The sequence below is a fragment of the Pseudophryne corroboree genome, chromosome 10 (assembly GCF_028390025.1).
Source record: "Pseudophryne corroboree isolate aPseCor3 chromosome 10, aPseCor3.hap2, whole genome shotgun sequence".
NCBI lineage: Eukaryota > Metazoa > Chordata > Amphibia > Anura > Myobatrachidae > Pseudophryne > Pseudophryne corroboree.
Genome location: NC_086453.1, coordinates 227,847,852 through 227,919,940, shown reverse-complemented (window position 1 = coordinate 227,919,940; position 72,089 = coordinate 227,847,852). Strand labels below are relative to the sequence as shown.

General features: G+C 45.8%; 3 pseudogenes; 1 reads left to right on the top strand and 2 right to left on the bottom strand.

Annotated features, from left to right (window-relative positions):
* Positions 1-64,091: 64,091 nt before the first annotated feature.
* LOC134967241 (5S ribosomal RNA) lies at positions 64,092-64,210 on the bottom strand (annotated as a pseudogene).
* A 1,277-nt stretch (positions 64,211-65,487) lies between these two features.
* LOC134967240 (5S ribosomal RNA) lies at positions 65,488-65,606 on the top strand (annotated as a pseudogene).
* Positions 65,607-66,298: 692 nt separating this feature from the next.
* Positions 66,299-66,418, bottom strand: LOC134968251 (5S ribosomal RNA; annotated as a pseudogene).
* Between the last annotated feature and the right edge of the window lie 5,671 nt (positions 66,419-72,089).

Here is a 72,089-nt window from a genome sequence, read left to right as displayed (position 1 = left end):
CGGAGCCCCAAACTGGTGCTGGGGGTCACTTGTGGCTCCTACGTCAAGTGCCAGTCTAACAAACAATAGGCCTGAGCCTGAAATTGGTGCCAGGGGGTCAACAGTTGACCAATTGCAGAATTTTTTTTAAAAGTGACTGGAGCATGCTGGAGATGCTGTCAGTGGACTGAACAATTGCGGCCCACTCTCGACATTCAGCCACTCTGTGACACTACCAGATGGGCCAGGTGGTTGTGTCGCTTAGCTTAGGCCTACAGCAACCTTGGTGCACCTTTTTTCTTCTTTGCATCATGTGCTGCTAGGGGCCTTTTTTTTATATCTGCCCTCCTGTCTGCCACTGCAGTGCCACGCCTAGATGGGCCAATTGTTTGTGTCGCTTGGCTTAGTCATACAACTACCTCATTGAAATTCTTTTTCTTCTTTGCATGATGTGCTGTTTGGGGTCTTTTTTTTTTATATCTGCCCTCCTGTCTGCCATTGCAGTGCCACGCCTAGATGGGCCAATTGTTTGTGTCGCTTGGCTTAGTCATACAACTACCTCATTGCAATTCTTTTTCTTCTTTGCATGATGTGCTGTTTGGGGCCTTCTATTATATCTGTCCTCCTGTCTGCCACTGCAGTGCAACTCCTAGATGGGCCAGGTGTTTGTGTTGTCCACTTGTGTCGCTTGGCTTAAGGTGGGTACACACTAGTAGATATATCTGCAGATCAATTGATCTGCAGATATATCTATGTACGGATCGGGCAGTGTGTTGAGCATACACACTGCCCGATCGGTCGGGGGACTGACGTCATGAACAGTTCACCTGTCAATCACCGCCGGCCGCCGCAGCATGTGTACGGGCGGTCGGACGACCGCCCCGTACACACACAGCGACGCGCCAATATATCGTTAGATATATTGGCTGTCGGCTGTGCTGCGCAGCCTACGCGATACGTCTGTGAACGACGGAGTTCACAGATGTTTCGCCCGTTAGTCATCCAGCAAACTCGGTGCAACCTTTTGGCCTAAAAACAATATTGTGAGGTGTGAGGTGTTCAGAATAGACTGGAAATGAGTGGAAATGATTGTTATTGAGGTTAATAATAGAGTAGGAGCAAAATTACCCCCAAATACTGTGATTTTAGCTGTTTTTATGTTTTTTTCAAAAATCATCCAGATCCAAAACCAAAACACGAAAGGGTGGTTTTGGCAAAACCAAGCCAAAACCAAAACACAAAAGTGGAATTAGAACCAAAACCAAAACACAAAACACGAAAAGTGCCTGCCGCACATCTCTAATTATTATACACCACAAACCCCAGATAACACTGTAACCCTTTAGATGTGATGGGGCTAGGAATGAGCAGAGTAAGGTTTATAAATAATTAATAATTAATATAAAGGAGTGTTTACCATAAGTAAATATTATTTATTTAACTATAATATATTGCAACTATTATAGCTATATTGCTGATAAATGTAAACAAAGAGCATGGGGGAGCGCTGAGACTCGTGCTAAATAAAAGAAGGTGCTGGAGGCAGAGACTCGCGCTGGAAAAAGGAAGGTACTGGAAACAGCACGCGGGGGAAGAGGAGCTGTTGACGGGGAGTGACGGAGGAAAGAGAGAGAGAAAAGAGGATCGGAGAGAGGCGGCGGCAGGAAAACGGACTGATGGCGGCTTGAACTCACTAATGTCTACCCTTCAGTGTGGTCCGTGAAGGCTAGCCGATGCCGGGAGAGACATTGATACATAATCCGGCATAACGTGGGTCAGCAGACGGAGAGGGGAGAGCCGCGCTGAGATAGAGGTAGCGGGAAGGACACCTCAGGAGGAGCCTGTGACTGACGGGCGGAGGTAGCACCGCTTACCGGAGCATAGAGCCGCTGGCCGCTGGAGACTGGGCTGGCACATCCGTCCCTGTGAGTACTTACCCTAAATAGTAAGGACGAGGCGGGTCGAGGTGGAGCTGAGTACTGGAAACCATCCCTTATACCAAACTGGCCCGCCCCTATGCATCTGTGCTGGAGGAGATAACTGGGACTTCACTGTGTGAGATGTAGTACCACATGTATTACTCTATGAATATATTTATATCTTCTGAAAAGCTGTGATCATCAACATAGCAGTTTATCTTACAGCTTAGGGATAACCTATACTTCCAATAGTATTATTTATACCACTATAGTGTGATGGGAGAACAATCTTATATGATGCAGCATATGTAGAGACTGACCTCCAATATATAATAAGATTTTACTTACCGGTAAATCTATTTCTCATAGTCTGTAGTGGATGCTGGGGACTTCGTAAGGACCATGGGGAATAGACAGGCTCCGCAGGAGACATGGGCACTTTAAGAAAGAATTTAGATTCTGGTGTGCTCTGGCTCCTCCCTCTATGTCCCTCCTCCAGACCTCAGTTAGAGAAACTGTGCCCGGAAGAGCTGACAGTACAAGGAAAGGATTTTGATAATCCAGGGCAAGATTCATACCAGCCACACCAATCACACCGTATAACTTGAGATAAACATACCCAGTCAACAGTATGAACAACAACAGAGCAACAGGTCCAACCCTGATGCAACCATAACATAACCCTTATTAAAGCAATAACTATATACAAGCATTGTAGAAGAAGTCCGCACTTGGGATGGGCGCCCAGCATCCACTACGGACTAAAAGAAATAGATTTACCGGTAAGTAAAATCTTATTTTCTCTAACGTCCTAGTGGATGCTGGGGACTCCGTAAGGACCATGGGGATTATACCAAAGCTCCCAAACGGGCGGGAGAGTGCGGATGACTCTGCAGCACCGATTGAGCAAACACAAGGTCCTCCTCAGCCAGGGTATCAAACTTGTAGAACTTTGCAAAAGTGTTTGAACCTGACCAAGTAGCCGCTCTGCAAAGCTGTAATGCCGAGACCCCTCGGGCAGCCGCCCAAGAAGAGCCCACCTTCCTAGTGGAATGGGCCTTAACTGATTTTGGCAGCGGCAATCCAGCTGCAGAATGAGCCTGCTGAATCGTGTTACAGATCCAGCGAGCAATAGTTTGCTTTGAAGCAGTAGCACCAAGCTTGTTGGAAGCATACAGGATAAACAAAGACTCTGTTTCCTGACCCTAGCCGTTCTGGCTACATAAACCTTCAAAGCCCTGACCAATTCAAGCAACTCAGAATCCTCCAAGTCAGTAGTAGCCACAGGCACCACAATAGGTTGGTTTATATGAAAGGATGAAACCACTTTTGGCAGAAATTGTGGACGGGTCCGCAATTCTGCTCTATCCGCATGGAAAACAAGATAGGGGCTTTTATGTGACAAAGCCGCCAACTCTGACATACGCCTAGCCGAAGCCAAGGCTAATAGCATGACCACCTTCCACGTGAGATATTTCAACTCCACCGTTTTGAGTGGTTCAAACCAGTGGGATTTCAGGAAACTCAACACCACGTTAAGATCCCAAGGTGCCACTGGAGGCACAAAAGGGGGCTGAATATGGAGCACTCCCTTTACAAACGTCTGAACGTCAGGTAGAGAAGTCAACTCCTTTTGAAAGAAAATGGATAGGGCCGAAATCTGGACCTTAATGGAAACCAATTTTAGGCCCAAATTCACTCCTGACTGTAGGAAGTGAAGGAAACGGCCCAGCTGGAATTCCTCCGTAGGGGCATTCCTGGCCTCACACCAAGCAACATATTTTAGCCATTTACGGTGATAATGTTGAGCTGTCACGTCCTTCCTAGCCTTTATCAGCATAGGAATGACCTCCTCCGGAATGCCTTTCTCCGCTAGGATCCGGCGTTCAACCGCCATGCCGTCAAACGCCGCCGCGGTAAGTCTTGGAACAGACAGGGCCCCTGTTGCAACCAGTCCTGTCTTAGAGGAAGAGGCCACGGTTGTCTGTGAGCATTTCTTGCAGATCTGGATACCAAGTCCTTCGTGGCCAATCTGGAACAATGAGTATCGTTCTCACTCCTCTTTTTCTTATTATTCTCAGCACCTTGGGTATGAGAGGAAGAGGAGGAAATACATAGACTGACTGGAACACCCACGGTGTCACCAGGGCGTCTATAGCTATCGCCTGAGGGTCTCTTGACCTGGCGCAATACCTCTGTAGTTTTTTGTTGAGGCGGGATGCCATCATGTCCACCTGTGGCAGTTCCCACCGACATGCAGTCTGTGCGAAGACTTCCTGATGAAGTCCCTACTCTCCCGGGTGGAGGTCGTGTCCCAGGATGAACACTGCTGACAGTGCGCTTACGTGATTTTCCGCCAAGTGAAGAATTCTGGCGGCTTCCGCCATCGCTTCCCTGCTCCTTGTGCCGCCTTGTCGGTTTACATGAGCCACTGCGGTGATGGTGTCTGACTGAATCAGAACCGGTTGGTCGCGAAGCAGGGTCTCCGCTTGACGTAGGGCGTTGTATACGGCCCTTAGTTCCAGGATGTTGATGTGAAGGCAAGTCTCCTGACTTGACCACAGACCTTGGAAATTTCTACCCTGTGTGACTGCTCCCCACCCTCGGAGGCTTGCATCCGTGGTCACCAGGACCCAGTCCTGAATGCCGAATCTGCGGCCCTCGAGAAGGTGAGCACTCTGCAGCCACCACAGGAGAGACACCCTGGCCCTGGGGGATAGGGTGATTAACCGATGCATCTGAAGATGTGATCCGGACCACTTGTCCAGTAAGTCCCATTGAAAGGTCCTCGCATGGAACCTGCCGAAGGGAATGGCCTCGTATGATGCCACCATCTTTCCCAGGACTCGAGTGCAGTGATGCACTGACACCTGTTTTGGTTTTAATAGGTCTTTGACCAGTGTCATGAGCTCCTGAACCTTCTCCATCGGGAGATAAACCCTCTTCTGGTCTGTGTCCAGAATCATGCCCAGGAAAGGCAGACGAGTCGTAGGAATCAACTGCGACTTTGGAATATTTAGAATCCAGCCGTGCTATTGTAACACTTCCCGAGAGCGTGCTACGCTGATCAGCAACTGTTCTCTTGATCCCGCTTTTATGAGGAGATCGCCCAAGTATGGGATAATTGCGACCCCTTGCTTCCGCAGGAGTACCATCATTTCCGCCATTACCTTGGTAAATATTCTCGGTGCCGTGGAGAGACCAAACGGCAACGTCTGAAATTGGTAATGACAATGCTGTACCACAAATCTGAGGTACGCCTGATGAGGTGGATAAATGGGGACATGAAGGTATGCATCCTTTATGTCCAGAGACACCATAAAATCCCCCCCTTCCAGGCTTGCGATGACCGCTCTCAGCGATTCCATCTTGAACTTGAACCTTTTCAGGTATATGTTCAGGGATTTTAAATTCAATATGGGTCTGACCGAACCGTCTGGTTTCGGTACCACAAACATGGTCGAATAATAACCCTTTCCTTGTTGAAGGAGGGGAACCTTGACCACCACCTGTTGAAGATACAATTTGTGAATTGCAGCTAACACTATTTCCCTCTCTAAGGGGGAAGCTGGCAGGGCCGATTTGAGGTATCGGTGAGGGGGCATTTCTTCGAAATTCCAGCTTGTATCCCTGAGACAGAATCTCTATCGCCCAGGGATCCACCTGGGAGTGAACCCACTTGTGGCTGAAATTTCGGAGACGCGCCCCCACCGGACCTAGCACCGCCTGTGGAGCCCCAGCGTCATGCGGTGGATTTAGTGGAAGCCGGGGAGGACTTCTGTTCCTGGGAACTAGCTGTGTTGTGCAGCTTCCTTCCTCTGCCCCTGCCTCTGGCAAGAAAGGACGCACCTCGGACTTTCTTGCCTTTTTGTGATCGAAAGGACTGCATTTGGTAATACGGTGCTTTCTTAGGTTGTGAGGAAACATATGGCAAAAAGTTTGACTTTCCAGCAGTAGCTGTGGAGACCAGGTCCGAGAGACCCTCCCCAAACAATTCCTCACCCTTGTAAGGTAAAACCTCCACATGATTGTGTAGGAGAAAGGAATAACCCAGAATTCTCGGGCACTTAGATATGGGGTGCTCTGTCGAGCAGCAGCCGTAAAAAACGGGAAGTCACTCCCACAATAGGTAGACAAAAAAGCAAATGAAGGCTGCGCTAAATTATTACATAGAACAACAATGATATCTGATAATTCAGTATTTAGTTAAAAGTGAATATATTTAATATAGGAATATAAACCATCAATGGTAGTTCCAAATAATAACATTAAAAAGTACACATGGTAGAATAACTAAAACCAGGGTTACCCATAGGCCAGGAATATATGCAATATTGAGTTAAGGAATTCCGTTCCAGATTTGTTCCCCAATGATCAACATGTTCAGCAACTACAGATTTAGGAGGTGTATATATCCAAAATTGTGGCTTTACCGCTAGAGGATATGTTGCTCCAAGGTGGTGAGTGGTGAGCTCCTCATGCAGTGCGGTGGACAAAGTTCGACAAATCAGCCAAATAGCAGACACCCTCCGGTATGGATCTTGTGCTGGAATGTAGTAGGGGATGGTCCGGACTTTTAGGTAAGAGTTCCTGGCGTGGGTCCCTGCAGCCTGACGCGTTTCGCTGCACTGGGGTGGCAGCTTTTTCAAAGGTATCCATAGATAAAACATGTGGGGTTTATATACCCATTTCAATATGGTGGCTAATTAGCACCTGGAACTAGTATGGCATAATTATCAGATAATAAACAAATAATAAGACATATTTATAAAGGAGACAGACCTACTTCTCTCATGATGGGGAAATACAGGCAGAAATGCATTTTTGTGATCAAGAGGTATAAGATTTAAAAAAATATATCTAATTGTAATAGCTGGAAGGACCAGGAAGTACACAAAAGTTAACAACCAATCAGAGACTTTGTTAGGACTTGGATCACTATGGGAACCTTTCTTCAGAAACTCTGATTGGATGGGGACAGTATTAGAAAAACACATGATTTTCCCTATCAAGGATATGTGTATCAAGGTCCGGTCATGTGACCAACATCATGTCGCATGGTCGGAGCTATAGCCAATACTGTGTCCCGTAATTGGGACCAGAGCCAATATCACCTACAGTGTATGAGTGGTGAATGATCCGGTCACGTGACCTAGATCATGTCACGTGATCGGCTGTATTTGTTGCTAGTATCGGGGCGGGCGCCGAGACGGGTCACTTCCGCCCTTCGACGCAGCATCACTTCCGCCCTTAATGAGTACATGAAGGACTGAGGGAATCAAAATGAACCGATAACGTGACCTGCGTCACGTCACGTGAGCGGCACTTTTCATCACCAGATTGTGGGTAGATATGGAAGAGGTCACTTCCACCCTCAACACTGCGTTGTTTTTGCCCTCAACTTATATCTAAGAGAGGGGGATGTTGGAATATTATTATAATAACACTTCCGCCCTCATTATCGAAAATGCTAAATATCAGCCATATATATATGTTAAATCAAATATTAGTAATAAAAAAACAAAAAATATATTAAGTAATAGAAATCACTTGGCTACATCTTCCAACAATATTGCATAAGATAGTCTAATGATGGAGAATGAGATCATATTTATATCAGGAAAGGCATTTTTTGAAGATTAATATATCTCTTCTAGTGGGTCCAGAAGGAGATGGAGAACTAATTTCTCCTATATAACCAATATTATAAAACAATAAAAGAATGTATAGGTACAGTAAATATACTACGTTATCGTAGTATTACCACTTTTGTGTAAGGGACAAAAAAGAAGTGAAGCATAGGAACAAAAAACATATAACATCAGAAACTTGGTATATTAAATTATGGAATTTAATTCAACCACCTCATTTAGAGCTCCCGGGAAAATTGTACCCATCTTAAACATCCAATAGGCTTCTTGTTGGCAAAGCCTCTTATATCTGTCACCCCCTCTACTTGTCACTGGGATATATTCCACTCCAATGATTCTAAGATTTTGAGGATTACCATTATGAAAAACATGAAAGTGTTGAGAAACACTATGTGACTCAAGTCTCTTAATAATGTTCCTACGATGTTCGAGGAACCTAATTTTTAATTTCCTTGTTGTACGTCCCACATATTTAAGACCACATTCACAAACGAGGATATAGATAACATAAGTTGAATTGCAGTTAATAAAATGTTTTATTTCATATATCTCTTCATTACTCTCTATTTTGACATATTTAGTTTTATTGTCAATATAGTTGCAAGTAATGCACCTATTTGCTCCACATTTAAAGAATCCTCTAGTTTCTGATTGTAACCATGTATGGTTGTGAGATAATGTCTTTGGTTCTGGCTGAAGAAAACTAGGTACTAGTCTATTTTTAAGGGATTTATTCTTTCGAAAGACAAATATTGGTTCTACTGGTAATAAAGGTGCTAATAGGTAATCTTGTTTAAGAATACCATGATTATTCTTTATAATCTGTTTAATTTGTGAACAATGGTTAGTATAAGTAGAGATAAAGGCCAGTTGTTTGCTTTCGCTTGGCTCATCATTTCTATCTTTCTTCTGGGATAACAATATGTCCCTATCCATCCTTTTAACATCCTCAAATGCTTTTTTTAGGAGGGCTTCTGGGTAGCCTCTCTGTTCGAAAGTCGCAAGCATCTTCAGTGCTTGGATTTCGAAGGATTCTGGATCAGAACAATTACGTCTGAGACGTATGAGTTGTCCCCGAGGGATACTCTTCTTCCAGGGGGGGTAATGTGCGCTAGAATAGTGCAGATATGCATTGGTGCCAATCTCTTTGGTGTAGTTTGTGGTGCATATCTCATCATTCACAGCTTGTAATGATATATCCAAAAAATTTAATACGATGTGGATGATACTGATGAGTGAAAACTAAATCATAGTTGTTGTGTCAACAAAATTTGTGCTGAAAGTGCATCCCCATCCCAAATAATAAACAAATTGTCAATGTATCTACTATATAGGACCAGGCTCGCGCCCCAGTCTCCTCCCCATATAATATGGTCCTCCAACTCCCCCATATAGAGGTTGGCATAACTGGGTGCGAACCTGGTCCCCATGGCAGTACCCCTGACTTGAAGATAGAATGAATCAAGAAACAAAAAATAATTGTGAGAAAGGATGTAAGAAATAGCATCTGTGATAAATTTTTGGTGTACCACACCCAGGTCTCCATCTCGGACTAGTCGGTTAGAGATAGTTTGTATACCTTTTTTTCTGTGATAAATTTTTGGTGTACCACACTCAGGTCTCCATCTCGGACTAGTCGGTTAGAGATAGTTTGTATACCTCATGTCACGTGATCGGTTCATTTTGATTCCCTCAGTCCTTCATGTACTCATTAAGGGCGGAAGTGATGCTGCGTCGAAGGGCGGAAGTGACCTGTCTCGGCGCCCGCCCCGATACTAGCAACAAATACAGCCGATCACGTGACATGATCTAGGTCACGTGACCGGATCATTCACCACTCATACACTGTAGGTGATATTGGCTCAACATAAGGGGGCTATCTTCCTCAGCACACCAGCGCCATTTTCTCTTCACAGTTCAGCTGGAAGAACGCTCCCCAGGCTCTCCCCTGCAGGTCCAGACTTCTAGGGTAAAAAAGAGAGGGGGGGCACTTTGTGGTGAGCGGTGAGGTCACTTTCGGTCAACCGCTGACCTCAAAGTTCCCACCATTGGTTACAATGGAGCGCATAGGCGCTACATTGTAACACTGCCGTGTGCCGCCTGTCAGACAGTGCAGGAGCACACAGCCGATCAGGAGGGTGCCACAACGTGGCGCTTCCTGATTGGCTGAAGAAACCCACTTAGACATCAGTCAGAGGGGGTTTCTGGCATTCGGGGAAAGGGGTCCCATGTGAAAACATGGGTCCCCTTTCAGTTCGTGGTCGGGTGTCCCGTTTTTTTATTTTTACAAGTACGTGGATTACAAATGGAGTATCCGAGGAGCCCTCTACACTGGATTTGGTGAGTAGGATTTTTTCAACAGGTACACCATGGATTCTACATGGAGAAGAGGACCGACCCTCGTGTGAACATAAGGTAAGTATGTGTATATGGTGGTGTGTATGTATGCATTAAAGTTATACTTTCAAGGTGTGTGTGTAATGTCTTTATTGGGGTATTTTTTTAGTACTAGTACTACAGGTACCGGCGGGCCCGGTTTTCCGCCGCATGCTGGTACTTGTGGTTCTCCAAGTACCAGCTTGCGGGGGAGGCTTGCTGGGACTTGTAGTACTGCTACAAAAACAATATTCATTACTTTCAACAAAGGCTATCAGCCCCCCATCCGCAGCCCATTGGATGGGGGGGACAGCCTCGGGCTTCACCCCTGGCCCTTGGGTGGCTGGGGACCCCTTGATTGAAGGGGTCCCCACTCCCCCAGGGTACCCCGGCCAGGGGTGACTAGTTGGATATTTGATGCCACGGCCGCAAGGCACTGTATAAAAGTGACCCCCGGCTGTGGCATTATCTGTCCAGCTAGTGGAGCCCGGTGCTGGTTTCAAAAATACGGAGGACCCCTACGCTTTTTGTCCCCCGTATTTTTGGAACCAGGACCAGGCGCAGAGCCCGGTGCTGGTTGCTTAAATATGGGGGAACCCCTGCCAATTTTTTTCACATATTTTTGCAACCAGGGCCGGCTCAAAGAGCCCGAGGCTGGTTTGGCTTAGGAGGGGGGACCCCACGCAATTTTTTTTTAAAGTTTAAACATTTTTTATTTTTTTAACAAGGTGCACAATGAAGCCCTGCACGGATCTCTCAGATCCAGCCGAGATTCATTGTATTAAAGTCGGCAGTGTTTTACAAGTCACTCACGTAAAACACTGCCTAAAAAAACGAATGACATCGACATCGGAAAAACCGAAAATGCAGAATACGGCAGCTTAGTAAATTAGTCGTAATCAATTCAAAAAGTTGCATATTTACACTTTCGATGTCATTCGTGATTGAACTTTGACCTCAAACGGGAAAATATGAATCTTAGTAAATTTACCCCACAGTTATTGAGAGGGCTCACCGCCTTGGCCCGTTTCGACCACAAGATGGCGGCAGACCCCGAGCTGTGATTTTCAGAGTATTAAACTTTTTACACAAGGAAATATTATGGAATGCATCCCGCAAACATCGCAACTTATCCTGCGAAGGACATTCTTTGCTGATTTTTCAGGACTATTCCGCAGAACTCACTAAAGCCAGGAAAGAGTTTTCTCCTTTATGCTCTAAACTGATTCAGATTCATCAGAAATTTGCACTGCTATACCCGGCGCGGCTGCGCATCTACAAAGATGACTCCTTTAAGGACTTCCTGTCTGTACGTGACGCCGAAGCCTATCTCCAACTACAGTCTGAAGACTCAGATCGATGTGACTGATCCTACCTAGATGCGAAAGGTTGCTTTCTTGTCCTAAGACGTGTGGCGGTGTCCTGCTCTGCAGACATCTTCTTCAGGAATCCCTGCAGCTATATTTTGCTGTATCCCTGTGGAGCGGACCTCTGTTTCATGTTATTGATGCCTTAATTCTAAAATTGTTTCTTTTCAGGTTTTTATTACGCTACCTCAGATATAGGGTCCCAATTTTCTACCATGTTCTACCATGCTGCCATATATACAATATATCAGTGCAATATACATGTATGCCTGCAAGAGCTGTTGAGGGCTTCCGTGCTCTCCTTTTCTTCCCTACACATCTCTTCCTCATTATTCCTCTCTAGACCTCTGTATACTGTCACCAGAGATATGGATCTCCTGGTGTCCTACCACTGAGCCAAGTGAATGGGGAATGTTCCAGACTTCCATCTACTATCTTCCGCTGTCCACTCCTCTAATATATTTTCCTGTCCCTACTTTTATGCTGCACTATATACCCCTCTATTCAAATTTACTTGCCTCTGTTTACTCAACGCTCTTTCTTGAGAGATATTAGACTATAGTTATTCCCGGGGGTGGGATCCAGCGGCGGTCATGCTGCTATGTCATATCTCTATTAGGTGGTTGCCGGTTGCTCTCCCTGTTAATAATGTACTTATACTTTAGTGGGATTCCCTATCCGGAATGTCAGTTTGCGAAATATGCTTGTTTTTTGTTATATGTGGTTTTTGTGTTTGTCCTATTGTTCTGTCTTCGTTCTTTCTTCTTCCCCCCTTCGTGATGGGCGTCGGGGCCATGCCTGCACAGGGGCCATTATATTTGCTTCTCCATCTTTGGGCTAATGTCATCCCTTAAAGTGGGAAGCTGGAATGTGGGAGGCATGAATTCCCCACAAAAACGGAAAAAGGTTCTGTTATATCTGCAAAAGTTGCACTTAGATATTGTGTTTTTACTAGAGATGAGCGCCTGAAATTTTTCGGGTTTTGGTTTTGGGTTCGGTTCCGCGGCCGTGTTTTGGGTTCGAACGCGTTTTGGCAAAACCTCACCGAATTTTTTTTGTCGGATTCGGGTGTGTTTTGGATTCGGGTGTTTTTTTCAAAAAACACTAAAAAACAGCTTAAATCATAGAATTTGGGGGTCATTTTGATCCCAAAGTATTATTAACCTCAAAAACCATAATTTACACTCATTTTCAGTCTATTCTGAATACCTCACACCTCACAATATTATTTTTAGTCCTAAAATTTGCACCGAGGTCGCTGTGTGAGTAAGATAAGCGACCCTAGTGGCCGACACAAACACCGGGCCCATCTAGGAGTGGCACTGCAGTGTCACGCAGGATGTCCCTTCCAAAAAACCCTCCCCAAACAGCACATGACGCAAAGAAAAAAAGAGGCGCAATGAGGTAGCTGTGTGAGTAAGATTAGCGACCCTAGTGGCCGACACAAACACCGGGCCCATCTAGGAGTGGCACTGCAGTGTCACGCAGGATGGCCCTTCCAAAAAACCCTCCCCAAACAGCACATGACGCAAAGAAAAAAAGAGGCGCAATGAGGTAGCTGTGTGAGTAAGATTAGCGACCCTAGTGGCCGACACAAACACCGGGCCCATCTAGGAGTGGCACTGCAGTGTCACGCAGGATGTCCCTTCCAAAAAACCCTCCCCAAACAGCACATGACGCAAAGAAAAAAAGAGGCGCAATGAGGTAGCTGTGTGAGTAAGATTAGCGACCCTAGTGGCCGACACAAACACCGGGCCCATCTAGGAGTGGCACTGCAGTGTCACGCAGGATGTCCCTTCCAAAAAACCCTCCCCAATCAGCACATGATGCAAAGAAAAAGAAAAGAAAAAAGAGGTGCAAGATGGAATTGTCCTTGGGCCCTCCCACCCACCCTTATGTTGTATAAACAAAACAGGACATGCACACTTTAACCAACCCATCATTTCAGTGACAGGGTCTGCCACACGACTGTGACTGATATGACGGGTTGGTTTGGACCCCCCCCAAAAAAGAAGCAATTAATCTCTCCTTGCACAAACTGGCTCTACAGAGGCAAGATGTCCACCTCATCTTCACCCTCCGATATATCACCGTGTACATCCCCCTCCTCACAGATTATCAATTCGTCCCCACTGGAATCCACCATCTCAGCTCCCTGTGTACTTTGTGGAGGCAATTGCTGCTGGTCAATGTCTCCGCGGAGGAATTGATTATAATTCATTTTAATGAACATCATCTTCTCCACATTTTCTGGATGTAACCTCGTACGCCGATTGCTGACAAGGTGAGCGGCGGCACTAAACACTCTTTCGGAGTACACACTTGTGGGAGGGCAACTTAGGTAGAATAAAGCCAGTTTGTGCAAGGGCCTCCAAATTGCCTCTTTTTCCTGCCAGTATAAGTACGGACTGTGTGACGTGCCTACTTGGATGCGGTCACTCATATAATCCTCCACCATTCTATCAATGTTGAGAGAATCATATGCAGTGACAGTAGACGACATGTCCGTAATCGTTGTCAGGTCCTTCAGTCCGGACCAGATGTCAGCATCAGCAGTCGCTCCAGACTGCCCTGCATCACCGCCAGCGGGTGGGCTCGGAATTCTGAGCCTTTTCCTCGCACCCCCAGTTGCGGGAGAATGTGAAGGAGGAGATGTTGACAGGTCGCGTTCCGCTTGACTTGACAATTTTGTCACCAGCAGGTCTTTCAACCCCAGCAGACCTGTGTCTGCCGGAAAGAGAGATCCAAGGTAGGCTTTAAATCTAGGATCGAGCACGGTGGCCAAAATGTAGTGCTCTGATTTCAACAGATTGACCACCCGTGAATCCTTGTTAAGCGAATTAAGGGCTGCATCCACAAGTCCCACATGCCTAGCGGAATCGCTCCCTTTTAGCTCCTTCTTCAATGCCTCCAGCTTCTTCTGCAAAAGCCTGATGAGGGGAATGACCTGACTCAGGCTGGCAGTGTCTGAACTGACTTCACGTGTGGCAAGTTCAAAGGGCATCAGAACCTTGCACAACGTTGAAATCATTCTCCACTGCACTTGAGACAGGTGCATTCCACCTCCTATATCGTGCTCAATTGTATAGGCTTGAATGGCCTTTTGCTGCTCCTCCAACCTCTGAAGCATATAGAGGGTTGAATTCCACCTCGTTACCACTTCTTGCTTCAGATGATGGCAGGGCAGGTTCAGTAGTTTTTGGTGGTGCTCCAGTCTTCTGTACGTGGTGCCTGTACGCCGAAAGTGTCCCGCAATTTTTCTGGCCACCGACAGCATCTCTTGCACGCCCCTGTCGTTTTTTTAAAAATTCTGCACCACCAAATTCAAGGTATGTGCAAAACATGGGACGTGCTGGAATTTGCCCATATTTAATGCACACACAATATTGCTGGCGTTGTCCGATGCCACAAATCCACAGGAGAGTCCAATTGGGGTAAGCCATTCCGCGATGATCTTCCTCAGTTGCCGTAAGAGGTTTTCAGCTGTGTGCGTATTCTGGAAAGCGGTGATACAAAGCGTAGCCTGCCTAGGAAAGAGTTGGCGTTTGCGAGATGCTGCTACTGGTGCCGCCGCTGCTGTTCTTGCGGCGGGAGTCCATACATCTACCCAGTGGGCTGTCACAGTCATATAGTCCTGACCCTGCCCTGCTCCACTTGTCCACATGTCCGTGGTTAAGTGGACATTGGGTACAACTGCATTTTTTAGGACACTGGTGAGTCTTTTTCTGACGTCCGTGTACATTCTCGGTATCGCCTGCCTAGAGAAGTGGAACCTAGATGGTATTTGGTAACGGGGGCACACTGCCTCAATAAATTGTCTAGTTCCCTGTGAACTAACGGCGGATACCGGACGCACGTCTAACACCAACATAGTTGTCAAGGACTCAGTTATCCGCTTTGCAGTAGGATGACTGCTGTGATATTTCATCTTCCTCGCAAAGGACTGTTGAACAGTCAATTGCTTACTGGAAGTAGTACAAGTGGGCTTACGACTTCCCCTCTGGGATGACCATCGACTCCCAGCGGCAACAACAGCAGCGCCAGCAGCAGTAGGCGTTACACGCAAGGATGCATCGGAGGAATCCCAGGCAGGAGAGGACTCGTCAGAATTGCCAGTGACATGGCCTGCAGGACTATTGGCATTCCTAGGGAAGGAGGAAATTGACACTGAGGGAGTTGGTGGGGTGGTTTGCGTGAGCTTGGTTACAAGAGGAAGGGATTTACTGGTCAGTGGACTGCTTCCGCTGTCACCCAAAGTTTTTGAACTTGTCACTGACTTATTATGAATGCGCTGCAGGTGACGTATAAGGGAGGATGTTCCGAGGTGGTTAACGTCCTTACCCCTACTTATTACAGCTTGACAAAGGGAACACACGGCTTGACACCTGTTGTCCGCATTTCTGGTGAAATACCTCCACACCGAAGAGCTGATTTTTTTGGTATTTTCACCTGGCATGTCAACGGCCATATTCCTCCCACGGACAACAGGTGTCTCCCCGGGTGCCTGACTTAAACAAACCACCTCACCATCAGAATCCTCCTGGTCAATTTCCTCCCCAGCGCCAGCAACACCCATATCCTCCTCATCCTGGTGTACTTCAACACTGACATCTTCAATCTGACTATCAGGAACTGGACTGCGGGTGCTCCTTCCAGCACTTGCAGGGGGCGTGCAAATGGTGGAAGGCGCATGCTCTTCACGTCCAGTGTTGGGAAGGTCAGGCATCGCAACCGACACAATTGGACTCTCCTTGTGGATTTGGGATTTCGAAGAATGCACAGTTCTTTGCTGTGCTGCTTTTGCCAGCTTGAGTCTTTTCATTTTTCTAGCGAGAGGCTGAGTGCTTCCATCCTCATGTGAAGCTGAACCACTAGCCATGAACATAGGCCAGGGCCTCAGCCGTTCCTTGCCACTCCGTGTGGTAAATGGCATATTGGCAAGTTTACGCTTCTCCTCCGACAATTTTATTTTAGGTTTTGGAGTCCTTTTTTTACTGATATTTGGTGTTTTGGATTTGACATGCTCTGTACTATGACATTGGGCATCGGCCTTGGCAGACGACGTTGCTGGCATTTCATCGTCTCGGCCATGACTAGTGGCAGCAGCTTCAGCACGAGGTGGAAGTGGATCTTGATCTTTCCCTAATTTTGGAACCTCAACATTTTTGTTCTCCATATTTTAATAGGCACAACTAAAAGGCACCTCAGGTAAACAATGGAGATGGATGGATTGGATACTAGTATACAATTATGGACGGGCTGCCGAGTGCCGACACAGAGGTAGCCACAGCCGTGAACTACCGCACTGTACTGTGTCTGCTGCTAATATATAGACTGGTTGATAAAGAGATAGTATACTCGTAACTAGTATGTATGTATAAAGAAAGAAAAAAAAACCACGGTTAGGTGGTATATACAATTATGGACGGGCTGCCGAGTGCCGACACAGAGGTAGCCACAGCCGTGAACTACCGCACTGTACTGTGTCTGCTGCTAATATATAGACTGGTTGATAAAGAGATAGTATACTCGTAACTAGTATGTATGTATAAAGAAAGAAAAAAAAACCACGGTTAGGTGGTATATACAATTATGGACGGGCTGCCGAGTGCCGACACAGAGGTAGCCACAGCCGTGAACTACCGCACTGTACTGTGTCTGCTGCTAATATATAGACTGGTTGATAAAGAGATAGTATACTCGTAACTAGTATGTATGTATAAAGAAAGAAAAAAAAACCACGGTTAGGTGGTATATACAATTATGGACGGGCTGCCGAGTGCCGACACAGAGGTAGCCACAGTCGTGAACTACCGCACTGTACTGTGTCTGCTGCTAATATATAGACTGGTTGATAAAGAGATAGTATACTCGTAACTAGTATGTATGTATAAAGAAAGAAAAAAAAACCACGGTTAGGTGGTATATACAATTATGGACGGGCTGCCGAGTGCCGACACAGAGGTAGCCACAGCCGTGAACTACCGCACTGTACTGTGTCTGCTGCTAATATATAGACTGGTTGATAAAGAGATAGTATACTCGTAACTAGTATGTATGTATAAAGAAAGAAAAAAAAACCACGGTTAGGTGGTATATACAATTATGGACGGGCTGCCGAGTGCCGACACAGAGGTAGCCACAGCCGTGAACTACCGCACTGTACTGTGTCTGCTGCTAATATAGACTGGTTGATAAAGAGATAGTATACTACTAATATTATATATACTGGTGGTCAGGTCACTGGTCACTAGTCACACTGGCAGTGGCACTCCTGCAGCAAAAGTGTGCACTGTTTAATTTTAATATAATATTATGTACTCCTGGCTCCTGCTATAACCTATAACTGGCACTGCAGTAGTGCTCCCCAGTCTCCCCCACAATTATAAGCTGTGTGAGCTGAGCAGTCAGACAGATATATAATATATATAGATGATGCAGCACACTGGCCTGAGCCTGAGCAGTGCACACAGATATGGTATGTGACTGACTGAGTCACTGTGTGTATCGCTTTTTTCAGGCAGAGAACGGATATATTAAATAAACTGCACTGTGTGTCTGGTGGTCACTCACTATATAATATATTATGTACTCCTGGCTCCTGCTATAACCTATAACTGGCACTGCAGTAGTGCTCCCCAGTCTCCCCCACAATTATAAGCTGTGTGAGCTGAGCAGTCAGACAGATATATATAATATTATATATAGATAATAGATGATGCAGCACACTGGCCTGAGCCTGAGCAGTGCACACAGATATGGTATGTGACTGAGTCACTGTGTGCTGTGTATCGCTTTTTTCAGGCAGAGAACGGATTATAAAGTAAACTGCACTGTCCTCACTAGTAAACTCTCTCCACTCAGTCTCTACACTTCTACAGTAACAGTACTCCTCCTAGTCAGCTCCAGTAAATCTCTCTCAGTCTCTTATAATCTAAATGGAGAGGACGCCAGCCACGTCCTCTCCCTATCAATCTCAATGCACGTGTGAAAATGGCGGCGACGCGCGGCTCCTTATATAGAATCCGAGTCTCGCGATAGAATCCGAGCCTCGCGAGAATCCGACAGCGTCATGATGACGTTCGGGCGCGCTCGGGTTAACCGAGCAAGGCGGGAAGATCCGAGTCGCTCGGACCCGTGAAAAAAAACATGAAGTTCTGGCGGGTTCGGATTCAGAGAAACCGAACCCGCTCATCTCTAGTTTTTACAAGAATCTCATCTTCTCCCCCCAGATGTCCAGAGATTGAATACTTTGGGATGGAGGGTACTAGCAGCCGCTTCATATTCCAAAAAATCTAGAGGGGTTGTGATTCTAGCCAAAAGAAACAATTCTGCCGAAGTTGTTTCCCTCTCCGCGGATGTGGAGGGCAGATGGGTGTTATGTCACATTAAGTATAATGACCAACCTTATACCCTCTGTAATATCTACGCCCCTAATGTATACAACAAACATTTCTTTCGGTTAATAATGACTAAATTGACACCTTTTTCGGATTCCCCTATTATTCTTTGTGGGGATTGGAATGTTATCTCCTCAAAATTTTTAGATAAACAATTTCCGAAAGAACATGGCGGCAACCCACCTAAGTTTGGTGCCCATTCCCTGGCCAAGAAACTTCAACTGCTCGACATTTGGAGAGTTCTGCACCCAACTGACCGTGACTTCACCTGTCTGTCAGCTGCGAGAGGCACTTTGTCGCGTATAGATTATATTTTAATGTCAGAATTTTTACTATCTAAAGTAGTACGATCTGAGATTGAGCCTATATCCCTTTCAGACCATGCTGTGATATGGGTGGAGCTACAATTGAAGCCCTTTCAGAGAAATTTAATCTCTTGGCGTTGCCCCCCTGCTCTTGCTACTTCATCTGATTTTAGACAAAAAGTCAGGGATAGTTGGAATGAATATGTTTTACACAATGCTGACATGCGATCCACTAATCCGCCTTTGTTTTGGCAAGCCTCAAAAGCAGTGGTGAGGGGTACTATGATTGCTCTTTCATCCTCATCGAGGAAAGCTTTGTTAAGGGACTATGTCTCTGCACAGCTTGCCTTAACAAACGCCTTCAATAAATTTAAATCCTTTCCCTCCCCGGTTACAAAATTAAATTATTCATCAGCAAAAACTATATTTGATGCCCTTCTCACTAAATTAGAAACAAATTATTCTTTTCGGTCGGGTTATCGGTTTTACAAGTTTGGGAATAAACCTAGTAAGACACTGTCAAACCTTCTTAAGGGTCAACGCCCCTCGTCTTCTATACACCCTCTGAAAACGTTAGATGGATCCTTGTCTACCAATAATGACCAGACCACTCAGGTACTGCAAGACTTTTATACGTCCCTGTATTCATCCCCACCCCCTCCCCAGGTTGATGCTTCCTCCTTTTGGGAGGCGCTCCCCATCCCACAAATTGAAGTGCCCCAAGGGGCTTCCTTGATAGCCCCAATATCTGAGATCGAGGTGGTTGAAGCTATAGCGGGACTGACATCAGGAAAAGCAACAGGTCCAGATGGCCTTACTCCATATTATTACAAACTCCTTAGCCCGCTAGTAGCCCCGATTCTAGCCTCTGTCTTCAACACTATCATGGAGTCAGGCTCACTTCCAACGTACTTTAATTCAGCTGTTCTGAGACTTCTCCCAAAACCTGGGCGTGACCTTTCTAACCCCGGCTCTTACAGACCAATCTCTCTTCTTAATATTGACTACAAGATACTGACAAAAATTTTGGCCAACAGACTTAAAGTGATTTTACCCAGTGTGATACACTCTGACCAGACGGGATTTGTATGTGCTCGAAACCCGGTAGTGAATATTCGACGAGTTCTGGCGTGGTGGGTGACTCCCAGTGCCCCAGGTCTGAGTTATCGAAAGCCATTCTATCGCTTGATGCCGAAAAGGCTTTTGACATGGTGCACTGGGACCATCTCTATGACTCCCTAATTCGCTTTGGCTTCCCGCGTCGGTTTATAACAGTACTGCAAACTTTATACTTCCTCCCAGTTGACCTGTAATGGCAATTTATCATCTCATTTTCCGATCAAGAGAGGCACCAGACAGGGATACCCCCTATCCCCTCTATTATTTGTTTTGGCGCTGGAGCCACTGGCAATAGCCTTGAGACAATCTCCTTTGTTCTCCGGTATTTCTATTGGCTCCCTTGACTTACGTTTATCTCTTTTTGCAGACGACATGCTTCTTTTTCTTTCCGACCCCGAAACCTCTATCCCCCAAGTTTTTAAAATCATTCAGAAATTCAGTTCTTTCTCGGGATACAAAATTAATATAGACAAATCTGAACTTCTTATGCTTAAAGGCCCCCTCCCCCTCTTTCTCTAATAACACCTCTTTATCCTCTATTAAAATTATGCAATCCCACATCAAATATTTAGGCGTCTTAATCCCAAGGGATCTAGCGCTCCTATATAAACTCAATTACTCCCCAACCATCACATACTTCGCTAGGACTCTGGAGAATTGGTGCAACCTCCCTTTATCACTACTTGGCAGACTGGAAGTAGTGAAGACAATCTTGCTGCCAAAACTCACATACTCCATGCAAATGTTGCCTATTAGACTTACTCTACACGACATTGGGGAGTTGTATTCGATTTTCCAGTCTTTTATTTGGAGACATAAAAAAACACGCATTTCTAGGCAAAAACTCCAATTATCTAAATCGGATGGGGGCTGGGGCTTCCCTGACATTCTTCAATACTCCCGGGCCCTAATGTTCCGCTATATCTATGATTGGCTACTTGACACAAGCAAATATACTTCTTATGACCTAGATTGTGCTTTGTTTTTCCCTTATGCCCCAGGGGCACTCTTACATACTAACAAAGCAAACTTGCCTGCAGCGATTTATACGAATATACTTTTCAGAGACACTTACAATGCTTGGTGGGCTGTTAACAAAAAATTAGGAAAATCCCCTCAAAATTCAAAATGGGTACCTCTGTGGGGCAATCCTCTGTTTTTACCGGGGATGCAAGAAACACTTTTTTACAGACTCAAACTGAAGGGATTACGTAGCACCTCTCAAGTTTTTGACCCAGGCGGGAAACTTATCTCTTTCTCCTACATGAAAGAAACGTATGGGGTTTCGGATATTTATTATTTTCCTTATCTCCAACTCCAACACTACATCAGATCTCTTCCCCCTATCATGTTGCAGCCGGATACCCCGGACCTGATTGCGCAGGTGGCAACTTTGTTCTTGAAAGACAAATATAAAACGAGATTAATCTATCAAAAATTGATATCCCCTGCTAAACGGGCGGTGTGGGAGTCGGTGGCTCGGGTGTGGGGAAGAGGTCTGTCTACTTGTCTACCAGAAACCTTATTATTCAAATACTACCACAAAACATTGAAAATTCTACATACAGCCTCCCTACAAGAAATACACTTGAAATCACTATATAGGGCATATATATCTCAGCAGCAGCGGAGCCACTTTGTTCGGGAGGAGGATGGGTCTTGTCCTAAGTGCCACTCTTCCTCAGCCTCTTTGTTTCACAACTTCTGGGATTGCGGCCATGTAAAACGATTTTGGCACAAACTGAGGAATTTTATAAATTCCTCCTTTGCTTTAAATATACCCTTTGACCCAATCCCAATGTTGTTTGCCAATTTTGACTCATGGACCCTGGCGGTTGGGGGCGGACACCTTATCCCCTTCTTCACAGTTTTGGTAACTGTTGCTAAAAAAGTGATTTTAAACTCCTGGATCTCTAGATCAGCCCCCTCAATGGCAGAAGTACATTCCCTACTAAATAAATTGATGTATTATGATAGATACTCTTTATACCCTAATATCCAGTTGAGGGCTAAATGTTTTACTAGGAAATGGAACCCATATATTAATACCCGTTCAATAGAGGAACGCTCCCAAATACTGAAGATATTTGATCATCGCACGCTTTGATTGATAGTTATCCAATTGACCCCACTATTCTATATTTGTAGATCGTTTAAGGCGTTGTCTGGCCTGGCTCCGATACCCATCCCTGCTCCCCCTACATCCTCCCCCTGCTTCTCCCTTCCTTTTCCTGATCTATCTCTCTCTCCTCCCCCCCTTTCTTACTCTCACTGTTTTGTCTCTTGTCTCTTGACCTCCTCTTGATAGACCTCACTTAAGAAATTAGGTTTGAAAAGACAAGGTGATGTAAATTTTTGTTTAACATAGCACTTCACATTAGGCCTCGCAAACTTTAGATAGTCCTTTATCTCGGTGGGTCTCAGGCGAACTTGTCCACACTTCTAAAGCTGGGGTTGTAGCTCGCTCCCCTTGGCTACGCCTCGATTGAATTGTTTTTGACACATCTGATCTGAAATGTCCAAGTATATGTTCTATACAACCATATAATGTTGATGATCATTCTTCTTGTTCCGAAGTACAAGGACCTATTCTACCAATGGTCGACATTACCACATGGATGATTATCAAATTTTTCTTGGTCTACATTGTCTTTTCGTATGTCTTTTGTTTTGATTGATGTTATATGTTTGAAAACGCTGAAAAACCCAAATAAACATATGTTTAAAAGAAACTAGTGATTTCTAAAAAAAATTACTGATGGCGTACCCTTTCCCGCCAGAGGACAGGTTACGTTGGGAGACATCCCCAAGGGTGGATAAGGCGCTCACACGCTTGTCTAAAAAGGTGGCACTGCCGTCTCAGGATACGGCCGCCTTAAAGGAGCCTGCGGATAGAAAGCAGGAAGCTATCCTGAAGTCTGTATATACACACTCAGGTACTATACTGAGACCTGCAATTGCTTCAGCTTGGATGTGCAGTGCTGCAGCAGCTTGGTCCGATACCCTGTCAGATAATATGATACTCTCGACAGGGATACAATTTTGCTAACCATAGAGCATATTAAAGACGTCGTCTTATATATGAGAGATGCACAGAGGGATATTTGCCGGCTGGCATCTAGAATTAATGCAATGTCCATTTCTGCCAGGAGAGTATTATGGACTCGGCAGTGGACAGGTGATGCCGATTCTAAAAGGCACATGGAGGTTTTGCCTTACAAGGGTGAGGAATTATTTGGGGATGGTCTCTCGGACCTCGTTTCCACAGCAACAGCTGGAAGTCGACATTTTTACCTCAGGTTCCCTCACAGCCTAAGAAAGCACTGTATTATCAGGTACAGTCCTTTCGGCCCCAAAAAGGCAAGCGGGTCAGAGGAGCTTCATTTCTGCCCAGAGGCAAGGGAAGAGGGAAAAAGCTGCACCAGACAGCCAGTTCCCAGGATCAAAAAGCCTCCCCCGCTTCCTCTAAGTCCACCGCATGACGCTGGGGCTCCACAGGCGGAGCCAGGTGCGGTGGGGGCGCATCTCCGGAACTTCAGCGAACAGGGGGTTTGCTCACAGGTGGATCCCTGGGTTCTGCAAGTAGTATCACAGGGATACAAGCTGGAGTTCGAGGCGACTCCCCCTCGCCGTTACCTCAAATCAGCCTTGCCTGCTGCTCTCAGAGAAAGGGAGGTAGTACTGGCGGCAATTCACAAGCTGTATCTTCAGCAGGTGATAATCAAGGTACCCCTCTTTCAACAGGGACGGGGTTACTTTTCCACAATGTTTGTGGTATCGAAACCAGACGGTTCGGTGAGACCCATTCTAAATTTGAAATCCTTGAACATTTAGATAAAAAAGTTCAAGTTCAAGATGGAATCGCTCAGGGCGGTTATTTCAAGCCTGGAAGAGGGGGATTTTATGGCATTGGACATCAAGGATGCTTACCTGCATGTCCCCATTTATCCACCCCACCAGGAGTACCTCAGGGTTGTGGTACAGGACTGTCATTACCAATTCCAGACGCTGCCGTTTGGTCTGTCCACGGCACCGCGGGTATTTACCAAGGTAATGGCCGAAATGATGATGCTCCTCCGAAAGAAAGGAGTCATAATTATCCCGTACTTGGACGATCTCCTTATAAAGGCACTATCTCAGGAAGTGCTGCATCAGCACGGCTGGATTCTGAATATCCCAAAGTCACAGCTGATTACTGCGAAGCGTCTGCTGTTCTTGGGCATGATTCTGGACACAGAACAGAAGAAGGTGTTTCTCCAGGAGGAGAAGGCCCAGGAATTATCATCTCTGGTCAGGGACCTCCTGAAACCAAAGCAGGTGTCGGTGCATCACTGCACGCGAGTCCTGGGAAAGATGGTAGCTTCTTACGAAGCAATTCCCTTCGCCAGATTCCATGCAAGGATCTTTCAGTGGGATCTGTTAGACAAGTGGTCCGGATCGCATCTCCAGATGCATCGGTTGATCACCCTGTCCCCGAGGGCCAGGGTGTCTCTGCTGTGGTGGCTGCAGAGTGCACATCTGCTCGAAGGCCGCATATTCGGCATACAGGACTGGGTCCTGGTGACCACGGATGCAAGCCTCCGAGGTGGGGGGGCAGTCACCCAGGGAAGAAACTTCCAAGGACAATGGTCGAGTCAGGAAACTTCCCTACACATAAATATTCTGGAACTAAGGGCCATTTACAACACCCTGAGTCAAGCAGAACCCCTGCTTCAAAACCAACCGGTTCTGATTCAGTCAGACAACATCACGGCAGTCGCCCATGTAAATCGACAGGGCGGCACAAGAAGCAGGATGGCAATGGCAGAAGCCACAAGGATTCTTCGATGGGCGGAGAATCACGTGCTAACACTGTCAGCAGTGTTGCGCCAGGTCAAGGGACCTTCAGGCGATAGCTGTGGACGCTCTAGTGACACCGTGGGTGTACCAGTCGGTGTATGTGTTCCCTCCTCTTCCTCTCATACCCAAGGTACTGAGGACAATAAGAAAAAGGGGAGTAAGAACTATACTCATTGTTCCGGATTGGCCAAGAAGGACTTGGTACCCAGAACTTCAAGAGATAATCACAGAGGACCCATGGCCTCTGCCTCTCAGACAGGACCTGTTGCAGCAGGGGCCCTGTCTGTTCCAAGACTTGCCGCGGCTGCGTTTGACGGCATGGCGGTTGAACGCCGGATCCTAAAGGAAAAGGGCATTCCGGATGAAGCCATTCCTACGCTGATAAAAGCTTGGAAGGATGTGACAGCAAAACATTATCACCGCATATGGCGAAAATAATAAGAATTTACTTACCGATAATTCTATTTCTCGTAGTCCGTAGTGGATGCTGGGAACTCCGTAAGGACCATGGGGAATAGCGGCTCCGCAGGAGACTGGGCACAAAAGTAAAGCTTTAGGACTACCTGGTGTGCACTGGCTCCTCCCCCTATGACCCTCCTCCAAGCCTCAGTTAGGATACTGTGCCCGGACGAGCGTACACAATAAGGAAGGATTTATGAATCCCGGGTAAGACTCATACCAGCCACACCAATCACACCGTACAACTTGTGATCTGAACCCAGTTAACAGCATGATAACAGAGGAGCCTCTGGATAGATGGCTCACAACAATAACCCGATTTAGTTAACAATAACTATGTACAAGTATTGCAGACAATCCGCACTTGGGATGGGCGCCCAGCATCCACTACGGACTACGAGAAATAGAATTATCGGTAAGTAAATTCTTATTTTCTCTCACGTCCTAGTGGATGCTGGGAACTCCGTAAGGACCATGGGGATTATACCAAAGCTCCCAAACGGGCGGGAGAGTGCGGATGACTCTGCAGCACCGAATGAGAGAACTCCAGGTCCTCCTCAGCCAGGGTATCAAATTTGTAGAATTTAGCAAACGTGTTTTCCCCTGACCAAGTAGCTGCTCGGCAAAGTTGTAAAGCCGAGACCCCTCGGGCAGCCGCCCAAGATGAGCCCACCTTCCTTGTGGAATGGGCTTTTACAGATTTTGGCTGTGGCAGGCCTGCCACAGAATGTGCAAGCTGAATTGTATTACAAATCCAACGAGCAATAGTCTGCTTAGAAGCAGGAGCACCCAGCTTGTTGGGTGCATACAGGATAAACAGCGAGTCAGATTTTCTGACTCCAGCCATCCTGGAAACATATATTTTCAAGGCCCTGACTACGTCCAACAACTTGGAGTCCTCCAAGTCACTAGTAGCCGCAGGTACCACAATAGGTTGGTTCAGATGAAACACTGAAACCACCTTAGGGAGAAAATGAGGACGAGTCCTCAATTCCGCCCTGTCTGAATGGAAGATCAGATAAGGGCTTTTACAGGATAAAGCCCGCCAATTCTGACACGCGCCTGGCCGAGGCCAGGGCCAACAACATGACCACTTTCCATGTGAGATATTTTAACTCCACAGATTCAAGTGGTTCAAACCAATGTGACTTTAGGAACCCCAAAACTACATTGAGATCCCAAAGTGCCACTGGAGGCACAAAAGGAGGCTGTATATGCAGTACCCCTTTTACAAACGTCTGAACTTCAGGAACTGAAGCTAGTTCTTTCTGGAAGAAAATTGACAGGGCCGAAATTTGAACCTTAATGGACCCCAATTTTAGGCCCATAGACACTCCTGTTTACAGGAAATGCAGGAATCGACCTAGTTGAAATTCCTCCATCGGGGCCTTACTGGCCTCGCACCACGCAACATATTTTCGCCAAATGCGGTGATAATGCTTTGCGGTTACATCCTTCCTGGCTTGATCAGGGTAGGGATGACTTCATCCGGAATGCCTTTTTCCTTCAGGATCCGGCGTTCAACCGCCCTGCCGTCAAACGCAGCCGCGGTAAGTCTTGGAATAGACAGGGTCCTTGCTGGAGCAGGTCCCTTCTTAGAGGTAGAGGCCACGGGTCCTCCGTGAGCATCTCTTGAAGTTCCGGGTACCAAGTCCTTCTTGGCCAATCCGGAGCCACGAGTATAGTTCTTACCCCCCTCCGTCTTATAATTCTCAGTACTTTTGGTATGAGAGGAAGAGGAGGGAACACATACACTGACTGGTACACCCACGGTGTTACCAGAGCGTCCACAGCTATTGCCTGAGGGTCCCTTGACCTGGCGCAATACCTGTCCAATTTTTTGTTTAGGCGGGACGCCATCATGTCCACCTTTGGTTTTTCCCAACGGTTTACAATCATGTGGAAGACTTCTGGGTGAAGTCCCCACTCTCCCGGGTGGAGGTCGTGCCTGCTGAGGAAGTCTGCTTCCCAGTTGTCCACTCCCGGAATGAACACTGCTGACAATGCTATCACATGATTTTCCGCCCAGCGAAAAATCCTTGCAGCTTCTGCCATTGCCTTCCTGCTTCTTGTGCCGCCCTGTCTGTTTACGTGGGCGACTGCCGTGATGTTGTCCGACTGGATCAGCACCGGCTGACCTTGAAGCAGAGGTCTTGCTTGGCTTAGGGCACAAGTTCTCAAACTCGGTCCTCAGGACCCCACACAGTGCATGTTTTGCAGGTCTCCTCACAGAATCACAAGTGAAATAATTAGCTCCACCTGTGGACCTTTTAAAATGTGTCAGTGAGTAATTAATACACCTGTGCACTTGCTGGGTTACCTGCAAAACATGCACTGTGTGGGGTCCTGAGGACCGAGTTTGAGAACCACTGGCTTAGGGCATTGTAAATGGCCCTTAGCTCCAAAATATTTATGTGAAGTGATGTCTCCAGGCTTGACCACAAGCTCTGGAAATTTCTACCCTGTGTGACTGCTCCCCAGCCTCGCAGGCTGGCATCCGTGGTCACCAGGACCCAGTCCTGAATGCCGAATCTGCGGCCCTCTAGAAGATGAGCACTCTGTAACCACCACAGGAGAGACACCCTTGTCTTTGGTGACAGGGTTATCCGCTGATGCATCTGAAGATGCGATCCGGACCATTTGTCCAGCAGGTCCCACTGGAAAGTTATTGCGTGGAATCTGCTGAATGGAATTGCTTCGTAGGAAGCCACCATTTTTCCCAGGACCCTTGTGCACTGATGCACTGACACTTGGCCTGGTTTTAGGAGGTTTCTGACTAGTTCGGATAACTCCCTGGCTTTCTCCTCCGGGAGAAACACCTTTTTCTGGACTGTGTCCAGGATCATCCCTAGGAATAGAAGACGTGTCGTCGGGATCAGCTGCGATTTTGGAATATTGAGAATCCAACCGTGCTGCCGCAACACTACTTGAGATAGTGCTACCCCGACTACCAACTGTTCCCTGGATCTTGCCCTTATCAGGAGATCGTCCAAGTAAGGGATAACTAAAACTCCCTTCCTTCGAAGGAGTATCATCATTTCGGCCATTACTTTGGTAAAGACCCGGGGTGCCGTGGACAAACCAACGGTAGCGTCTGAAACTGATAGTGACAGTTCTGTACCACAAACCTGAGGTACCCTTGGTGAGAAGGGTAAATTGGGACATGGATATAAGCATCCTTGATGTCCAGAGACACCATATAATCCCCTTCTTCCAGGTTCGCAATCACCGCTCTGAGTGACTCCATCTTGAATTTGAACCTTTGTATGTAAGTGTTCAAGGATTTCAGATTTAAAATAAGTCTCACCGAGCCGTCCGGCTTCGGTACCACAAACAGCGTGGAATAATACCCCTTTCCCTGTTGTAGGAGGGGTACCTTGATTATCACCTGCTGGGAATACAGCTTGTGAATGGCTTCTGCTGCAGCCTTTTTCCTCTCCCTCTGCCACGGGGCAGAAATGAGGAGTCTTTTGCCCGCTTGCCCTTATGGGGCCTAAAGGACTGCGCCTGATAATACGGCGTCTTCTTATGTTGAGAGGCTACCTGGGGTAAAAATGTGGATTTCCCAGCCGTTGCCGTGGCCACCAGGTCTGTTAGACCTACCCCAAATAACTCCTCCCTTTTATAAGGCAATACTTCCATATGCCTTTTGGAATCAGCATCACCTGACCACTGTCTTGTCCATAACCCTCTTCTGGCAGAAATGGACAGCGCACTTACTCTTGATGCCAGTCGGCAAATATCCCTCTGTGCATCACGCATATATAGAAATGCATCTTTTAAATGCTCTATAGTCAGTAATATACTGTCCCTATCTAGGGTATCAATATTGTCAGTCAGGGAATCCGACCAAGCCACCCCAGCACTGCACATCCAGGCTGAGGCGATTGCTGGTCGCAGTATCACACCCGTGTGAGTGTATATACATTTTTAGGATATTTTCCTGCTTTCTGTCAGCAGGTTCCTTAAGGGCGGCCGTATCCAGGGACGGTAGTGCCACCTGTTTAGACAAGCGTGTGAGCGCTTTATCCACCCTAGGGGGTGTTTCCCAACGTGCCCTATCCTCTGGCGGGAAGGGGTATGATGCTAATAACTTTTTAGGAATTAACAGTTTTTATCGGGGGAAACCCACGCATCATCACACACTTCATTTAATTCCTCAGATGCAGGAAAAACTACCGGCAGTTTTTTCTCACCCAACATAATACCCTTTTTAGTGGTACTGGTATTATCAGAAATATGTAAAACATTTTCCATAGCCTCAATCATGTAACGTGTGGCCCTACTGGAAGTCACATTCGTCTCTTAATCGTCGACACTGGAGTCAGTATCCGTGTCGGCGTCTGTATCTGCCATCTGAGGTAACGGGCGTTTTAGAGCCCCTGATGGCTTTTGAGACACCTGGACAGGCACAGGCTGAGTAGCCGGCTGTCTCATGTCATCAATCGTTTGTAAAGAGCAGACACTGTCACGTAATTCCTTCCATAAGCTCAGCCACTCAGGTGTCGACTCCCTAGGGGGTGACATCTCCATTACAGGCAATTGCTCCGCCTCCACACCATTTTCCTCCTCATACATGTCGACACAATCGTACCGACACACAGCACACACCCAGGGAATGCTCTGATAGAGGACAGGACCCCACTAGCCCTTTGGGGAGACAGAGGGAGAGTATGCCAGCACACACCAGAGCGCTATATATATACAGGGATAACCTTATAGAAGTGTTTTTCCCCTTATAGCTGCTGTTTTATTAATACTGCGCCTAATTAGTGCCCCCCTCTCTTTTTTAACCCCTTTCTGTAGTGTAGTAACTGCAGGGTAGAGCCAGGGAGCTTCCCTCCAACGGAGCTGTGAGAGAAAATGGCGCCAGTGTGCTGAGGAGATAGGCTCCGCCCCTTTTTCGCGGACTTTTCTCCCGCATTTTTATGGATTCTGGCAGGGGTTAAAATACATCCATATAGCCCTGGGGGTTATATGTGATGTATGTTTGCCAGCCAAGGTGTTTTTATTGCTGCTCAGGGCGCCCCCCCCCCCCCCCCCCAGCGCCCTGCACCCTCAGTGACTGCAGTGTGAGGTGTGTATGAGGAGCAATGGCGCACAGCTGCAGTGCTGTGCGCTACCTTGGTGAAGACTGATGTCTTCTGCCGCCGATTTTCCGGACCTCTTCTTGCTTCTGGCTCTGTAAGGGGGCCGGCGGCGCGGCTCTGGGACCGGACTCCGAGGCTGGGCCTGTGTTCGGTCCCTCTGGAGCTAATGGTGTCCAGTAGCCAAGAAGCCCAAGCTGGCTGCAAGCAGGCAGGTTCGCTTCTTCTCCCCTTAGTCCCTCGATGCAGTGAGCCTGTTGCCAGCAGGTCTCACTGAAAATAAAAAACCTAAAACTAAACTTTCACTAAGAAGCTCAGGAGAGCCCCTAGTGTGCACCCTTCTCGGCCGGGCACAAAAATCTAACTGAGGCTTGGAGGAGGGTCATAGGGGGAGGAGCCAGTGCACACCAGGTAGTCCTAAAGCTTTACTTTTGTGCCCAGTCTCCTGCGGAGCCGCTATTCCCCATGGTCCTTACGGAGTTCCCAGCATCCACTAGGACGTCAGAGAAATGTTGCTTGGTGTGAGGCCAAGAAGGCCCCAACGGAGGAATTTCAGCTGGGTCGATTTCTGCACTTCCTACAGTCAGGAGTGACTATGGGCCTTAAAATTGGGTTCCATAAAAGTCCAGATTTCGGCCCTGTCTATTTTCTTTCAAAAAGAACTGGATTCACTGCCTGAAGTTCAAACGTTTGTTAAGGGAGTGCTCCATATTCAGACCCCTTTTGTGCCTCCAATGGCACCTTGGGATCTCAATGTTGTGTTGGATTTCCTAAAATCACATTGGTTTGAGCCACTAAAAGCCGTGGAGCTAAAATATCTCACGTGGAAAGTGGTCATGCTGTTGGCCTTGGCTTCGGCTAGGCGTGTGTCTGATTTGGCAGCTTTGTCGTGTAAAAGCCCATATCTGATTTTCCATATGGACAGGGCAGAATTGAGGACTCGTCCCCAGTTTCTCCCAAAGGTGGTATCAGCTTTTCATTTGAACCAACCTATTGTGGTGCCTGCGGCTACTCGGGACTTGGAGGATTCCAAGTTGCTGGACGTAGTCCGGGCCCTAAAAATCTATGTTTCCAGGACAGCTAGAGTCAGAGAAACTGACTCGCTATTTATCCTGCATGCACCCAACAAGCTGGATCTGTAGCACGATTCAACTTGCACATTCTGCGGCTGGACTGCCGCATCCTAAATCAGTAATAGCCCATTCCACAAGGAAAGTGGGCTCATCTTGGGCGGCTGCCCGAGGGGTCTCGGCTTACACCTTTGCCGAGCTGCTACTTGGTCGGGTTCAAACACATTTGCAAAATTCTACAAGTTTGATACCCTGGCTGAGGAGGACCTTGAGTTGCTCATTCGGTGCTGCAGAGTCATCCGCACTCTCCCGCCCGTTTGGGAGCTTTGGTATTATCCCCGTGGTCCTTACGGAGTACCCAGCATCCACTAGGACGTCAGAGAAAATAAGAATTTACTCACCGGTAATTCTATTTCTCATAGTCCGTAGTGGATGCTGGGAGTCCGTCCCAAGTGCGGATTGTCTGCAATACGTGTATATAGTTATTGCTTAACTAAAGGGTTTTGTTATGAGCCATCTCTTAATGAGGCTCATTCGTTGTTCATACTGTTAACTGGGTATAGTTATCACAAGTTGTACGGTGTGATTGGTGTTGCTGGTATGAGTCTTACCCTGGATTCCAAATCCTTTCCTAGTAATGTCAGCTCTTCCGGGCACAGTTTCCCTAACTGAGGTCTGGAGGAGGGGCATAGAGGGAGGAGCCAGTGCACACCAGATATAGTACCTAATCTTTCTTTTAAGAGTGCCCAGTCTCCTGCGGAGCCCGTGTCTATACCTATGGTCCTTACGGAGTACCCAGCATCCACTATGGACTACGAGAAATAGAATTACCGGTGAGTAAATTCTTATTTTTAGTTATTCTACCATGTGTATGTTATTATTTGGAACTATCATTGATGGTTTATATTCCTATATTAAATATATTCACTTTTAACTAAATACTGAATTATCAGATATCATTGTTGTTCTATGTAATAATTTAGCGCAGCCTTCATTTGCTTTTTTAAAACCTCCATATGCCTTTTTGAGTCGGCATCACCTGTCCATTGCTGAGTCCACAGGACCCTTCTGGCAGAAATCGACATTGCATTTATTCTAGAGCCCAGTAGGCTAATGTCTCTTTGAGCATCTCTCATATATAGAACAGCGTCTTTTATATGCCCCAGGGTCATTAATATAGTATCCTTGTCTAAGGTATCAAGTTCCTCAGATAAGGTATCCGTCCATGCTGCTACAGCACTACACACCCAGGCCGACGCAATTGAAGGCCTTAGTAAGGTACCTGAATGTGTATAAATGGACTTCAGGGTACCCTCTTGCTTTCTATCCGCAGCATCTTTTAGGGTGGCCGTATCCTGTGACGGCAGGGCTACCCTCTTGGATAAGCGTGTTAAAGCTTTGTCCACCCTAGGGGAGGATTCCCAGCGTAACCTGTCCGTTGGCGGGAAAGGATACGCCATAAGCATCCGCTTGGAAATCTGCAGTTTTTTATCTGGAGATTCCCAAGCCTTTTCACATAACTCATTTAGCTCGTGTGAAGGGGGAAAGGTCACCACCTGCCTTTTTCCCCCATACATATGAACCCTCTTGTCAGGGACTGGGGTTTCCTCTGTGATGTGCAACACATCCTTAATTGCTATAATCATATAACGGATGGATTTAGCCAATTTAGGCTGTAATTTTGCATCATCGTAATCGACACTGGAGTCAGAATCCATGTCAGTATCTGTGTCAACAATTTGGGATAGTGGGCGCTTCTGAGACCCTGACGGCCTCTGCGACATAGGATCAGGCATGGGCTGAGACCCCGACTGTCCTAAGGTTTCAGCTTTATCCAACCTTTTATGCAAGGAATTAACATTATCATTTAAAACCTTCCACATATCCATCCAATCAGGCGTCGGCGCCGTCGGCGGAGACACCACATTCATTTGCTCCCGCTCTGCTTCCACATAGCCTTCCTCGTCAAACATGTCGACACAAGCGTACCGACACACCACACACACAGGGGATGCTCTTTTTGAAGACAGTTCCCCCACAAGGCCCTTTGGAGAGACAGAGAGAGAGTATGCCAGCATACACCCCAGCGCTATATGTCCCAGGAATTACACAGTAACTTAGTGTTAACCCAGTATATTATGTTTTTGCGCCTAATTTATGTGCCCCCCCTCTCTTTTTACCCTCTTCTACCGTGAATCTGCAGGGGAGAGCCTGGGGAGCTTCCTCTCAGCGGAGCTGTGGAGAAAAATGGCGCTGGTGAGTGCTGAGGAAGAAGCCCCGCCCCCTCAGTGGCGGGCTTCTGTCCCGCGTTTATGTACTATATTATGGCGGGGTTCATACACATATACAGTGCCCAACTGTATATGTGTCCAACTTTTGCCAAGAGGTCCTAATTGCTGCCCAAGGCGCCCCCCTGCGCCCTGCACCCTACAGTGACCGGAGTATGTGGGTGTAGTGTGGAAGCAATGGCGCACAGCTGCAGTGCTGTGCACTACCTCAGTGACGACTGGAGTCTTCTGCCGCCGATTTCAAAGTCTTCTTGCTTCTTTCACCCGGCTTCTGTCTTCCGGCTCTGCGAGGGGGACGGCGGCGTGGCTCCGGGATCGGACAACAAAGGGTGAGATCCTGTGTACGATCCCTCTGGTGCTAATGGTGTCCAGTAGCCTAAGAAGCAGGACCTATCTGCAGAGAGTAGGGCTGCTTCTCTCCCCTCAGTCCCACGATGCAGGGAGTCTGTTGCCAGCAGAGCTCCCTGAAAATAAAAAAACCTAACAAAATACTTTCTTATAGCAAGCTCAGGAGAGCTCACTAAACAGCACCCAGCTCGTCCGGGCACAGATTCAAACTGAGGTCTGGAGGAGGGACATAGAGGTAGGAGCCAGGGCACACCAGAATCCAAATTCTTTCTTAAAGTGCCCATGTCTCCTGCGGAGCCCGTCTATTTCCCATGGTCCTTACGGAGTCCCCAGCATCCACTAGGACGTTAGAAAAATATAGGTTAGTGCAGGGGTGGGCAATTATTTCAGCTGGGGGGCCGCTTAACACTTCCAGTGAATAGTCGAGGGCCACACACCAAATATCTTGTAAAATCGGGTCTGTACTGTGCAGGCGCGTCGGTATGCAAAGTGCAGACACGTCGGTATGCAGCGTCGGGCAGCGACGGGATGGTACGAACAAAGCGATCGCACAGTGATTGACAGGAAGAGGACATTTGTGGGTGGCAATTGGCCGTTTTAGAGGAGTGTCCGGAAAAATGAAGGAGGGACCAAGCGTTTGGAGGGAGGGTTTCTGACGTCAGCTCCGGTCCTGATCATCGCACTGGAAGAGTAAGTCCTGGGCTGTGCAGTTCTCTGCAGATGCGATCGCACCCCTGCACAGCGATTACCCCGTCCTCCTGTAGGCGGCGACTACCTGATCGCAGCAGTGCAAAAATTGCCTGCTAGCGATCAGGTCTGAATTAGGCCCATAGTTATGTATATAACTATAAAAACATAGTGTATATATTGTGACAAGAACACTGGGATAGTGTTTGAGGGCAGGTATATTTGTCCCAGGTTCTTGTCTTACATGTTTTAGAAAATGTTAACTTCTAGGAAAAATGCTTTTTGTTTTGTCTGAACCTTTTCAGTTTGCTGTAAAAGCTGGGTAAAGGCTCTGAGAGAGAGATAAGGCGAGTTCTAGACATTGGGCCCAGTTCGGGTCTTTGGCCTCACAGAGGGCTAATCAGGGTTTCAGCTGTGTAAGAGTGTTATAGTGCTTCTAACCTGATTAGTATGGGCAGACTGCCTGGGAAGGCTGCAGGATCTGTGTGTGAGAGACACGCTTTCTGATGCAAGTAAGCTATTCAGTATGTACTGAAGAACTCTGTGTTTTGTTTAGTGACAGTTAGGAATATCTTATGTTTAGTTAGTGCCGGACAGGCAAGGTATTTTTATTTTTGGGTTTTGTTTTATTTTCTGTTTCAATAAAACTGGCCGGGGTCAGTTGTACCAGAAACTGGACTTGTGTTGTTCCTCAGCTGCTGCGTGCGGCCATATTCCCCAGGAAAAGGCGCCTTGCACCCCTACAGTGTTACAACTTGGTGGAGAATGCGAGCACACCGTTCTGCGCATAAGTGAAAGCAGCAGCTTTGTGAGGCCTGCAGAAAACGGTGGTTTATGCAGATACAGCCCAGTGTGAAGTTACTGAGACTCACCCCTGAGGGTTTGATATGTCCTGGGTGAAAGCAGCTACAAAGCCGCCTGAAAAATCTGTCGACATGGAGGATCTGTTTAAAGCCTTGCTGCAAGCTACAGCGGCTCAGCAGGAGGCCAACCGACAGCAGCAGGTGGCAATGGAGGAAAATTGGAGACTACAGCAGGAGGCCAACAGACAGCAGCAGGTGGCAATGGAGGAAAATATAAGACAGCAGCAGGTGGCAATGGAGGAAAATAAGAGACAACAGCAGGCAGTTGTTGATGAACTTTACAGGCAACAGCGTCAGGATAGACAGGCCTTAACAGAAGTGGTGCAGAGCCTTGCAGCCCGGATTGGAGATGGGGCCGTCAGTGCTCCGACCAGCTCTAGTTCTATACGGGCCAGTCACTTCCTGCAGAAAATGACAGAGGCTGATGATGTGGAGGCCTACTTGACCACGTTTGAAAGGACTGCAGAGCGTGAGAACTGGCCAAAAGCACAGTGGGCCAGTCTGCTGGCACCTTTCCTGTCAGGTGAGCCCCAAAAAGCTTACTTTGATTTAAGCCCTGCTGAGGCTCGGGACTATGATAAACTAAAGACTGAGATCCTGACCCGCCTGGGAGTCACGCTGTCAGTACGAGCACAACGGGTGCACCGTTGGCTGTACGCCATGGAGAAGCCTCCGCGCTCCCAGATGCACGACCTTATTCAGCTAACAAAAAAATGGCTACAGCCAGAGACATTAACTGGTCCCCAGATGGTGGAAAGAGTCGTCATGGACCGCTACTTGAGATCTTTGCCCATGGTCCTGCGCAAGTGGGTGAGCCATGGAAACCCGGGTACTGCTGACCAATTAGTGGACATGGTAGAGAGGTATTTGGCAGCAGAGGAACTACTGATGACCACCCAGCAACCCATAGATCCTCGACAGCGCCCTTCAGTAAAGACTGGTAAGACTGTTCCGTGGGAAAACGTTGCTGGGCGGTTAAGAGAACGCAGGGCTGGAGAGACTGTAAACACTGGCCCTGGAGACAGGCCAATGGGGCTAGAACGGTCTATGCTGCCCAAACGGGTTGATAATCGTGTGGTTAAATGTTTTAGGTGTGGTATGCCAGGTCATGTTATTGCCAATTGCCCAGTCACGCAAGAACCCATGCAATGTGATGCTGCCTTTGAATGTCGCAGAATGTCTTTCTTTGCTAGGTTAGCCTGTACTGTGGTACCTTCACCTGAGCTGGAAAAACAAATGTGTGATGTGTTCTTAGAGGGTAACCGGGTAGAGGCCTTGCTAGATTCAGGAAGTTTAGTTACCCTCGTGAAAGCTGGGTTAGTGAACCCCTTAAAGGTCCAGCAAATACCTATTGGGGTAACTTGCATACATGGGGATACCCAACATTATGCCACTGCTGAGGTGAATATAGAAACTTGTTGTGGGTCAGCAATGGTTAAAGTGGGACTGGTCCCTACCTTGGTGCATGAGGCCATAATAGGGAGGGATTTTCCTCATTTTTGGAAACTGTGGGAATCACGGTTATCAACAGATGTGAGAAGTAAAAAGCCAGTTGATAATACCGGTGATTTTATGGATGTACGTGGGTCTTCAGAACTTTCTGGCCCTTTGCCTTTTGCTAGTTTGGCTGGGGAAGTGACAGATGGGGAGTCCAGTGAGGACCCTCTTGCCGGGAACAGAGACATAGCAGTTAGAACTGAAAGCGTGCCTGACCTGGAGGTAAAGAAGGATCTGTTTGCGTCTGAACAGTTAAAGGATCCTACCTTAATAAAGGCTAGAGAGAATGTTAAGATTGTTAATGGGGAACCTGTGGTACCAGGTGACAGGGTTACGTATCCCCACATGGCCATCTGTAATGAGCTCTTGTACCACATTGTCAAAAGGGGTGAGGATGTGGTGGAACAGCTGGTAGTTCCCCAGCCTTATCGGAGAACGGTACTAGATTTAGCTCATAGTCACGTTACCGCAGGACATTTAGGGGCAGAAAAAACCACTGAAAGAGTTTTACAAAGGTTCTTTTGGCCAGGGGTTTATAAAGAAGTGTCTGAATATTGTTCTTCCTGTCCTGAATGCCAGTATCATGCCCCTAGACCCCATTTCAGGAGCCCACTAGTTCCCATGCCTATTATAGAGGTCCCGTTTGACAGAATAGCCATGGATCTCGTGGGGCCCTTGTTAAAGTCTGCTCGGGGCCATCAGTATATCCTGGTAATTATGGACTATGCCACTCGATATCCTGAGGCTGTCCCTTTACGCACTATCACAACCAAGGCGATAGCTAGGGAGCTGGTGCAGGTATTTAGTAGAGTGGGAATACCAAAAGAAATTTTGACTGACCAAGGTACTCCATTTATGTCAAGGATCATGAAAGAGTTGTGCAAGTTATTTAAGGTCACTCACCTCAGGACGTCCATCTACCATCCCCAAACTGACGGGTTGGTGGAAAGGTTTAATAAAACATTAAAAAGTATGTTAAAAAAGGTTGTTGAGAGAGATGGGAAAAACTGGGATTGTTTGTTGCCCTACTTGTTAATGGCCATCAGAGAAGTTCCTCAGTCCTCTACGGGGTTTTCTCCATTTGATTTGTTGTATGGTAGACACCCCAGAGGGCTGTTGGATATTGCCAAAGAGACGTGGGAAGGACAGCCCACTCCTTATAGAAGCGTTATTGAGCATGTAACACAAATGCAGGATAGGATTGCAGCCGTGGTACCTGTTGTCAGAGAGCACATGGAACAGGCCCAAAGTGCTCAACAGAGGGTCTATAACCGGAGTGCCAAGATACGGGAATTTGCTCCTGGCGATAGAGTTCTTGTTTTGGTACCCACTGTGGAAAGCAAATTCCTAGCTAAATGGCAGGGTCCATTTGAGATTAGGGAAAAAGTGAATGAGGTTAATTACAAAGTATACCAGCCGGGAAAGAGAAAACCCGAACAGATCTACCATGTTAACTTAATCAAACCCTGGAAAGATAGGTTGTCTCTGTCAGCGGAGCCTTGCCCTTCGGTGTCTTCACCCCGGTTGCTTCCCGCAGTGAAGGTGTCAGAGACATTATCAGCTGATCAGAACAATCAGGTTAAAGAATTTCTCATCCAAAATAGGGAGGTATTTTCAGAGCTGCCTGGCCGAACGACCATAATAAAACATGACATTGTCACAGAACCAGGGGTCAGGGTTCATTTAAAGCCATATAGGATTCCTGAAGCTCAGCGAGAAGCTATTTCTAAGGAAGTTAAAACCATGTTAGAACTGGGAGTCATAGAGGAGTCTAACAGTGAGTGGTCCAGTCCCATAGTGCTCATCCCGAAGCCCGACGGTAGCATACGCTTCTGTAATGACTTTCGTAAGTTAAATGAGGTGTCCAAGTTTGACGCATACCCCATGCCCCGTGTGGATGAGCTTGTAGAAAGGCTGGGAACAGCCAGGTTTCTCACCACATTGGACCTGACCAAAGGTTACTGGCAAATACCTTTATCTGATAGCGCCAAAGAAAAAACAGCCTTTTCGGTTCCGGAGGGGCTGTACCAGTATAAGATGTTACCCTTTGGGTTGCATGGGGCTCCAGCAACCTTTCAACGGGCGATGGATAAAATTTTGAGGCCCCATAGAAAATATGCAGCTGCCTATTTGGATGATGTGGTAATTCACAGTACAGACTGGGGGTCCCATTTGGTTAAAGTACAAGCAGTACTGGACTCAATCAGAGAGGCAGGGTTAACTGCTAACCCAAAGAAGTGCTGCCTCGCAATGGAGGAGGTCAAATACTTGGGCTTCACCATAGGCAGAGGTCTGATTAGGCCCCAATTGAATAAAGTTGATGCTATTCAAAACTGGCCTCGTCCAGTGAATAAAAAACAGGTAAGGGCTTTTTTGGGAATTACTGGGTACTATAGACGGTTTATTCCTAATTTTGCGACCACAGCGGTGCCGTTGTCAGACCTTACCAAAGGGAAGCAGTCAAATGTGGTGAAATGGAACCCTGATGCAGAAAAGGCGTTCCAAGCGTTAAAAGTGGCTTTGTGTTCACAACCGGTGTTGATAACACCAGATTTTTCAAAAGAATTTGTGGTACAGACAGATGCCTCAGAGGTAGGGATAGGTGCTGTGCTGTCCCAAACCAGAGATGGGGACGAACACCCTATCATTTATTTGAGTAGGAAACTCAATGAGCATGAAAAAAGGTATGCCATTGTGGAAAAGGAGGCTTTGGCCATTAAGTGGGCACTAGATACCTTGAGGTATTACCTCTTGGGTAGACAATTCAGACTAGTGACAGACCATGCCCCTTTAAAATGGATGTATGTAAATAGAGGCAAGAATGCTCGTGTAACTAGATGGTTTCTAGCGTTGCAGGACTTTAAGTTTACTGTCGAACATAGACCGGGAACACAATTGGCCAACGCAGATGCATTGTCTCGCATCTTCTGTTTGGGGGCTACAAGTGTTCCGGCCCCTAGGTCGAAACAGGGGAGGGGGATATGTGACAAGAACACTGGGATAGTGTTTGAGGGCAGGTATATTTGTCCCAGGTTCTTGTCTTACATGTTTTAGAAAATGTTAACTTCTAGGAAAAATGCTTTTTGTTTTGTCTGAACCTTTTCAGTTTGCTGTAAAAGCTGGGTAAAGGCTCTGAGAGAGAGATAAGGCGAGTTCTAGACATTGGGCCCAGTTCGGGTCTTTGGCCTCACAGAGGGCTAATCAGGGTTTCAGCTGTGTAAGAGTGTTATAGTGCTTCTAACCTGATTAGTATGGGCAGACTGCCTGGGAAGGCTGCAGGATCTGTGTGTGAGAGACACGCTTTCTGATGCAAGTAAGCTATTCAGTATGTACTGAAGAACTCTGTGTTTTGTTTAGTGACAGTTAGGAATATCTTATGTTTAGTTAGTGCCGGACAGGCAAGGTATTTTTATTTTTGGGTTTTGTTTTATTTTCTGTTTCAATAAAACTGGCCGGGGTCAGTTGTACCAGAAACTGGACTTGTGTTGTTCCTCAGCTGCTGCGTGCGGCCATATTCCCCAGGAAAAGGCGCCTTGCACCCCTACAGTGTTACAACTTATATATATATATATATATATATATAAAACATACACCACAATATACATTACATACATAGTTTTTTAGGGTGTAGTACGCGGGACCGACTGTCTCCTGACCGCCGGCAGCATACCGACGGCGGGATCCCGGCGGGGAGGGGCGAGTGCAGCAAGCCCTTTGCGGGCTCGGTGACGACCTGTGGTCGCCACAGGTTCTATTCCCACTCTATGGGTGTCGTGGACACCCACGAGTGGAAATAGTCCCTGTTGGTCGGCATGCCGACCATCGGGATAGTGAGCCGTCGGGGTCACCGAGGAGGTCATGTGACTGTCAGTCAGCTGACCGGCGGTCACATGAAGACCACCCAGTTTTTTACAGGCAAATACAAAATGTCTAAAAAACACATATTAGAAATAAATAAATAAATAAAAAACAGTGCTGAAAACAAACAGCATCCTGTGTAATGCTGGTATTCACAGCTCTGTCTCTCCCTGGGCACAGTTACTAGCTCCCCCCCCCCCCAGACCCATGTAGCAGTCTCTACTCCCCCCCCCCCGACCCATATAGAAGTCCGTCCCCTCTTCACCCCCCTCCCCTAAACCCGTATAGCAGTACCTAATCTCCTCCCCCTCTCCCTCCCGAACCAATAAAGCAGTCTTTTAAATTTGGCCACAGATCCCTTTACCTTTTTTACACAGTGGCAGATCCGCTGCCGAGATGATCCGCTGCTCGCTGCTCGCTGCCTGCTGCCAGATTCCCGCTGCCCGCACCGAGTCGCTGCAGATATGGATGCTGCCCACTCCCGCCATGGCCCCGCCCCCCGTGCCGCCCAGCGACTGACGTCACAGTGGAAATCCCGGTCAGCAGACCCTGTGACGTGACCGGGATTTCCTCTGTGGCGCCGCGTCTGGGAGTTATGTAGCGCAATGACAAGCGGCTCATCCAGTCGGGCCGCTTGTCATTGCACACTGTTGTGAGACAGCGGGGCCAGGCAGAATCGGTTCGCGGGCCGCATCCGGCCCGCGGGCCGCACGTTGCCCACCCCTAGGTTAGTGTAACTCTTACTATGAACATAGACTGATCCCTACCCTAATACACTCATAACACCCAATACCTATATCAGGGAAGGTTCTCCCAAGCGAACCCGGGTGTATATTGTTCTGCTTGGGTGGAGGCACGCCATTTTTTTCGACCCTCATCAGTCATAGGGGGGAGGAGGGTTACAACTAGTGATGTGCACCGGACATTTTTCGGGTTTTGTGTTTTGGTTTTGGGTTCGGTTCCGCGGCCGTGTTTTGGATTCGGACGCGTTTTGGCAAAACCTCACCGAAAATTTTTTGTCAGATTCGGGTGTGTTTTTTTTCAAAAATCCCTAAAAAACAGCTTAAATCATAGAATTTGGGGGTCATTTTGATCCCAAAGTATTATTAACCTCAATAACCATAATTTCCACTCATTTTCAGTCTATTCTGAACACCTCACACCTCACAATATTATTTTTAGTCCTAAAATTTGCACCGAGGTAGCTGTGTGACTAAGCTAAGCGACCCAAGTGGCCGACACAAACACCTGGCCCATCTAGGAGTGGCACTGCAGTGTCACGCAGGATGGCCCTTCAAAAAAATACTCCCCAAACAGCACATGACGCAAAGAAAAAAAGAGGCGCAATGAGGTAGCTGTGTGACTAAGATAAGCGACCCAAGTGGCCGACACAAACACCTGGCCCATCTAGGAGTGGCACTGCAGTGTCACGCAGGATGGCCCTTCAAAAAATACTCCCCAAACAGCACATGACGCAAAGAAAAAAAGAGGCGCAATGAGGTGGCTGTGTGATTAAGATAAGCGACCCAAGTGGCCGACACAAACACCTGGCCCATCTAGGAGTGGCACTGCAGTGTCACGCAGGATGGCCCTTCAAAAAAATACTCCCCAAACAGCACATGACGCAAAGAAAAAAAGAGGCGCAATGAGGTAGCTGTGTGACTAAGATAAGCGACCCAAGTGGCCGACACAAACACCTGGCCCATCTAGGAGTGTCACTGCAGTGTCACGCAGGATGGCCCTTCAAAAAAATACTCCCCAAACAGCACATGACGCAAAGAAAAAAAGAGGCGCAATGAAGTAGCTGTGTGACTAAGATAAGCGACCCAAGTGGCCGACACAAACACCTGGCCCATCTAGGAGTGGCACTGCAGTGTCACGCAGGATGGCCCTTCAAAAAAATACTCCCCAAACAGCACATGACGCAAAGAAAAAAGAGGCGCAATGAGGTAGCTGTGTGACTAAGATAAGCGACCCAAGTGGCCGACACAAACACCTGGCCCATCTAGGAGTGGCACTGCAGTGTCACGCAGGATGGCCCTTCAAAAAAATACTCCCCAAACAGCACATGACGCAAAGAAAAAAAGAGGCGCAATGAGGTAGCTGTGTGACTAAGATAAGCGACCCAAGTGGCCGACACAAACACCTGGCCCATCTAGGAGTGTCACTGCAGTGTCACGCAGGATGGCCCTTCAAAAAAATACTCCCCAAACAGCACATGACGCAAAGAAAAAAAGAGGCGCAATGAAGTAGCTGTGTGACTAAGATAAGCGACCCAAGTGGCCGACACAAACACCTGGCCCATCTAGGAGTGGCACTGCAGTGTCACGCAGGATGGCCCTTCAAAAAAATACTCCCCAAACAGCACATGACGCAAAGAAAAAAGAGGCGCAATGAGGTAGCTGTGTGACTAAGATAAGCGACCCAAGTGGCCGACACAAACACCTGGCCCATCTAGGAGTGGCACTGCAGTGTCACGCAGGATGGCCCTTCAAAAAAATACTCCCCAAACAGCACATGACGCAAAGAAAAATGAAAGAAAAAAGAGGTGCAAGATGGAATTGTCCTTGGGCCCTCCCACCCACCCTTATGTTGTATAAACAGGACATGCACACTTTAACGAACCCATCATTTCAGCGACAGGGTCTGCCACACGACTGTGACTGAAATGACTGGTTGGTTTGGGCCCCCACCAAAAAAGAAGCAATCAATCTCTCCTTGCACAAACTGGCTCTACAGAGGCAAGATGTCCACCTCATCATCATCGTCCGATTCATCACCCCTTTCACTGTGTACATCCCCCTCCTCACAGATTATTAATTCGTCCCCACTGGAATCCACCATCTCAGGTCCCCGTGTACTTTCTGGAGGCAATTGCTGCTGGTGAATGTCTCCACGGAGGAATTGATTATAATTCATTTTAATGAACATCATCTTCTCCACATTTTCTGGAAGTAACCTCGTACGCCGATTGTTGACAAGGTGAGCGGCGGCACTAAACACTCTTTCGGAGTACACACTGGAGGGAGGGCAACTTAGGTAGAATAAAGCCAGTTTCTGCAAGGGCCTCCAAATTGCCTCTTTTTCCTGCCAGTATACGTACGGACTATCTGACGTGCCTACTTGGATGCGGTAACTCATATAATCCTCCACCATTCTTTCAATGGTGAGAGAATCATATGCAGTGACAGTAGACGACATGTCAGTAATCGTTGGCAGGTCCTTCAGTCCGGACCAGATGTCAGCACTCACTCCAGACTGCCCTGCATCACCACCAGCGGGTGGGCTCGGAATTCGTAGCCTTTTCCTCGCACCCCCAGTTGCGGGAGAATGTGAAGGAGGAGATGTTGACGGGTCACGTTCCGCTTGACTTGACAATTTTCTCACCAGCAGGTCTTTGAACCTCTGCAGACTTGTGTCTGCCGGAAAGAGAGATACAACGTAGGTTTTAAATCTAGGATCGAGCACGGTGGCCAAAATGTAGTGTTCTGATTTAAACAGATTGACCACCCGTGAATCCTGGTTAAGCGAATTAAGGGCTCCATCCACAAGTCCCACATGCCTAGCGGAATCGCTCTGTTTTAGCTCCTCCTTCAATGTCTCCAGCTTCTTCTGCAAAAGCCTGATGAGGGGAATGACCTGTCTCAGCCTGGCAGTGTCTGAACTGACTTCACGTGTGGCAAGTTCAAAAGGTTGCAGAACCTTGCACAACGTTGAAATCATTCTCCACTGCGCTTGAGTCAGGTGCATTCCACCTCCTTTGCCTATATCGTGGCCAGATGTATAGGCTTGAATGGCCTTTTGCTGCTCCTCCATCCTCTGAAGCATATAGAGGGTTGAATTCCACCTCGTTACCACCTCTTGCTTCAGATGATGGCAGGGCAGGTTCAGGTGTTTTTGGTGGTGCTCCAGTCTTCTGTACGCGGTGCCTGTACCCCTTAAGTGGCCCGCAATTCTTCTGGCCACCGACAGCATCTCTTGCACGCCCCTGTCGTTTTTTAAATAATTCTGCACCACCAAATTCAAGGTATGTGCAAAACATGGGACGTTTTGGAATTTGCCCAGATGTAATGCACGCACAATATTGCTGGCGTTGTCCGATGCCACAAATCCCCAGGAGAGTCCAATTGGGGTAAGCCATTCTGCGATGATCTTCCTCAGTTGCCGTAAGAGGTTTTCAGCTGTGTGCGTATTCTGGAAAGCGGTGATACAAAGCGTAGCCTGCCTAGGAACGAGTTGGCGTTTGCGAGATGCTGCTACTGGTGCCGCCGCTGCTGTTCTTGCAGCGGGAGGCAATACATCTACCCAGTGGGCTGTCACAGTCATATAGTCCTGAGTCTGCCCTGCTCCACTTGTCCACATGTCCGTGGTTAAGTGGACATTGGGTACAACTGCATTTTTTAGGACACTGGTGACTCTTTTTCTGAGGTCTGTGTACATTTTCGGTATCGCCTGCCTAGAGAAATGGAACCTAGATGGTATTTGGTACTGGGGACACAGTACCTCAATCAAGTCTATAGTTGGCTCTGAAGTAACGATGGATACCGGAACCACGTTTCTCACAGCCCAGGCTGCCAAGGCCTCAGTTATCCGCTTTGCAGCAGGATGACTGCTGTGATATTTCATCTTCCTCGCAAAAGACTGTTGGACAGTCAATTGCTTACTGGAATTAGTACAAGTGGTCTTCCGACTTCCCCTCTGGGATGACGATCGACTCCCAGCAGCAACAACAGCAGCGCCAGCAGCAGTAGGCGTTACACTCAAGGATGCATCGGAGGAATCCCAGGCAGGAGAGGACTCGTCAGACTTGCCAGTGACATGGCCTGCAGGACTATTGGCTTTCCTGGGTAAGGAGGAAATTGACACTGAGGGAGTTGGTGGTGTGGTTTGCGGGAGCTTGGTTACAAGAGGAAGGGATTTACTGGTCAGTGGACTGCTTCCGCTGTCGCCCAAAGTTTTTGAACTTGTCACTGACTTATGATGAATGCTCTGCAGGTGACGTATAAGGGAGGATGTTCTGAGGTGGTTAACGTCCTTACCCCTACTTATTACAGCTTGACAAAGGCAACACACGGCTTGACACCTGTTGTCCGCATTTGTGTTGAAATAATTCCACACCGAAGAGCTGATTTTTTTTGTATTTTGACCAGGCATGTCAATGGCCATATTCCTCCCACAGACAACAGGTGCCTGACTTAAACAAACCACCTCACCATCAGAATCCTCCTTGTCAATTTCCTCCCCAGCGCTAGCAACACCCATATCCTCATCCTGGTGTACTTCAACACTGACATCTTCAATTTGACTATCAGGAACTGGACTGCGGGTGCTCCTTAGAGCACTTGCAGGGGGCGTGCAAATGGTGGAAGGCGCAAGCTCTTCCCGTCCAGTGTTGGGAAGGTCAGGCATCGCAACCGACACAATTGGACTCTCCTTGGGGATTTGTGATTTCGAAGAACGCACAGTTCTTTGCTGTGCTTTTGCCAGCTTAAGTCTTTTCTTTTTTCTAGCGAGAGGATGAGTGCTTCCATCCTCATGTGAAGCTGAACCACTAGCCATGAACATAGGCCAGGGCCTCAGCCGTTCCTTGCCACTCCGTGTCGTAAATGGCATATTGGCAAGTTTACGCTTCTCCTCAGACGCTTTTAATTTTGATTTTTGGGTCATTTTACTGATCTTTTGTGTTTTGGATTTTACATGCTCTGTACTATGACATTGGGCATCGGCCTTGGCAGACGACGTTGATGGCATTTCATCGTCTCGGCCATGACTAGTGGCAGCAGTTTCAGCACGAGGTGGAAGTGGATCTTGATCTTTCCCTATTTTTTTAACCTCCTCATTTTTGTTCTCCATATTTTAATGCGCACAACTAAAAGGCACCACAGGTATACAATGTAGTTGGATGGATACTATAGTATACTTATGGACGACGTGTGACGACACAGAGGTAGGTACAGCAGTGGCCTACCGTACTGCTATATACAGTATAATGGACCTGGTGGATACTGTCAGCAGACTGCGTTTATAGTATTTAAAAAAAAGACACCACAGGTATACAATGTAGATGGATGGATACTATAGTATACTTATGGACGACGAGTGATGACACAGAGGTAGGTACAGCAGTGGCCTACCGTACTGCTATATACAGTATAATGGACCTGGTGGACACTGTCAGCAGACTGCGTTTATAGTATAAAAAAAAAGACACCACAGGTATACAATGTAGATGGATGGATACTATAGTATACTTATGGACGACGAGTGACGACACAGAGGTAGGTACAGCAGTGGCCTACCGTACTGCTATATACAGTATAATGGACCTGGTGGACACTGTCAGCAGATTGCGTTTATAGTATAAAAAAAAAAGACACCACAGGTATACAATGTAGATGGATGGATACTATAGTATACTTATGGATGACGAGTGACGACACAGAGGTAGGTATAGCAGTGGCCTACCGTACTGCTATATACAGTATAATGGACCTGGTGGACACTGTCAGCAGACTGCATTTATAGTTATATAGTATTAAAAAAAAATGACACCACAGGTATACAATGTAGATGGATGGATAGTATACTTATGGACGACGAGTGACGACACAGAGGTAGGTACAGCAGTGGCCTACCGTACTGCTATATACAGTATAATGGACCTGGTGGACACTGTCAGCAGACTGCTAAACTAGTATAAAAAAAAAAGACACCACAGGTATACAATGTAGTTGGATGGATACTATAGTATACTTATGGACAACGAGTGACAACACAGAGGTAGGTACAGCAGTGGCCTACCGTACTGCTATATACAGTATAATGGACCTGGTGGACACTGTCAGCAGACTGCGTTTATAGTATAAAAAAAAAGACACCACAGGTATACAATGTAGATGGATGGATACTATAGTATACTTATGGACGACGAGTGACGACACAGAGGTAGGTACAGCAGTGGCCTACCGTACTGCTATATACAGTATAATGGACCTGGTGGACACTGTCAGCAGACTGCGTTTATAGTATAAAAAAAAAAGACACCACAGGTATACAATATAGATGGATGGATACTATAGTATACTTATGGACGACGAGTGACGACACAGAGGTAGGTACAGCAGTGGCCTACCGTACTGCTATATACAGTATAATGGACCTGGTGGACACTGTCAGCAGACTGCGTTTATAGTTATATAGTATTTAAAAAAAAAGACACCACAGGTATACAATGTAGATGGATGGATAGTATACTTATGGACGACGAGTGACGACACAGAGGTAGGTACAGCAGTGGCCTACCGTACTGCTATATACAGTATAATGGACCTGGTGGACACTTTCAGCAGACTGCTAAACTAGTATAAAAAAAAGCCACCACAGGAGTGTTTTTCAGGCAGACAAACGTATACTGGTGGTCACTGTCAGCAAAACTGTGCACTGTACTCCTGCTATAACTGCTCCCCAGTCCCCACAATTAGGCAGTGTGAGCACTCAGCACAGATATATATCATGCAGCACACTGAGCACAGATATGGTATGGAGCGTTTTTTTCAGGCAGAGAACGGATAAAAAACTAGCAAAACTCTGCACTGTACTCCTCCTAACAGCTGCTCCCCAATCCTCCCCACAATAAGCTAAGCAATCAGATCAACTGTGTAGTATACTATTAATAACTATATAAACGGAGAGGACGCCAGCCACGTCCTCTCCCTATCAATCTCAATGCACGTGTGAAAATAGCGGCGATGCGCGGCTGCTTATATAGAATCCGACAGCGGGATGATGACGTTCGGGCGCGCTCGGGTTAGCCGAGCAAGGCGGGAGGATCCGAGTCTGCTCGGACCCATGTAAAAAAGGTAAAGCTCGGGTGGGTTCGGTTTCTCGGAAACCGAACCCGCTCATCACTAGTTACAACACTAATAAACACCCACCTACTGCTTGAAGGAGTTCTGCACTTTTCTCTCACTCATGGGGGGTAATTCCAAGTTGGTCGCAGCAGGAAATTTTTTAGCAGTTGGGCAAAACCATGTGCACTGCAGGGGAGGCAGATATAACATGTTCAGAGAGAGTTAGATTTGGGAGGGGTTAGTTCAATCTGCAATCTAATTTGTAGTGTAAAAATAAAGCAGCCAGTATTTACCCTGCACAGAAACTAAATAACCTACCCAAATCTAACTCTCTCTGCAAATGTTATATCTGCCTCCCCTGCAGTGCACATGGGGGGTAATTCCAAGTTGATCGCAGCAGGATTTTTGTTAGCAGTTGGGCAAAACCATGTGCACTGCAGGGGAGGCAGATATAACATGTGCAGAGAGAGTTAGATTTGGGAGGGGTTAGTTCAATCTGCAATCTAATTTGTAGTGTAAAAATAAAGCAGCCAGTATTTACCCTGCACAGAAACTAAATAACCTACCCAAATCTAACTCTCTCTGCAAATGTTATATCTGCCTCCCCTGCAGTGCACATGGGGGGTAATTCCAAGTTGATCGCAGCAGGATTTTTGTTAGCAGTTGGGCAAAACCATGTGCACTGCAGGGGAGGCAGATATAACATGTGCAGAGAGAGTTAGATTTGGGTGTGGTGTGTTCAATCTGCAATCTAATTTGCAGTGTAAAAATAAAGCAGCCAGTATTTACCCTGCACAGAAATAAAATAACCCGCCCAAATCTAACTCTTTCTGCACATGTTATATCTGCCTCCCATGCAGTGCACATGGTTTTGCCCAATTGCTATCAAAAATCCTGCTGCGATCAACTTGGAATTACCCCCATGGTTTTGCCCAACTGCTAAAAGATTTCCTGCTGCGATCAACTTGGAATTACCCCCATGGTGCACACTGTGTCTTTGAGAAGCAGGCTAGGTCCAGGAGAGGCACACAAACAGAACATGATTCCAGGAGTAGGAAGAGGCGGAGCCATGGGAGGAGGAGGCGGAGCCTCGGGAGGGGCAGGAGGAGGGACTTTAATGTAGAGTCAGACGAACAGAACAACCACAGTGCAGAGAGGAGGGGGGGGGGGGGGGGATGCACCAGACATGTCATGCACCAGACATGTCAGACTGTGACATGTCTGCAGTCTCAGCCAGTAAGCATGTGCAAACTGTGGCTGCAGCCGGAATTCAGTAAAATAAGGATGTTTTTTTCAGAGACATCCTTGTTACTGTGCTGGGAGACTCGGTGCCGCCCCCTCAGGTGCCGGTGCTCATAACCAGCTGCCTAAAGCTGCCTAATGGTAGCGCCAGCCGTGTTCACTCCATTGCTTTGCGTGATACTGCCCTCTCCTGACTGTCCTACCTCTCTGTCTCCTCTTATGATTCCACCTCTCTCACACTTCCCCTAACAGTAGGCGTTCCCCAAGGTTTTGTTCTTGGACCTCTCCTTTTCTTTCTCTATATATCCTCTTTAAATTAGCTCATTTACTCTTTTGACTTAAGTTCCAATATAACTTTAAATCTACCTTTCCTTCCCTGACTTCTCCCCTTCTCTCCTCACTCGTATCTCCAACTGTCTCGCTGCTATCTTTTCTTGAATATTCCAGCGCTTTCTTAAACTTAACATGTGCAAGACTAAGCTGATCATCTTCCCACCCTCCAGCATCACCTTGCCACCCCCAAATTTCACTATCTATTGATGGCACAACTATCTTCTCTAGCCCTCAAGCATGCTGTCTTGGAGTTATCCTTGATTTCTCCCTCTCCTTCAAATCAGCGGTTAAGTACATCTCACAGTTCTGTCATTTCCATCTCAAAAATATTTCCAGGATAAGACCCTTTCTCACCCTGGATGCTACTAAGACCTTTATCCACTCACTGGTCATCTCCATACTGAACTACTGTGATCTCCTTATATCTAGCCTCCCTGACAAACGCCTCTATCCATTCCAATCTATCCTGAATGCTGCTGCCCGGCTCATCTTCCTCTCCAAACGTACTACACCCACCTCCCTTTTCTTACAAGCCCTTCTCTGGCTCCCCTTCCAAATCCTATTCAGGTTTCTTACACTCACTTTCAAAGCTCTCAACCATTCCTTTCTCAATGACATATCTGACCTTATCTTTCTTTACACTTTCACCTGCCCTCTTCGATTCACAAATGCATGCCACCTCTCCTACCAACTGATTACTTCCTCCCATTCCTGCCTCCAAGATGTTGGCCGTGGTGTTCCTTAATTCTGGAATTCTCTACCTCTCTCTATCAGACTTTACACCTCTACAAAACTTTAAATAGGCTCTCAAGGCCAACTTCTTCATCTAACTCAGCCATCTTTCATCCTAACCCTCTGTAACATCTACTTAACTCTGTAACGTCTACTTCATTTTTGTCACCCCTGTCTGTATGCCCCTCCCCTACAGAATGTAAGCTCTCACAGGCAGAGCCCTTTGCCCTGGTGTGCTTTTTCCTGTCTTAGGCTATTTTCTACTCCATACTCACTGCAATGGCACCAACCCTCAGTTTCTCATTCTCACACCCACCCGCACTGCTCTCATGAGACCAGGACATTTATAATTTTCGCAAAATAATGTTAGTATAGTTTTTCTGCAAGTGTGTTTTTCTATTCTTTTCTCCTTACAGCATACTTCCACCCCAATGTGTGCTATTCCTGTAATATATACCTCCATTGATTGCAGACCCTGCCAGCAGCAACGTATGCAGTGCGCCCCACATGGCTGCCTCGGATGGTTCCTCCGTGGACAGGGTGTGCTTCATTCAGATCTTTCCATCCAGGGTATTGCATACTCCTACACATGTGTCAGTTTTCCCATACATGCATTTGGCCCTTGTATGGCTCATCTCCCACTGTGTAACCTTCGTAGTGTGCCCAACATGGCTGCCTTATCTGGTGTGCTTGTAGATGGGATGAAAATACATGGACCTGATAGTTTTGTTGGAACACTACTCTGAACTTTAGGATGCTGCAATCTCACTATTTTGTATCATCCCTTCTAGGGGTGGACTATTCCACCCTGGGTAATCCTATGCAGTGCGCCCAAGATGGCTGCCGCACCTAGTACCTTGTTAGGGTAGAATAAACAACCCTAAGAGGTTATTTCCCAAAATGCCTACACCAACCATGCATTATTCTTTCTGTGTGTTCAAGGTTTTTTTGTTTTATGTCTGTATCTTTTAAAGTATTACTTAAATCTTCTTTATTATGTGCATTGTTGATAATAATAATAATAATGACAGGAGAGGCAGTGGATGAAAGGGGTGGTCTTCAGTATGCCGGCTCTTGGGATCCCGGCACACAGTATACCGGCACCGGGATCCCGACAGCCGGCATACCGACACTTATTCTCCCTCGTGGGGGTCCACGACCCCCCTGGAGGGAGAATAAAATAGTGTGGCGCGCGCCACCGTGCCCATAGCGTGGCGAGCGCAGCGAGCCCGCAAGGGGTTTATTTGCGCTCGCCACACTGTCGGTAAGCCGGCGGTCGGGCTCCCGGCGCCGGTATGCTGGTCACCGGGAGCCCGACCGCCGGCATATCGTAGTGAACCCGATGAAAGGGAGAGGGTGACAGGGAAGGGCAGTGGATGATGAGAAGTAAGTGGCAGGGAGTGGGAGAGGCTGATGGAGAGAGGGAGAGTGTGACAGAGAAGAAGTGCGTGGCAGGGAAAAGTAAATGGTGACAGGAAGAGCGTGACAGGGAGAGGTATAGATTAACAGGGAGAGGTAGACAGTGACAGGGAAAAGGCACCCGGGAACAAGGAGAGGCAGAGGGTGATAGAGACAGGGTGTCAGGGTGTGGGTGACAGGTATAGGCAATGGGTGACAGGGAGAGGGTGACAGACAGTGGGTGATAAGTATATTGCATATATAGTAATTAATTTACCTGGGCCCAGAACTGCAGAGCAGGGGGTGCAGCTCCTAATTAAATAGTGATATCAAATACCTGGCTTTAGCGGCAAGGACAGCTTCAGATAGGAGGAGTGGGTTGGTTGGATGAAATAAGGAGTTTGGAGACCTCCGTCTCCATCCGGGCAGCATCCAGGAGCATTCATTCTATTTTACTAGGCCTTGCAGCGGGACCTGGTAAAATGCACTGGGGGCAGCTCATTGACTGGATCAGTGTTGCATACTGCTGGAAGACGGGTTCACATAAAGCCATCCTGAGATGCCATTATTGTTTTAATCAAATGTAATATTTATATTACTATTTGTTGATTACAAAGAAGCACCTTGTTAGTCACGCTGCCTTTATGTACAACAGTTTTTAGAACTGTGTTTCTGAGGCTGTTAGAAGAGCACCATTATGCGAGCTGTAACCATAAACAACCACATGAGGGCTCTCACACATTCACAGATTACAAAAGCAAACATGAGCTCAATGGGATCCGGTCTCGACAGCAACTAGGTCGACAACTATTGGTCAACAGTAACTAGGTCGGCAGGGTTTCAAGGTCGACAGGGTCTCTATGTCGACATGTTCTAGGTTGACAGGTCAAAAGGCGGACATGAGTTTTTTTTAAATGTTTTCTTTTTTTTTTACTTTTTCATACTTAACGATCTACATGGACTATGATTGGGAAAAGTAACATGTGCTGAGCGCAGCGGTAGCAGAGCGATGCATCTTGTCCAAAGCATAGTGAGCAATGCAAGGGGACACGGTGCACTAATTGGGGTTCCCGGCCACTGTACGGAGAAAACGACACAAACATTTTCATTAAAAACTCATGTTGACCTTTTGACCTGTCGACCTACACCATGTCGACCTAGAGACCCTGTCGACCTAGCATCCCTGTGGACCTAGTTACTGTCGACCAATAGTGGTCGACCCAAACATGGTTGACCTAGACATTGTCGACCCTATGAACCACAACCGGCCTCAATCTGTGCAAAGTTTCTTTTGTTTTTGCCAATAAGGGGGGTAATTCTGAGTTGATTGCAGCAGCAAATTTGTTAGCAGTTGGACAAAACCAAGGGCCGAATTCAAACCTCATCCGTGCTGTGCGTTTTCGCACAGCAGCAGATCAAGTCTGTACTGCGCATGCGACGGCGCCGCAGTGTGCAGGCGCATGCCAGACAACAGACAGCCATCCCAGCCCTGAGATCACCTCTGCCTGATTGACAGGCAGAGGCATTCGCTGGGTGAGAGGGGTCAGGCCGGCGGCACTTGGCCGCCGTTTAGGGTGCACGGTCTGGCCAATGCAGGCATGCCCACATCGTGTTGGGGGTGGGCCGCGGCAGCTCATTGACATCACACGCAGCCGCTGCGACCCTCACAGCGACGAGTAGCTCCCTGCGCTGGTAGGGAGCTACCCTTCAAGGGACAAAATGCTCTGTTCCTGGACTTTTCTCTCAATTTATGATTGCTGGCACCTGTGTTGAACAGGTTAATGGATAAGAAAGGTGTCTCAGCACAGGTGACTGCAATCATACATCAAGAGGGAAGTCCAGGAGCAGAGCATTGTGTCCCTCCTGGAGAGGGTCATTTTGGGAGGTATGCATCTAGGTATGCAGCTATCAGGTCTGAATTAGGCCCCAGATATAACCTTTGCAGAGAAAGTTAGATTTGGGTGAATTATTTTGTTTCTGTACAGGGTAAATACTGGCTGCTTTATTTTTACACTGCAATTTGGAATCCAGTTTGAACACACCCCACCCAAATCTAACTCTCGCTGCACATGTTATATCTGCCCCCCTGCAGTGCACATGGTTTTGCCCAACTGCTAACAAATTTGCTGCTGTGATCAACTCTGAATTAGGCCCAAGGTTCCTGATGAAGCTCTGTGCGCTGTGTAATGCGAAGTATGGATTTTCTATTTAATGAATGTGGACCTGGAAGCACAAGTCAGGGTTTCCTGTTTCAGTTGCAAGTGTGAACCTGTTGTGCAAAGAAGTTACAAGTAAACGATTCACATACATAAGGCATACCTCCCAACATGACCCTCTCCAGGAGGGACAGAATGCTCTGCTCCTGGACTTCCCTCTTAATTTATAATTACCATCACCTGTGGTGAAACACCTTTCTTATCCATTAACCTGTTCAACACAGGTGCTGGCAATCATAAATGAAGAGAAAAGTCCAGAAGCAGAGCATTTTGTCCCTCCTGGAGAGGGTCATGTTGGGAGGTATGCATAAGGACAAACAATATATCAATAAAAAGGCGTTCATACATACCTCCCAACATGACCCCCTCCAGGAGGGACACAATGCTCTGCTTCTGGACTTTTCTCTTAATTTATGATTGGCATCACCTGTGTTGAACAGGTTAATGGATAAGAAAGGTGTTTCAGCACAGGTGATGGCAATCATAAATTAAGAGAGAATTCCAGCGCAGAGCATTGTGTCCCTCCTGGAGAGAGTCATGTTGGAAGGTATGCTTATAGAATAATGGGGAAACCTGGAAAAATATGTTACCCTTTTCCACAGGTTATGAGGACAACATCCAGGGTTAGAAAAGTGAACCTGGGTCTAGAATAGATATGTTGTACGTGATATAATGGAAAAAATAGTTAACAACCCAGTGTCGGTTTGGGGCATTAAGGGCCCACCGAGGAATGTAATTTATTTAATTTTTATTTATTAACAGTTTATTATATAGTGCAGCAAATTCCGTTGCGCTTTACTACCAGACACAATGATAAGACAAAACTGGGTAATAACAAACAGTCAGAGGTAGGAAGGCCCTGCTCTCAAGCTTACTATCTATTTGGAAATAGCGCCTATCCTTCTGTATCAATGCCTATCTATTGCATAGTTGTCCACCAGATTGCAAAGGTTCTTGGTGGGCTGCATGCGGATCAGTACGAAATCCCGCTGGACGGGATCCCGGCAGTCGAAATACCGACACCAGATACCGACCAGCACAATCCCGACAGGGGTGGCGAGCGGAATGCAGCCCCTTGCGGGCTCGCTGCGCTCACCACGCTGCAGGCACGGTGCCTCGCTACACTCGGCACACTCATTTATTCTCCCTCTATGGGTGTCGTGGACACCCACAGAGGGAGAATATGTCGGGATTGTGCCGGTCGGGATTCCGGTGTCGGTATTTCGACCGCCAGGATTCCATCCGGTGGGATCTTGACTGCACCCCGCTGCATGATATCACAACACAGCAATGATGATCCAGGGTCAAGAGGAAGGGAAAGTGAAGAAAGAGAAAATATGTGGAGGATATGTGTGGACTGTACACTGGGGATACAGTGCATCCGGAAAGTATTCACAGCACTTCACTTTTTCCACATTTTGTTATGTTATAGCCTTATTCCAAAATGGAATAAATTAATTTTTCCCCTCAAAATTCTACACACAATACCCCATAATGACAACATGAAAAAGTTTTTTTTTAGATTTTTGCAAATTTATTAAAAATAAAATAAAAACTAAGAAATCACATGTACATAAGTATTCACAGCCTTTGCCATGAAGCTCAAAATTGAGCTCAGGTGCATCCTGTTTCCACTGATCATCCTTGAGTCCACCGGTGGTAAATTCAGTTGATTGACATGATTTGGAAAGGCACACACCTGTCTATATAAGGTCCCACACTTGACAGTGCATGTTTGAGCACAAACCAAGCATGAAGTCAAAGGAATTATCTGTAGACCTCAGAGACAGGATTGTATTGATGCACAAATCTGAGGAAGGGTACAGAAAAATATCTGCTGCTTTGAAGGTCCCAATGAGCACAGTGGCCTCCATTATCCATAAATGGAAGAAGTTTGGAACCACCAGGACTCTTCCTACAGCTGGCCAGCCGTCTAAACTGAGTGATCGGGGGAGAAGGGCCCTAGTCAGGGAGGTGACAAGAACCCAATGGTCACTCTGTCAAAGTTGCAGCATTCCTCTGTGGAGAGAGGAGAACCTTCTAGAAGGACAACCATCTCTGCAGCAATCCACCAATCAGGCCTGTATAGTAGAGTGGCCAGACGGAAGCCTCTCCTTAGTAAAAAGCATATGGAAGCCCGTCTGGAGTTTGCCAAAATGCACTTGAAGGACTCTCAGACCATGAGAAACAAAATTCTGTGGTCTGATCAGACAAAGGTTGAACTCTTTGGAGTGAATGCCAAGCGTCATGTTTGGAGGAAACCAGGCACCGCTCATCACCAGGCCAATACCATCCCTACAGTGAAGCATGGTGGTGGCAGCATCATGCTGTGGAGATGTTTTTCAGTGTCAGAAACTGGGAGACTAGTCAGGATAGAGGGAAAGATGAATGCAGCAATGTACAGAGGCATCCTGGATGAAAACCTGCTCCAGTGCGCTGTTGACGACGGTTCATCTTTCAGCAAGACAACGACGCTAAGCACACCGCCAAGATATCAAAGGAGTGGCTTCAGGACAATTCTGTGAATGTACTTGAGTGTCCTTGAGTGGCCCAGCCAGAGCCCAGACTTGAATCCGATTAAACATCTCTGGAGAGATCTGAAAATGGCTGTGCACTGATGCTTCCCATCCAATCTGATGGAGCTTGAGAGGTGCTGCAAAGAGGAATGGGCGAAACTGTCCGAAGATAGGTGTGCCAACCTTGTGACATCATATTCAAAAAGACATGAGGCTGTAATTGCTGCCAAAGATGCATCAGCAAAGTACTGAGCAAATTCTAAAATTCATTGCAAAGGCTGTGAATACTCATGTACATATGATTTCTTAGTTTTTCATTTTTAATAAATTTGCAAACATCTCAGAAAAAACAACTTTTTCACGTTATCATTATAGGGTATTGTGTGTAGAATTTTGAGAGAGAAAAAAATGAATTTATTCCATTTTGGAATAAGGCTGTAACATAACAAAATGTAGAAAAAGTTTTCGCATTAACCTGGAGAAATCTACAGCCATGTTGCTTTCTGGTAATTGTACATGTCCCCGGTGGGCTATGCCACTCTCATTACAATGGGCTCACTCACATATACCCTACCTGGGAATCTTTGTGCCGCGTAATCCATCGAATTTGTATAGACCTAATATAAGTCAAGCTATTAATATCTTAATTAGGGTTATTAAGGGTTGGGAACGTCTCCCCTTATCCTATTTGGGCAGGGCCAACTTGCTTAAAATGGTGGCTATCCCTCATCCATTATACCCACTACAATCCTTACCGGTACTATTAACAAAAACTGACATTGGCCACATCAATGCGTCAATTCGTAAGTTTATCTGGAGGGGGGGGGGGGGTCGCTCCCGTATAGCCTTGAGAAAACTTCAACAGACAAAATCTAATGCAGGTATTAACTTTCCAGACACTGGCTTACAATCATGCTGCATTATTAAGGCACTTACGTGACTGGCTTCACAATAGTTCTGTATATACCAACACCTCTCTAGAACAAGGTTTCTTACCTAACATGAACCTAATTCGCTTTTTGCACCAGCACAATCGAGAAATACCCGCTTTTGTGGACAACTAAATCTGGCATATCATAAGTCACTCAGCCGGTTTAAATCCATACCATTCTTTATACCTGCCCTTGATTGGGAATCCCAACTTTCTTGACGGCATGGCTGCTCACCCCTTTACTGTGTGGAGATTGGCGGGGATTACTAGTATTAGGTATTTAGTTAATATGGATGATAAACGACTTTCGACCTTTATGGAGGTTTCCTCAAATTTCACTATGGTTAGCCCATACCCCTTAGCTTTCTTACAAGCATGATTTTATGTATCGCATGTAATAGGGCATTTTTCGCAATTGGACGGGACTGGAGCACTGGAACGACTCTTAACATATCCAGTACCTACGTCTAAAGCCATTTCAATCCACTACACTTTTTAAGGAAAAGTATAGACCATAGTAAAATAAATACAGGTATGTCCAGTTGGTTGACCCACTTTCCTGCTCTGTCCGTACCTGCTCTGGAAAAGGCCCTGTTGTATTCTCGAAAAGTGTTACCAGCCAGTATGTACCTAGAACATATTTAAATATTTACCATAATACTTACCTTTCCCCACTTCGGCGCTTTCACATGGGGTCCTCAGAAACTCACTCCTGTCCAAAATGTAATCAGAATGATGCAGACACTTACCACTGCCTTTGGGCTTGCCCCATTATCCAATATTTTTGGCACCTAGTCCGCCGATACGCGGAGCCAAATTAATAACCTTTGTACCATTCACTCCTGAATGGGCAATTTGAGGAGTCTTTGACCCAAACCAACACATGACTCCAGAGAGTAGGAAATTGCTACTGGCCCTGAGTGCGGCTGGCAGGAAAATGATCCTTCAGGGATGCATTGACAGTGCATCCCCACAGTAACCTTTATTTTTGACAAAATGTAATTTCCTATTCAAAATGGATTGGGTGGAAGCAATAGTAGAAAAGGAAAAACAAGTGGAACACTTTTTCACATTGTGGCAGTCATATATAAATACCCTCCCTCTTGTCACCAGACATCAGATCCACCATAGCCTTAAAAATACTACTTGGTATCTTACACAATTGGCAATACAAGACCCACCCATTTTGCTTAGTTGATAAGGGGAATTACTTTAGCGTCTCCCTTCCGGATCATATATTAAGGGGTGACATGGCGACTGCCATAATGTCTTTTATCTGTTAAATACCAATACTTATTTTGGATATACTGTACTACTGGTTCTACTACAGGTTACCACTATTTGATTGTAATACTTACATTGTGTATTTCCTCGCAAATGCTCTATACTATGACTTTACTGCGATGTACAGATGATGTAATATGTATTTGACTCATGATGTCTAAATAAAAGTTTTTTTTTAAAAATGTGGAAAAAGTGAAGTGCTATTAATACTTTCCGGATGCACTGTATAATTATTGGATAGGAAAGCTTATGAAGATAATGTGACTGGTTCTGGAATTTGATAAGCTTGTCTGAATAGGTGAGTTTTCAGGGAACGCTTGAAGGTTTGGAGACCAAGGAGAGTTTTATTGTACGTGGTAAGGCATTCCACAGAGTGGGTGCAACCCAAAGAAAGTCCTGCAATCGTGCATGGGAGCAAGTAATGAGTGTGGATGAGAGACACAGATCTTGTGAAGAGTGAAGGGGACAGGTTGGGAGATATTTTGAGATAAGAGAAGAGATGTATGTAGGTGTTGTATGGTTCATAGCTTTGTGTGTGAATAAAAGTATTTTATACTGAATACGGTAGAATACAGGTAACCAATAGAGGGACTGACATAGTGGGTCTGCAGACAATGAACGTCTAGCGAGGAAGATTAGTCTCGCAGCTGCATTCAGAATCGATTGTAATGGTGAGAGTCCAGTAAGAAGATTATTGCAATAATCAATGCAGGAGATAATGAGAGCATGGATTAGAGCAGTGATGGCTAACCTTGACACTCCAGCTGTTGTTGAACTACACATCCCAGCATGCCCTGCATCAGTTTTAGCATGGCCAAATAGCAAAACTGATGCAGGGCATGCTGGGATGTGTAGTTTAACAACAGCTGGAGTGTCAAGGTTAGCCATCACTGGATTAGAGTTTTAGCAGTGTCTTGTGTAAGATATGATCGTATATTGGATTTTTTTTTTTAGATGCATGAAACATGATTTTGAGATGACACCTAGGCAGCGAGCTTGTGGTGTAGGGTTGATTGTAGAGTTCTCAACAATGCTAGAAATATCAGGTTGATAACTGCTATTGGGTTGGTACCAGCGGTCTCACAATACCGACGCCGGTATCTTCCCCCCCCCTTAATAATGCTGACGAGCAGGGAATATTCCCACTCGTGGGTGTCCACCACACTGAAAGAGTGGGAATAGAACCTGTGGCGAGCCTGCAATCAATTACTTTTTCCTGATTGTATAAATAATAGCTGGCTCAACAAAACTGTTACGATTTAGAGATTGACTGGCCTTATTTGTTTGTCCTCTACAGTTTACCTATACAATATATTTTATCTTTTGTATTTTACTACTTAAAATTGGGTAATCTTTACCTTTCTATATTCTGTAGCAAATGTTATATGTATTTACTGGTTACCTGAATCAATAAAAATAATTCTCCAAAGCACAAAACAAAAAAAACAAAAAAAAACATTTTATCAAATTATCATCAGGTTATGTTTATAAGGTGTTTATGAATCTTAAATGCATTCTGTGTTTAACGTTAGGTATCATCCCCAAGATATCTCATTATGTTATGCAAATCTTCCAATATACAGATAAATCCGATATCCAAAATACTTTCGGTCGCAAGCATTTTGGATATGGGAAAGTCAACCTGTGTTCCCATCAGCTTCTTCATAAGAAATCCACTAATACTGAAAATGAACCCCTCCTTACCCCCTTATCTTAATTAAGCCCATCATAATATTCATCAAATCCACTCTTCATCAGTCATTAACCGTCTTACAAGCATTAATCGTATCAATACAGCTTCCTAATCAACTATCCCATCTCATCAATTAGTCCCCAACATTATAATTAACCTCCTTATAATATTTATCTGCCTTGTCATGCCCCCATCCATAATTAACTCTAGCAAATAATCATTAACTCCTTCAGCTTCATCATAGCAACTCCTTCAGCATCATCAACCAATTTATAATCATTAGCTACTTCTAACTAAGTACTACCCTGTATTGTAGTTCACCCACCCTGCTGCTCCCAGAAAAGTCCATTTAGCATCTGCAGAGAAATGTCTGAGATATATATGACTCTGAATTGTGAGTACGTTCACCAAGATGCGTATGTAGCCTGCAACTCATGAGCAGTATACAAAAAACTGTTAGATGCAGAAGCTTTTAGACTTTCGTGTGACTCAGAATCAGGCTTGTTTCTTTCTTGTTAGTTATTCACAATTGTACACTGTCTGTTGCACTTCCAAAATATGATTTACATTGCTGAAAACCTTTTTACCAGAGTTTTCTGAGAAGTGGTGTATGTGTAATGTGCTATGGTGCGTTCTCACCTGCTAGTTAAATGTAGGTACCTCTAACAAAGTCTTTGCCTTGGATCTTCTGAGGGCTAATGTCTGGGTCTACGAATACAACGGGGAGATTTGTGGAACCACCTGCCCACCCAACCAATACAATGAGATTTGATCAAACACATTGGTTACAGAAGCCACCTTGGCACATTTACTAAAAGGTAGAATAACTAAGGCTTTTGGGCGGAGGGGTTATATATAAAAAAACAATTGCATAAAGAAAATAAGATAGGTACCAACATTCTTTTGTGTCTTAGGATGGGAGCTGTCTCAGCATGTCCATTCTCACATATTTTGCCCATGAAAGAGGAGAAATTATCTCTCATCTCTGGTTTTGGGTTGGGTATGCGTGACCAGCGGTCAGGAGAGCGCGAGCGCACGAGTGGGAATAGTCCCTGTTAGTCGGCATACCGACTGTCAGGATTCTCAGGGGGCGGGATATAGGGGGGGTGTTGTGACCAGAGGTCACATAACTACATCCCCAGTTTTCCTTTGAATGCTTAAGTGAAGAGAAGCATGAAAGGGGGGGGGGGGGGGTTTGGGTTTGGGAATGCCGCACAGGATCAAAAAGAGAGATTATGATGAAAACAATAAATGAAATATTCGCTCCGAGGAAAACTGACAAATTAGACGATAGTCTAAGATAAATCACCTTCTACCATCAGAATAAATATCTATGGGCAGAAAAAATGGTGATTGTCAGCGGTGCTCCCAAAGGTCCAACCGTATTTGAAATTAAAGAGAGAAGAAAAAAATGACCTTGGTTGGGAGCACTCATTCCCAGAGAGTTACTTGCAGATATGATGTCTGTGTGAATGATAATGTGATAATGAAGTAATTAAAACATAACTTTTAATAGTTTATATGTAATAAAAGGCTAGGTACACTAATTAAAATTACTAAGAAAAAATAATAAATAAAAATACCACAAGATACCCAATTTAATGATGAGATGGCTTTAAACTTTCTAAGCCATATATAAAGTTAACAGAAATTTGGTTTGGTTCCGCACAGGAAAAATGTGGTAATGATGAACATAGATTAATACACAGATTGTAGAAAACTGTTCAGGGAATGACCAACGATACTAAGTTTAAATTTAAAGATTCTTAATGAAGACATCTAAATAATTATTTGAGTTGGTGGTGCTCCCAGAGTCAGTAATGGTTAAGCAAAGAGAAGAAAAAAGAAAGACTCTGTGTTGGGGCACGCTTAGAAATTTGAAATAAGTTTATTAAAACTTAACATTTAATTAATAACGAATAAAAGTAATGAGGAGTTTGATACAAAAAAATTGTTCAAGAACACAAAGTAAACATATATATTGACAGAAATCAGGATAAGCCTGATACAAAATTATGGGCACCTGTGGTGAAAAATATACTGAAAAACATAAAAAATTACAAAAAATTAATATTATTAAGGTGCCTGAGTTAAACAAAATTCAAAATTGGAGTAGAGGTAAATGATATGTACATATAATCACCGCAGTGATATTTGTAGGTAAGCACCTAGTCTAAAACCTCATGAGAATAGATGAGAGGCACAAAGGTTCATAATTGAAATGTCAAATGACTGAGGGTAATCACCTGGTAGAGATTCTGTTTGCTAAAAGGCTAGATCCTTATAGATAACAAAGCATTTAAGATAAAAGTATGATTATTAAAGATACAAAAGAGCATTGATAAATAAGCCTAAAGGCAAAGCCAATTGTAGATAAATAGAAGGTTTACGGGAAAGTTGGATAAGGAATAGGTAAGTTTCAGAAGTTGCTCTAAAGCCCAGTACTCACGGGCCGATCAAGGAGAGATGCGTGCTGAGCGAACCGCTCAGCACACATCTCTCCTGCCGCTCAGCACAGCGCGATCTGTGCTGAGCGTGCGGGGGGAGACGGGGGAGCCGCTCACTTCACCCAGCGGGTGAAGTGAGCGACCCGCTAGATTGGCCTGCATGCAGGCCAATCTAGCAGCGGCGATAGCGATGTGCGGGGCCGCGCATCGCTATCGCCGAGGGGGCTACACACGGAGCGATCCTGCCGATATTCTAAGCAATCTAGTCAGATTGCTTAGAATATCGCTCCGTGAGTACCCCCCTTAACACTTCTGCTGTTTGTGATCAGAGGTCACAATCTTACTGCACTTGATATTCCCAAGAGGTCACCCTACTAGGTACTGATCAGGCTTATCAGCGCTTAGCTTCCAAGGTCGGATGAGATTGGGCGTTGCTGCTGAAATATGGCAGTAATAAACACTAGGACACAAACGAGAGAGTGTAATGAGTAGTGAGCAACAAGGTACTTTTGCTGTCCAGTTTCTAGCGCAGATTCTCTGTTGCTGTGAGCATTGCAGAGAGTGGTCTCGCATCTGGATGAGAGGGTACTAAAAATAGAAGTGAGATATGCTCAGAATAGGGAGGAAACCCTGCCTTCTGCTGTCCACTGTCTTATATAGATATATAGCGGACAGTGGATGAGAGAGGTGGGTTAGGCTTACCTATTGAAAAAAAGGGTGGTGGGAAAATTAGAAGAAGGAGAAGAAATGGTAATGTGGTGAGATCACAAATTAACAAAAAATTAAGTAAATTATGAAATAAAACAATCATGAAATCAACGATTAATTGGAAAAAGGAAAGTAAACACAGGCTGCATGGTAAAGGCTTACCAAAATGGGTATAAGACCCTGTTTATGCAGAAAGGATTCTGCAAAAAAGTATTACATTTAAAAGGAAATACCAGAAAATGGTTTAGAACAATAATTAAGGATCAAAAATAGCAAACATGGAAAAAAACAATATTGATTATATATCAGTATCAGTTAAATAACTGGAGTCCAGTGAACAAGCCACCCTGGTGAAACGGTCCGTCTGTGCTCAGTGATGCTGAACTCTTTCTAGCTCAGATCACTTTTTGGGACTCCCTGGTATTGTATGTGCCCATTTGGACTCCAGTTATTTAACTGATACTGATATATAATCAATATTGTGTTTTTTTCCATGTTTGCTATTTTTGATCCTTAATTATTGTTCTAAACCATTTTCTGGTATTTCCTTTTAAATGTAATACTTTTTTGCAGAATCCTTTCTGCATAAACAGGGTCTTATACCCATTTTGGTAAGCCTTTACCATGCAGCCTGTGTTTACTTTCCTTTTTCCAATTAATCGTTGATTTCATGATTGTTTTATTTCATAATTTACTTAATTTTTTGTTAATTTGTGATCTCACCACATTACCATTTCTTCTCCTTCTTCTAATTTTCCCACCACCCTTTTTTTCAATAGGTAAGCCTAACCCACCTCTCTCATCCACTGTCCGCTATATATCTATATAAGACAGTGGACAGCAGAAGGCAGGGTTTCCTCCCTATTCTGAGCATATCTCACTTCTATTTTTAGTACCCTCTCATCCAGATGCGAGACCACTCTCTGCAATGCTCACAGCAACAGAGAATCTGCGCTAGAAACTGGACAGCAGAAGTACCTTGTTGCTCACTACTCATTACACTCTCTCATTTGTGTCCTAGTGTTTATTACTGCCATATTTCAGCAGCAACGCCCAATCTCATCCGACCTTGGAAGCTAAGCGCTGATAAGCCTGATCAGTACCTAGTAGGGTGACCTCTTGGGAATATCAAGTGCAGTAAGATTGTGACCTCTGATCACAAACAGCAGAAGTGTTAGAGCAACTTCTGAAACTTACCTATTCCTTATCCAACTTTCCCGCAAACCTTCTATTTATCTACAATTGGCTTTGCCTTTAGGCTTATTTATCAATGCTCTTTTGTATCTTTAATAATCATACTTTTATCTTAAATGCTTTGTTATCTATAAGGATCTAGCCTTTTAGCAAACAGAATCTCTACCAGGTGATTACCCTCAGTCATTTGACATTTCAATTATGAACCTTTGTGCCTCTCATCTATTCTCATGAGGTTTTAGACTAGGTGCTTACCTACAATTATCACTGCGGTGATTATATGTACATATCATTTACCTCTACTCCAATTTTGAATTTTGTTTAACTCAGGCACCTTAATAATATTAATTTTTTGTAATTTTTTATGTTTTTCAGTATATTTTTCACCACAGGTGCCCATAATTTTGTATCAGGCTTATCCTGATTTCTGTCAATATATATGTTTACTTTGTGTTCTTGAACAATTTTTTTGTATCAAACTCCTCATTACTTTTATTCGTTATTAATTAAATGTTAAGCCATATATAAAGTAAGATCTGCGAATATATTTGATGGATTATTACTGTGATAATTCAGTATCTAGCAAGCAAATGGCCATCGCTCCGTGGGTTCAAATGCAATCACCAATTAAATGCCACTGTAGACCTACAACACCTGGTATTCCTAAGTGGTCTCCCACTAAAGTACTAACCAGGCCCAACACTGTATTGCCTCCAAGATCAAAACGGGGTTGAGCATACCCAGTGTGGTATGGTAGTAGGTAACGTGTGGAAAAGGGCAGTGAGTGTAGCTTTTATATATGGGATGTGTGTTGTTGTGCCTATTTAGCCACATGCATTTCTCCTTATTAGATAATTTTGTTGACCGTCATTGCACCAGTTTAGCGACCCAAACACATGGGTATGCAGAGGTTAAATCATATGGTCAACAAAGGTTGATAACATGAGCCTTTGTTATTCCTGTTCGTGGCGTGAGGCAGAGCAAAAAGAATAGCCTATTATAATTTAAGGCATGTATAAAGAGCAAACACAAAATTCAAATGAACCAAGTGTCTGTTATTGCAGATTGAATCTGCCCGTCAGGAAAACATTATTGAATGATATTTTCTGATACACCAATATTAATAAAGAATCATCCATGCTTAATTGTTGGGTATGATACTTAATTTGTATCGAAGATGGAAAGATTGGCTAAAAAATGGCACACAAATAAATAAATGTGCTTCAAGGAGATATATATTTTTGCTGCAATTAGTTAGACAATGCAACCAAGAACACTCACATACCAGCAGCTGATATAACAGAATACAATTGTTGCCATGGATTTGACATAATCTGATACTTAGAAGCCAAAGATAATTTTTGAAGAAGAAAAAACACACATCGTTACAACTACCTCTTACTGCACTGTGTTATAAATATATACTTAACTTACATCTGTTAAGCATACAAAACAGCCTAAATAATTTGCAGGCAAAAAATTGATGACTAAATGCCACAGATAATAGTGCAGAACAAATTGCTGCTAATTTACGTGTATAAAACATGAAAAGCAGCTTAGGTGATTATCAAACAAAAAATTAGCAGCTAAATACCACGGGTGGCGGTGTGAATGGAAATACACAACACCTACAGTTGATAATTCTAGGCATATACTTGCTCCTCAAAACCAACGAGACAACATTTGCCCAAATGAGCGTTTGACTTTGCAGTAATGATGGGGACAGTGAGCAGGGGTGAAGGGGGAGAAAGGATACTTATTTGGCTGTGCACCTCCCCGTCCCATCAATTGGCGCCGAGCCGCCTAAGTTCGTGCGGTATGCAGACTGGCCGTCTCGCCCGATCTCCTGTCCACCGTCGCTGGTCTGAAACCGGTCACGTGAGAGCACTCTCCGTGACCCACACACACGTACCCAACGTACGTTTCGCAGTCAGCTTGTTCACGGGTAGCGTGAGCATTGTGGCACTAGTAACAGCAATATATTGAGGAATACCACCAATAGCGGCTGTAGTAGCTAAATTAGCACAGCGGAATCATATGTTTGATAATGCCGTGCATGACGCCAGGGAAACCTGGGCTTAATGAAGAGACCCATATGTTCTGGTTAATTAAATTGGAGCTAACAGCTTACAGCTTAAACATAATGAGAATATGCCGTTTACAAGGAGCAAAAACATGCTTGGAAGGGAATAGGTCTAAGAGAAGCATTTAAGTACTTGCTCTCTGTTGTTAGGTAGACATTGAATGTGTGTCTTAAAGGGTAGAGGTGCAACGAGCTGTTGGCATCATCTTTGACTAGTCTGTTCTCCATTATTCCCAAGAATATTTTGTCTTCTATGGACATTACCACCTGGTCATCCTTCTTTGTTCTTTGGAAGACTGTGTACCCCAGATGACCTTGGTAGTTGTCACAAATGTAACCATTAGTAGAATCTATGACAGCATAGTGTGGTAATTCCTTTATGACGAAGTCATTGTGACATGGCTGGAATAGAGAAGGATGTCTGTTTTCTAAAGTACAGGTAAGAATGCTGTTGACAGAAGCTGGTTTGTGTACATCTTCAAGACATACGTCCCTATTATAACTAGAGATGAGCAGGTTCGGTTCGTCGAGATCCGAACCTCCCTGAACTTCACGTGGTTTATACGGGTCCGAGGCAGCCTCGGTTCTTCCCGCCTAACACGCAAAACCCGAAAGGGGGAAAACATCATCATCCCGCTGTCGGATTCTAGCGAGATTCGGATTCCATATAAAGAGCCGCGCGTCGCCGCCATTTTCACTCGTGCATTGTCGATTGAGTGGAGAGGACATGGCTACGTTCTCTGCCTGAAAATCTCAATATCTGTGCTCAGTGTGCTGCATTGTGGTGACCACCAGTACTATATAGTAGTACAGTACAGTAGGACATTGCTGTATCTTGCAGCTCCGTGTCAGACTCAGTTCAAGTACCCTGATCAGTGCTCAATATCTGTGCTGCATTGTGGTGACCAGTATATAGTAGTACAGTGCTGCATTGTGGTGAACACCAGTATATAGTAGTACAGTACAGTAGTCCACTGCTGTATCTTCCAGCTCCATGTCAGACTCAGTTCTATTCTCCTGATCAGTGCTCAATATCTGTGCTGCATTGTGGTGACCAGTATATAGTAGTACAGTGCTGCATTGTGGTGACCACCAGTATATAGTAGTACAGTACAGTAGTCCACTGCTGTATTTTGTAGCTCCATGTCAGACTCAGTCCTATTCTCCTGATCAGTGCTCAATATCTGTGCTGCATTGTGGTGACCAGTATGTAGTAGTACAGTGCTGCATTGTGGTGACCACCAGTATGTAGTAGTACAGTACAGTACAGTAGTCCACTGCTGTATCTTGCAGCTCCATGTCAGACTCAGTTCTATTCTCCTTATCAGTGCTCAATATCTGTGCTGCATTGTGGTGACCAGTATATAGTAGTACAGTGCTGCATTGTGGTGACCACCAGTATATAGTAGTACAGTACAGTAGTCCACTGCTGTTTCTTGCAGCTCCGTGTCAGACTCAGTTCTATTCTCCTGATCAGTGCTCAATATCTGTGCTGCATTGTGGTGACCAGTATATAGTAGTACAGTGCTGCATTGTGGTGACCACCAGTATATAGTAGCACAGTACAGTAGTCCACTGCTGTATCTTGCAGATCCGTGTCAGACTCAGTTCTATTCTCCTGATCAGTGCTCAATGTCTGTGCTGCATTGTGGTGACCAGTACATAGTAGTACAGTGCTGCATTGTGGTGACCACCAGTATATAGTAGTACAGTACAGTAGTCCACTGCTGTATCTTGTAGCTCCGTGTTAGACTCAGTTCTATTCTCCTGATCAGTGCTCAATATCTGCGCTGCATTGTGGTGACCAGTATATAGTAGTACAGTGCTGCATTGTGGTGACACCAGTATATAGTAGTACAGTACAGTAGTCCATTGCTGTATCTTGCAGCTCTGTGTCACTTCTATTCTCCTGAAAAGTGCTTAATATCTGTGCTCAGTGTCAGTGCTGCATTGTGGTGACTAAAAGTCCAGTGTCTTGTGCTGCATCTTGCTGCTGTAGGGTGCTGTGGTAGTGTCCTGTCACTGTGCATAGGTCATCATCATTCTAGTCACAATGGTATCTGGTATCTATCTTGAGATATCTAATTCCAGACATTACTGCCATCTAATTCCATATATTTAACTGGCATATAATTCCACACATTAAAAAATGGAGAACAAAAATGTGGAGTGTAAAATAGGGAAATATCAAGATCCACTTCCACCTAGTGCTGAAGCTGCTGCCACTAGTCATGGCAGAGACGATGAAATGCCATCAACGTCGTCTGCCAAGGCCGATGCCCAATGTCATAGTAGAGAGCATGTAATATCCAATAAACAAAAGTTCAGTAAAATGCCCCAAAAATCTAAATTAAAAGCGTCTGAGAAGAAGCGTAAACTTGCCAATATGCCATTTACAAAATGGAGTGGCAAGGAACGGCTAAGGCCCTCTCCTATGTTCCTCATGACTAGTGGGTCAGCTTCACATGAGGATGGAAGCACTCATCCTCCCGCTAGAAAAATGAAAAGAGTTAAGCGGGCAAAAAGCACAGCAAAGAACTGTGCGTTCTTCTAAATCACAAATCCCCAAGGAGAGTCCAATTGTGTAGGTTGCGATGCCTGACCTTCCCAACACTGGACGGGAAGAGGTGGCTCCTTCCACCATTTGCACGCCCCCTGCAAGTGCTGGAAAGAGCACCCACAGTACAGTTCCTGATATTCAAATTGAAGAGGTCACTGTTGAAGTACACCAGGATGAGGATATGGGTGTTGCTAGCGCTGAGGGGGAAATTGACCAGAAGGATTCTGATGGAGAGGTGGTTTGTTTAAGTCAGGCACCCAGGAAGACACCTGTTGTCCATGGGATGAATAAGGCCATTGACATGCCTGGTCAAAATACCAAAAAAAAATTCACCTCTTCGGTGTGGAATTATTTCAACAGAAATGCGGACAACTGGTGTCAAGCCGTGTGTTGCCTTTGTCAAGCTGTAATAAGTAGGGGTAAGGACGTTAACCACCTAGGAACATCCTCCCTTATACGTCACCTTGAGCGCATTCATCAGAAGTCATTGACAAGTTCAAAAACTTTGGGTGACAGCGGAAGCAGTCCACTGACAACTAAATCCCTTCTTCCTCTTGTACCCAAGCTCCTGCAAACCACACCACCAACTCCCTCAGTGTCAATTTCCTCCTTAGACAGGAACGCCAATAGTCCTGCAGGCCATGTCACTGGCAAATCTGACGAGTCCTCTCCTGACTGGGATTCCTCCGATTGATCCTTGAGTGTAACGCCTACTGCGCTGCTGTTGTTGCTGCTGGGAATCGATCATCACCCCAGAGGGGAAGTCGGAAGACCACTTGTACTACTTCCAGTAAGCAATTGACTGTCCAACAGTCCTTTGCGAGGAAGATGAAATATCACAGCAGTCATCCTGTTGCAAAGCGGATAACTCAGGCCTTGATAGCTGTGTTGGTGTTAGACGTGCGTCCGGTATCCGCCGTTAGTTCACAGGAACTTAGAGAATTTCTTGAGGTAGTGTGTCCCCGGTACCAAATACCATCTAGGTTCCACTTCTCTAGGCAGGCGATACCGAGAATGTACACAGACTTCAGAAAAAGAGTCACCAGTGTTCTAAAAAATGCAGTTGTACCCAATGTCCACTTAACCACGGACATGTGGACAAGTGGAGCAGGGCAGACTAAGGACTATATGACTGTGACAGCCCACTGGGTAGATGTATTGCCTCCAGCAGCAACAACAGCAGCGGCGGCACCAGTAGTAGCATCTCGCACACGCCAACTCGTTCCTAGGCAGGTTACGCTTTGTATCACCGCTTTCCATAAGAGGCACACAGCTAAAAACCTCTTACGGAAACTGAGTGACCACCAGTATGTAGTAGTACAGTACAGTACAGTAGTCCACTACTGTATCTTGCAGCTCCATGTCAGACTCAGTTCTATTCTCCCTATCAGTGCTCAATATCTGTGCTGCATTGTGGTGACCAGTATATAGTAGTACAGTGCTGCATTGTGGTGACCACCAGTATATAGTAGTACAGTACAGTACAGTAGACTGTGTACCCCAGATGACCTTGGTAGTTGTCACAAATGTAACCATTAGTAGAATCTATGACAGCATAGTGTGGTAATTCCTTTATGACGAAGTGATTGTGACATGGCTGGAATAGAGAAGGATGTCTGTTTTCTAAAGTACAGGTAAGAATGCTGTTGACAGAAGCTGGTTTGTGTACATCTTCAAGACATACGTCCCTATTATAACTAGAGATGAGCGAGTTCGGTTCGTCGAGATCCGAACCTCCCTGAACTTCACGTGGTTTATACGGGTCCGAGGCAGCCTCGGTTCTTCCCGCC